We start from the raw sequence: 72089 nt of genomic DNA, 5'->3' as shown, positions 1-72089 counted from the left end.
ATGAGTTGCACTTACTACTTAAATTCTCTCAATTTTCCTAATAGTGAATTAATTTTTTAACTGTTTTCTTCTTTGCTTTATGTGAGCATTGGATTTTTTCCAAACAACATAAGAATTAATGAGTAGGGTTGAAGTGTATGAATAGAAATTTTATTGTGCAAAATCACTACTTTATGTAAACTTCTAATTTTCATATTAAGGAAAAAAGGTACTTTACACAACAAAGGAGAGCTGCTCAGCATACATATTTTTTAAACTTCTATACTATTATTTAGACTGAAATATTAGATTTCACTTAGCCATGTATGAAACGGGGCTAGCTGGTGCATAAACCTAACTAAATGTAAAACCAATTGCTTGGCTCGGCTTAAACAATCACAGATAGAGTAATTTCTAATTCTTTCAAACTCTTTCATTTTAGGGTCTCTGGGAAGGGGCTCTGTGGAACAGGCAGTAAGTGTTCTGGTAGGCAGCAGGCTGACCATGAGGCAGCAGCATGCTCTGACTGCAGCAGAGACCAGCAATATCCTGGGCTGTATGAACACAGCTGGGCCAGGTGACTGTCTCATTTACTCTGCATTCAGTAGGGGCTTATCTAAAACACTGCACCCAGTTTTGGACCCTCAAGACAGAAAAGGCATCGATAAACTGGAGTGAGTTCAGCAGAGGACTCCCAGGATGCTGTATTACACTAATACTTGATAAAACAAACAAATACCCCAAGCAAATACACAAAAATATCCTTAAAATGTGAAGAGTTTTGCTTTGTGTCCTTTGTATAATTTCTGTACCTTTAAGTTTCCAGTGAGATGTTGAAGCTTCTGTAGAATTGAAAGTGCATAGCAAGGCATTTGAATGGTATGTTAATCTGCTGACCCTTAAGTTTATTTTGCATAATACGTAAATCACTCTCTCTAATCAAAAGTACTTTCTTGCTGAGCAACCTTATTGGTGGATTTCAGCTCCCTACTGAAAATCCTTTCTAATAAGAAGGGATTATTAAATTTTGATTAGCATCAGATTATACTCATTTTATCAACCAGCTGACATTTCTGCTAATTGAGGATAAATGCACTAGTCTGATACCTCCCCAAAACACAGAACATATTGAAAGTCTCAGCACAAGCTGAAAACTTAATTAATATTCATCATACTTCCTGGAAGCTACTGGTTGCCTAAACCAGAGTGTTGCAGATAAAGCTGAAAATGCAGTCTCTACAATATCACTATTTGGCACATTTTCCTTGAATTATTAAACAGAAGTGATAGATCTGAAGTTATTAGCAAAGTGTTAATGTAATGACTTTAGTCATTACAGACCTTTCTGTGATAAACTATGCTTCTGTGCAGTTATTAAAGAACACCAAGCTAATGCTGATTCCAAGTCAGGAAAATTTCACACGCACTGGACAAATGGGAACAGAAAAAGAATGAATGGGAACAAAACCGGTCCTCTTTTCTGGTAGCAGTACACAGGATTGGTAAAAACATGGACATCCTTATTTCTTTATTTCTTTCTTTGATTACTTTCATCAAACCTGAGCAGAAATCTGAATTATTTGAAATGACAGATACTATTGGTTTTATTGTGAAGCCACTTCTTTCAGTGCTTCATTGTCATACAATAAAATGGCTTTATTTTGCTTTGAAATGTTGTTATTCCAAAAGGTTTAAGTTACCTAAAATGCAGTCTTTCTTTAAAATCTTGTATACCTCACAGTTTAAAACTCAGCAGTTTAGTTGTTTCTCAGCTTAAATAAGGAATTCAGCAAATGCAGCTTTTAGATAGATAATGATAATGACTCAAAAATGAAGCTGAAAAGAAAGTTCTTTTTTTCCAAAGATAAACAAATGGGTAATCTCTGATATCCTTTTTTTCTGTTGTGAATAGGGCAGATCACATCAAATGCACAGCACTAACACTCGCATCTAACTGCAACAGTCTTAAAGATAATATTGATTTAGATAAAGGGGAAAGGGGTTGAAGAAAACCTATGCCAAATAGAATATCAGTTTATTATGTCACTTATTATGAATATGATTATATTAGTGGATTTATTTGACTAGCTAATCTCTGGAATATGCAATTCTTAAGTAATCATCTTTTATTTGCATTAATAATTGAATTAGAATAGAATACAACTGAAATATAATTAGCAATTCAAATCAGATTCAAATTTGGGAAAAGTACACTGAATTTCAATTGTAGCTATTTTGCAAGCATGGAGGATTTTCAAGGGTTTGGAATTTTATAACACTTTCCTTTTCATATTCTGACATATCTAGCCACACAATATTTTATATTAACAAGTTTCACACCAATCAAAAATATGATATCAAATGAGTTAGAATTTTTTCCATTTTCTGTTCTGATTTGACAATTACAGCATAAAATGATTGGCAGAAAATTAATTAAAATAGTTACAATTAATTTTAAAATCATAATCCATTTTAATCAGCCTGATTAATTGTAAATCCTTCATTGCATTTTATGGTATAAATTTCAACATAAAAGTTCTTATTGTTCCACAAACTCAGAAATCCAGTTACATGGTGACCTCAACTTTCATTTCATTAAGATCATTTTGACTTGTTTTTACACTTTGTGACATTTTACTTCAGAGTTATCCCCTGAGAATTTTGCTAAGCATGTCTTGATTGAGAAAACAGAAGGAAAAGAGAAAGTATATTCGAAAGTATACAAACAATGCACCAAAGACCTTATTCTCTTCAGACTGTGGCTGAAAGAGTTTATTGATACTCTCTTAGGAAACATTTAAGAGGAAGATATCTTTTGTCACTGAAAAAAATACACATTAATATCACTACTATTGGCATTGTAACTCAGTGAAAAGCTCTACTTAAATTGCAAGAATATAGGTTGTTCTGCAATGATGAGAAATGCTCAGAACCTGTCAGGACCTGTCCTATCACCTTTCTTGTAGATAAATAAGATAAAATTTTAATATTGTCAACATTTCCTATTAGTCTTGGTTTAGAACCAGAGATCTGTTGCAACATGAGCAGAATGGAACAAACTCCAGCAGCAAAGTTTCATGATTAAACTGCTCCTTTTTCCTTGAAAGTGGGCAGAACTGGTACACACACAAAAAAGGGTTGTCACACATGCCCAAGCTGTAAATTGTTCAGGTACCTGCATAATGAAATAAGCATATGGAAGAACAATAGCCTTATAAAAACACCCTGTATTTATTTGATACAGATGGATCTACAGACTGTTCCTGTAGCATATAAAAATGTAGCATCTGGCCTTTTGCTGTCCTTCTTTGAAGTATTATTCTGCTATAATTGTGGATCATCAAATTTATAACAATGTAGATGTGCCCTGCCTATCTAGACATAAGCAATTGGCAAAGTGGACAAAATCAGTAATGGACAAACTCAGTAATGATTTCAGAAGAACTTAAACCTCTTCCTCATATTGATGTCAGTTTGGAAAAATTAAAAAAAAAAAAAAAAGGGGAATTACCTTCTTCCTCAGCATTTCTTACTGGTGAAGTTACAAATTATTTTATCCCTGCAAAAAAGAAAGCTATTTTTTATAATTAAAAGAGGAAAGCAGAATTTTTGTTCAAGTTTTAACATCTCTTTTGTAGCTTTGTCCTCTTTAAAGAGGTTTACACAAGCTGCTTCCACTTTTGCCTGAATAAAAATCATTAAGGACTCTATGAACAAAGTATTTGTTTCTGTTAACTAAAGAAGGGCACACTAATATAGCCTCAAACTTATTTTCACCCATGTGAATAGCAATAGCTTGATTTTGATCTATGGTATACAGCAATGCTTTCAATTAATATCACAGCTTCTTTGATTTGAAAATTAATGATTTTGAGTTTCAGTATCAGAACATACCACAAAACCACATTCTCAGTTGTGAGGATCTTGGTTGTAATCCTACAGTCACATAAAATGGAATTATTCCTGCTATAGCTGATTATAGATTATTCCTATTAGAATGGACATCAAGGTCTTTTACAAGAATATATAGAATAACAAATTAAGTTATTGAGTATTTATTGAATGCAATTAAAAAACCCAGGAAAAAATGTACATTTTTCCTGAAATTGTGTTGAAAGTTTTGAGACGAAACTAAAATCATAAAATATTCCCCTTGTAAAACAAACAGAAGCACACAATAAAGTTCATATTTCAAATATGATGACAATTCAATTTATAATACATCTGGGGAGACAGACAGTGAAATTTCATCAAAAGTTCAATCCTTACCCAGACCAAAATCAATTTACAAGGGATTTAAGTCTGCTGTGTTTTAACAGTGGTTAATTTCAATTTGCATTCTGTTTGCAGGTTTGAGCATATAGAATTCTACACCAGATAGTTCAATTGCAGTTGCATTCCTAGAGCTGAGCCTTTTCATGTAAGACTCACAGCAGGAACATGGTGATTCTTCCTTTCAGAAACTTTAACATTCTCCAGAGGTTAGGCTTTCAAAATTCCAGAGATTCTTTTCTCAATGTCAGCAATAATTTTTTTCCTTCCTCAAACTCCAAGTGGCTTGCTTATTTAAAAATATGCAGGAAGGAGAAAAGTGTTGCTATATAATATCAACTAATATAATAATAATCCTAATACAATATCACAACTTTATTTATGAGACTTTGAAATGATAGCAATAACTTCTGATATTGCCTGTTGGGATATGTAAATGTAAACATGTTTTGTTTATTTGGCAATAGACAGGTGAGGAGAATCTCAGCCCTACAAGGCTCTTACAACCTGTCCTGGTTTGAGTATGGAAATAGATAATTTTCTTCTTAGTAGATAAATAATTTTTGGATTCAGGGTGAGAATAATATAGATAACATTGACGTTTTTGTTGTTGCTAAATAGTGTTTATCTTAATTTGAGGGCTTTTTACTTTCCCATGATCTGCTAGTGAGGAGCTGCAGAAAAAGCTGGGAGCATGGGATCATGGCCAGGTCAGGTGACCCACAGTGGCCAAAGGATATTTCGTGACACAGAATATCATATCCACCATATGGACTGGGGACATTACCCACTGATCATTGCTTAGGGTCAGACAGGGTATTGGTCAGAAGCTGGTGATCACTTATATCATGCATCATTTGTTTTCCTTGGGTTATGTCACCTCTTTCCTTTCCCTTATAATCATCATCAGCAGCAGCATCAGTATCATCATCATCATTTATTTCAATTATTAAATTGTTCTAATATCAACCCATTAGATTTACCTTTTCTTTGCAATTCTTGTCCCCATGGGGGCTGAGAGGAGAGGGAGTGAGTGAGCAGTTGCATGGTACTCAGTGGAGTCAGTTTGGCCTTTTAATCTTATTTTGTCTCCAAAGAAGAGGTGAAAAGGAAGGATCAAGTTGAATGTAGTTTAATAAATTTGGGAAAGTGGAGTGGAAATGGAAGGGTAGAAGGGTTGGAACAATTTCAACAAGCAGTCACTGCAGTCACTATACTTGTCTCACAACAGCTGTGGCCTCATCAAGATTGCTGTTCTGCCTTCTTGTTAAACTTTTCTAGTTCTTGCTATGTAACCTTACTTTGTGCTCTTTATATCTCAGCAAGAAGTCAAAGTAATACTTTTTTGAAAGGTTGATTTTGGTATTCCCATCTCTACAAATATCTGGAGTTACCACCTTGCCACTCGTGCACTGGGGTCAGGGCAGGAACAGACGAGAGGCAGGATGGTAGCAAAGGCGAAGAAAGACTTTGTTCAAAAGAACCGCGCGGTTTTTATAGAATGGTACAATGGATTCTATTCTATTGGCTAACCAACACTGTCCTTGAGAGGAACAGAAAAACAAAGTAGAAAAACAGCACCTGCAAATTGTTTAGAGTCAACAGGTTATCACATCTCTCCAACTCCCTAAAATCTCTCACAAGCCGCTGTGAGAAACGCTTGCCGTTTCTCTCTCCCTGTCCCATAGCATCCACACCAGCTATATTAACCCTATGCAGTGTGATTGGGCTTTTTACACTCAAGAAACTCAAAACTCTATGGACAGCTGCCAGAAGTTAAAGCAACCAAACAAAGGAAAAAACATTTATAGCTTAAAAAAATCCAGAATAACTTTATTTCAACAGCAAAACATCAAAATGAAATAAAAAAACAAACAAACAAATAAAAAAAAAACCCCAGCATTGTAGAAATATAAAACTCATTTAAAATTATATATTTTCCTCTTGAAAACCATCTTCTTGGGAATCCCTTTATAAAGCCACCAAGGTGTGGCCTCATACAGCTTCTGGTAAGTAATAGTACACCAAATGATCATCCTTTTCCAAATAATAATTTAACAGTAAGATCTTTGACTTAGGTATTAAAACTTCTAGGGTGAATAGGAGTTCTTTATTAAATCAATATTAACAGTGGCCACACCACATACAAAACTCAGCTAATCTAAGTTACTACATAGATGCTCCAGCAGCTCTTATGATCTGGTCCTGTGAGGGTCCCATGACTCTCACTCTGCAGGTGAGCCAACCCCACCTTACATCTCTTTGAGATATTTTTACTCTGTTCCTCTTGGCAGTGGAGTTTGGCCTCAGTTGGCTGGACCTTGCTTGCAGCAGCACAGGTTCCTTGCTGCTATGCAATGCTTTTATTTGTTGAGACTATTCTGATTTTTAACTGTCACATAATGGATGCTTAATCATTTGTCTACGGTATCACTGAAATTCTGACAGGCAAAGTCTCACAATATGAAAGCTCTTATATTTTCAAAGATATTTAAACATAAAAAAGTAATGAGTAGCAAGATATGGAGCAGGGTCTCCTTGTAGGTGGAACACAGCATAAGACAATTCTGTATAATTATTAATACTGTCTTGTGTACTTTTCAGATTCCTTCTTTAATTGAAAATACCATTAAATACAAAAATAAACATACATTTCCTTTGAAAAAAAAAAAAAAAAGAGATGTTTTCAAACTAAACCTTAAGGTTTTTTTAACTGGTGACATTTGACTGTTAAAAGTTATGTAGCACAGATGACTCCCTCTTTGCTTTTTGTCTATCACCTTTTGTGCTACAAAATGTTTATAGAGAAAATTTTCCCTTTTTTCTTCTTTTGCTTTATAAAACATCGTTTGCATGTTATTTCAAATAACTCATTTTAGTCATTTTGTCAGTTTTGTAACTGCTTCTGTCCATTTTATAATTTCACGCATGACATTTTCCATTACCTTTAAGTAGCCAGTGGCAGTTATTTAGAGATTTTTTTTCCCTTCAAAATATTTCCATGGAGACTAGAATTAAGTAGTCATTAAAATAGGAGAGTTCTTTTGTTCCTGTAAAATAGTTCTTGCACAGCACCAGCATTGCTGAAATTTACAATTACATAGAATGATAGAAATATTTTGGTTGGAAAAGACCTCTAAGATCATCCAGTCCGTGTAGGAATTTAGAATCTGTGTGTGTGTGTGTGTGTGTGTGTGTGTGTGTGTGTGTGTGTATTTGTGTGGGTCTGTGTGGGGGTGATGAGTCGTGATGGTGATGCCCTTAAAGTTTAGTATTTAGATAATCACTACAATAATAGACAGACTGACATAGCTGTTCCAGTCCTTCTAAATATTAAAGTGCCAATATACTCAAGAAATTCGTGATTTGCTACAGCAAATAAAGCTCTTCAATTTTTCCACAGCATTAATCTACAACAGCCCTGAAGAACAAACAATGAGCATAGGTACTTGGGTAAAAAGAATTAAATTTCAAATGTACTATGGAACAAAATCCATGCAGTGAAGCAGCAAATGATACTGGGGAAAAGAAACCCCACTATTGCTGAATATGAAAATAATATTAAACTTAAATGCAATTTAAAAAATAAAGACAAATATTTGTCTTTTTAAATACAGAAAACATGAAAATAAACATTTTGTTTATCCTTCATGGGGATAAGACAAGAACAGCTGCCAGCTGTCTTTTGAGAAGAGGGAAGGATTGGTACATTTTCAAGTTGAAAAAGAATTGTGAAACCTGTTTTTATAGTTAGAATGCATTGTGAGATTTTAGAATATTAACTCTTCAAAAACGCTTACTAATTCCTTAGGAAAAAAGGCTGTAATAATACAGCAGACCAGTAGTTACAATTGGTGCCACAGATATTCCCAAAAGAAAAGTAACCAAGACTAATCCGAAAATTAAGGCAGCTGAATATATTTAACTACACTAATGCTGCCTGTAAGGTACATCTCGTGGTCATTAAGGCTTGGTAGCATCTGACATCACCATGCTCTACAATAAAAAAAGCTCCTAGAAATTTCATCTGAAGAACAATCATATTTGTTAAAAATATCTGATGGAGTGAAAGCTGTAAAAAATCACACATTCAGCTGACACCAAAATATTACGTGCTCTATTGAACAGGATTTTTATTTGTATTTTTCAGATGTTCAAATAAAGTTCTAAACAAATCTCAGTTTGGACTGGATGAAAAGAGTTCATTTCTGCTGAAATACAGAATATATTCTTGAGAATAAACACCATGTAAAACTAACTTAAAGACAAGGTGTTTTAAATTTATTTTTATTCACATCTTAAATTTACATATGTAAATACAGGTAGGCAAACACACTTCAATACAAATGACCTGTTTAGTATTTTGATAGCTTATTTAGACTCCCTCCCTAACATAAAACTCTCAGTTTCTTATATTAAATTTTCAGTATGTTGGAAAGGAAAATCTGCTCCTGTGAAGCCCTAAATTCACATAATAGAATAAAATATTGAAAGACCATAAAAATTCAAACAGTTAAACAGCAGGATTATCTGAAGGATTTCACAAAAATCTTTTTTTAAACGTAAAAGGAGATCTCCTACAACTGCTCTTTTTCACAGAAACATTTCACAACAAGTATGCATTTAACTCAAAGCAAAAACAATTTTACTTGAGGAACAAGAGATGCAAACCAGAATAAAAGCCAATTCAACTTTGTTCTGTGACCATCAGAGTTGTCTCACTGTCTTGTGAAAAATGTAGTTTGAATTTCTCATGCTGTATTCTTCTCCTTATTGTAAGACTGTGCTCTTGTATCAGATACCAGATGTGAGATCAGTACAGCTTGTGTGCTTAAAGAACGTTTTCTAAATTTACCATCTGTTAAAAATCACAGAACTGTAAAATCCTGCAATCATTTTGGTTAGAAAACACCTCTAACACCATCGAGCCCAGCACTGCCAAACTGAACACTAAACCACACAACTGGTGTTCGGCCAGTAACCAGTGTTGGAACCAGGTATTGATTAGCTGTCTCCTTCTGTTTCTTCCCCCATCATTCCCTGTAGCTGGGAGGACACTACTTGTGCTCCCAATCCTTAACCTATTGTCCCAAGCCCCTGGATTCACTCACACTTGTCCTCAGACTTCTTGTAATTACTTCATTGCTGACCACCTGAAAATCAACATAATGCAGGACAATGTGAAGAATGCACTAAGGTGGGAATTTTTATTTTCCCATGTTTAACCCAGATCTCAGGGAGAGAGCAAACTGCCCTATGGAGTGGTCCAGTGTTGCATATTGGGTCTTTTGTTCCCTTCAGAAGGGCATCTCACAGAGTTTTTTCTTGACAGAAACAGTTTGATACAGGGTGTAGGATGACATAACCTTAGGACACCTCCAACACAAATGAACCTCTTTATTGTGCAATTCCACTCACATCTGTTGGCATGGGCACCTGGGAAGCTGGGGCAGTCACAGAGGAGATGCAGCTCAGTGTTGGTTAAAGATACAATAAAATTACACAGTACATTTTTTAATAGTCCAAGAATCTAAATAATCTCAAAATTTTAATACTGAAACATTGTCATGTTTAAATGAGAAAGGTTTTATGGGGCTCCAAAAAGGTTACACACATATCTAGTTATTATAGAACTCATCAAATTAATAAATTAGTCACAGGAATAAAGTTAAATACCACAAATTTGCAACATGAGATAGCCTGTTTCAATAAACTAGGAGGACTGAAGGATTCCTAATGTACCTTGTGCATTTCAAACAATGTTCTCTAATTAAAAGCCAAAAATTAAATCCCACAAAGCATTTAACAATGTTTTCTAACCAGACCTTTATTGTATTCCATTACAAAAGAAAGGATTGGTTTTTTTCCTCTAGAAAATGTGAGACTCTCTCAAATCTTTAAATTTAAAAGCAAGTAGGGAATACATTATGTAAAGGTATAATCCAAATGTTTTCATATTCTCAAGGAGAAGTATCTCTGCCTAATTTATGAAAAGAAAATTAATGTTATTCTTTTCACAGGTCAAAAATCTCTTTTCTTTGCACAGCAATCTTACCTCCAACTGCGACAAATCAGGTACTTTGATTTCAGAGAATATTATGCCTCCTCCTTGACTGATATATTAGTAGTGCTTTTACTGAGAACTCAACTACATATTTCTGGTTTTGAAAAATACAAAACAAGCTTTCTGTTTATGTATTTAAATTACAAATAGATGAAGAGGACACAAATATAAAGATGAAGCTTGATATATAGGTGATACTTCAAAATATGCCATTATATTGGTTATTGCTATCTGGCACAAAATAGAAGAGTTCTGTCTTTTCTTAATGTAATGTCCTGCCTATAGTATTACCAATTTCTCTTACAGAACACATTAAAATTTGATGTTATTTTTAGTTTTCAATCCTGTTTCTATGGAAACTATTATAGCTGCAGTTTGTTAAAACATTTGACAAATGTAACTCTATTGGTTATTACAATCAGATACATGTCCAAATATAAAGGCAAAAAACCTGAAAACTTAGTTCCATATCTAGTTATTCAAAAATATTGATGGGGTAAAGCAATGACCTTTTACCCAAACTTAAATTCAGTAAACATTGCAAAAGTAAGAATAGCTTTCAAATTGCCATCATCTGCCACCACATGTTATCTAAAAGAAAAATTAAAGAACTTCCTTGGGCAATAAAAGAGTACTGTTTTACTCAGGAATCTGTATTATTAAACAGAACTTCAAGAATGAGATATAGAACATAAATGTTAATAATCTGAAGCTATATTATTTAAATGGAAGATTTCAGTAGCATATTTACTGACCACCTCGATTTCATTTGAAGACTTCATTCATCATGCATAATCTGACATTTCTTCTTCCAAAGCACTTATTTAAACTCATTAGATCACTGTAGGATCCTATAATTTGGAAGGACAGGAATTTTCAAAGGTGCATCACAAAAATGAGTGTACATTCTAACATTTGTAATTTTACCAGCAGGTTATATCTTCATCTTGACTGCAGGCAGATTGAAGCTGCAAGTTTCAAATAAACACTTGCATCCCTATTTGATTATTTGGGTTCAGGGTTTTTTTTAATTATTTTAAATAATTTAGCTTTATTATTATATTAAAGGCACGGAGTGTTTTCTTAATTTTCTTTATCCAGAATTTGTCAATATATTTAGTAACTGGTCAATTCAATAAAATGTAACTTCTCCAGATAAGCATGACCTCAGGCTCTTTCTAATGGTTTCGTTTAGGGAATATGGTCAAATTTATATTTTCACAAACAGGAAAAAATACTATGAATTCTAAATAACATACTTATTTTTATAATAAATTTTAAATATCATAGAGCATACACTATTCAATGTGCAGAAATGCACCTGAACTCTTTCTTCTGATGACAGATGAAAGACATGTGGTCTCAGAGAAACCTCACACTAATTTATTTGAAGTTGATGATATAGTTTTCCAAATATATATTAGGATTTTTTTGCTGAGAATATCTGTGGAATAAGTTAGATTACACCCTTATTCATTTCTCTCCAAATATACAGATACAAAAAAATCTGATTCTCTAGTGGAATATCAGTTACAGAAAAATTCATATATAGTAAAAAGAAAACCAAAAAATCTACCACATATTAAATCACTGGGATTAAAAATAGACTGCCAGCAATAAGCTCAGGCAGTAGAATGTTGATTCCAATATTTAAAATCAAGAATAATGTAAGTGGAAGAGTTGAACTTGTCCTCTATCAAATACTAACCCCTAGCTGATTAATCAAAAAACAGAAAAAAACAAACAAATAAAGAAACAAAAATTGAGAAATTAAATCAAGTCAAAAATTTATTGTAAAGCACTGACCTTTTCTCCAGGAGTTGTGCAGAGGAATTAGTCATATGGCCCTTTTCTTGAAAGTAACCACCAGTTCATTGTTTAGCAGTGCCCAGCATGTCTCTCAGTCTCCTTTACACTATTCTCATTTTCATTCAACAATTACCCCTGTTACTTTTTTCCCTGTTACTTAGTGGTAAGATGTGAAACTTTTTGCTCAGTTCAACTTGGAATCCATCTAGAAAACTACTACTTTCCCATTTTACTATTCAAAAATTTCTCATTTAAAAAAATCATGGAAAAAAGTATGTACCTCTGAGGTTTCTAGTTTTCTAGGATTTCTTTAACTGCATGTTAGTGAAAAAATCCTGCCCAGAATTTGAGTTTGTACATCACATATTAATATTTTCAAGTAACTGAGGTGACCCTACACCCTATTTAATTCTGATGTTCATCCAAGATGCACTATTATCTTCAAAATGTAATTGCAAATCATTCATCCTCGAGACTTTTTCCTAAAATCAAGAACAGAGAATATTTTTAGTACATTAGTCCTTAATGTACAAATGTCCCATAAACACTTAGTATTACTAGCTGTTAAATCTGGTGGAGTTTATCAATTGCCATCCATAGGAAATTCTCTTCCAGGAAGTTCAAGTCTGTAACTATCAGGAGAAAGAATATTCTGGTATTTAAAGCCCAGGATCAGTGATAAAGTTTGTGAAAATTAACCCCTTGCTCCAAAAGCTACTCACACAATGGCAGGAGTTTAATCTGCTATGTGAAAAGTTATTGAGCTTGTTCTGATGTTGATCATGACTAGGACACCTTGTGCATTATATTTTATTGATGGTTATAAGGAAAAAAAGACACATATGATAAATTCCAGTGACCATGATGCAAAAGGCAAATTAAATATTTTCATTTAATAAAAAGGATATTTATGCTTCTCTCTTGAACAGTAGCAGTTAGAAATGGATATACACAATTAGATGAAGATATTCAAATTAGGCAAAGAAATATTTTAAAAGTATAGTATCAGAAATGATGAAAAAGCAAGAAATTGCACTGTAACAGCAAGAAATTTCAATGAAAACTTTAAAATAATGATCATTTTTAATTGATGCTGAATGACAATCCTCCAGAAATACTCATTCACAATAATAGTAAATGAGTTCATCACTGCTTTATGAAACCAACATTAAGCCAGTGAATTGGGAGTAAAAGCAATTATGTGCACTATGATATTTCTATTCCTCATTTTGTTTCTATTTTGTCTTCCCACAAGTTCAGTCCTCCAAACAAATTTATGATTAAATGAGTCCATGAGTACACATTATTCTCATGCATAATTCCATGGAGTGAAATTTATGGAAATTCAGGAAGATTGTATTAGTGATGAACCATTTGCAAATCAATTCTGTGGTCACTTTCTTTATCTTGTCTATATTTGTAGTTCCTGCTAAGACATCTAAACTAGGAATTATCTCCCTTCCTTCCAGACGGAAATGGCGCATGACTAATTTGTGGAAAAGCAGAATTAAAACAGGTAGATTGAGTCAGACTAGGAAACAAGTCTGCCAGAACAGCTGTGTGTATCACTGTTCTTCCCTGGTCATTGTATAGGTTATTTTCTGTTTTCCTTTCATTTTAAATACTTGAAGATGAAAAAAATGCAAATCGAAAAAAAAATATCTGATCCTTAGGGCCTGGAGAGATAGAAATATGTTGTTGTAGGAAGATAAAAAAATTCATTAATAAATACTCAGTTAAAATAATGAACCTCTGAAGAACAGGGAGAGAGATGCCTGTAACTCTGCAGCTCCATCCCTCCCTTCCTCAGCAGGACAGGGGGGAGAAAAAAGAGATAAAAAAGAGCTCATAGGTCAAGGTAAAGGCACTTCAATGAGAAAAGCAAAGATCACATGCACTAAAAGAGGAAAGCAAACAAAAAGTTTTATTCTCTATTTCCCATCACTTGGCCACTGCCTGGGAAGTGAGGCCTCAGCACACTTAACAGTTGCTCTAGAAGAAAAATCCCTTAATGATGGATGTCCCCCTTCTCTCCTTTCTCTCAGCTTTTATTACTGTTATTAGTATTATTGTCATTAATGTTATTATTACTATTATCATAATGCCATATGAGATGCAATATCACTTTGGCGATCCATCCTGGCTGTGCCCCCTCTCAGCCTTCTGCCCACTCCCAGCTTCCTGCCTGGGGGGTGAGGGGGTGTTGGACAGAGGACTGTGATGCTGCTGGAACAGTGCTCAGCAGTAGTCAAAATACCTGTGTGTTTTCAACACCTTTCTAGCTACAGATACAGCACTCTGATGGCTGCTCTGGGGAAATGTAGCTCACCCCATTAAGACAGTATACATGATCTAAGAGAGAATTTTACTTTTATTCCCATTATTTTTATATGTAATATAGTATAGTACTTAAGTAGACTGAAGGATTCACTGTCCACATGCAGTGGGATAAAGACTTTTCTGCCAGAGTAACACAATGACCTTGTGGCTAGCCACAGCTACTGGTATCTCATTTCATTTCAGATCAGGAGGGATGTGAGATGTAATCCCAAACCAAGCCAAGATCTCAGCAATCAATTCCATTTGGACATTAAATATATGGCAAGCAATTCCATTCCTTTGTATTCACAAAATGCTGCAAGGAATGCACATGTATAAGGACAAAACAAGAAGTACTCTAAATACCACACTGAGAAACTGTGTCTTCTTACAGATCTACATGCTAAATACTGGATATCTGAGGAGAAATAAAGAATAGGCAGGAATGCAGCAATTAAAATGAATTTCTCCCATTTCCTGCACACTAGTATGTTCTGATATTACAGGTAAGAGTGTCATTAGAGTTATTAAAATCTAATTGCCCATGTTCATCAGACTTGTACATAATTCATTTTGAGGAAAGGAAAAGATGTTTAGTCAAATAGTAAGCTCAGAAGGTATTTATGGGAATGACCACTCAAAATGTTATCAATAAACCAGGATTAAAATTCACAACTTTTCTTCGATACTCTTATTTAAGGATGGAATTAAAATATAGATATTATTAAAAACAAAAATCCAGGAAGAGAAGGGTAGAATATACTGATATAGTACAACTTGGCTTTTTTTCACTGAGACTTACCTTCCAAGAAAACTCCTCTTTCTAAATCCATAAATATAAAACGTTGTCAGCTTTCTAGGTTACTTTTCATACCAAGCCTCCCAAGTAAATGGTAGGAGTTTGTAAGCTTTTTCAAGAAAGTTTTAGAAGGTCCACATTGTTTGAATCTCAGCAAATAGCTTGATGCATTTCAGTATTTTTCTGACATATCTTGTATCTGCTTCCACATATCTAAATTTAATAAAAGCTAAAATGCTAGGATAATTAAATGTAAATTTGATATAATTTCACAGAATCACAAAATATGCTGAGTTGGAACCCACCAGGATCATAAAGTTCAACTCTTGGTCCTGCACACAACAGTCCAAGAGTCACACAATGGGCCTGAGAGTACTGTCCAAGCACTTCTGCTTGACAGTACTCACCTGCTTGACTTCTGACATTTGGGAATTGCCTACTCCTGAATGTGATATTTGAAGTGACCAACACTCATGGACCCCAACACCTGCAAAAAAAACATTTTCACAGGGGACTTTATTCACTAATTCCCTGAGCAGCCTGGATCAGCTCTCCTCACGTTCTGAGTTGAGGTTTTGCTGGCACTTTTACCCTCGTGAACAGGGATTTTAAACTCAATTGTTTCATGGTCACTGTAGCCAAGACAGCCACCAACCTCCACTCAGTTTGAAAAGGAATAGTTTAAGAAGGAAATTATTCTGAGTTAGCTCCCTCAGGACCTATTGCATAAAGCTGTCATCAAGCTTTTTTAGGAATCTTCTGGCCCAGATTGTACCAGCTGTGTACTCTCAGTTAATTTCTGGCAAGATCAAGTCCCCCATTAAGGACAAGGGCAGTTGACTTGGAAGTGTGCCTTAGTTCCTCAAAGGATAATTCATCAGTGTCAGCTAGGAGGTGAGGTACAATCCCACAATGACATCCACATTACTTGTTTGCTCCTTAATCCTCACCCAGAGGCTCTCAGCTATGCCACTGACTGCTGTGAGCTCCATACATTCTAATCCTTCCATAACACAATGCCAACTCCCCCTTTCTCCCATCATATCTCTCCTGAAGTGCCTGTAGCCACCCAACAAGGCACTCCAGCCACAGGAATCATCCCATTCATGCCAAGGATGTCAAATATTTTGGACTGGGCCAAACTTTGAAATCAGCATGTTTGTTCCACATACTGCATGCATTAGTGCAGAAACATTTCAGATTTGGTAGGTTGTGCCAACACCTATTGAAGAAGATTGCTGAGGGATCCCATTAGTGCCTCTTTTCTCAAGTTTTGGCGCACCATCTCTTTGCTCATCCTGGGTAAGCCTGGTTTTCTTCCTTGCCCCCTTCCAAACTAATTTAAATCTTTGTGAACAAGCCCCATTAGCTCCTATGCTAGAACTCTTTTCCCCCTCTGAGACAGCTGCATCTCATCAGGTGTCAGTAGACACCTGATGAGATAATCCCATGATTAAAAACCCCACAGTTTTTCCAATTACACCAGCCTTGGAGCCACACATTGACCTGATGGATTTTCCTACTCCTATCAATATTATTCCTTGCTACCAGAAGGATCAAGGAAATCACTGCCTGTGCTCCTGATCCTTCTACAGCTACATCATCCCAGGGCTCTGAAATCTCTCTTGATTGCCCTTGGATTTCCCTTTTATCAGAGAGCACAAGCATTCAAACTTGTGATAGAAACACCGAGGTAGCCAATGCCTTGTTCTACCCTCTCTCCCCTTTATCCCTGAGTTTGAAGGAAGACGAGGGGTCTGTTGCTCTGTGGAAAGCTAGCCCTTGCTTGGTGAAAAGCAACAATATAATAAATTGTACCTTCTAGTTGTTTCACCTTCCTTGCATTAATATAGAGTCCTTTCCTTTGATTGCTACATATCAGTCTCCCTGTTAGTCAGAGTCTCATTTCTGCTGCCTGAACACACCTGCCACGTCCATGTGATTCTGGATATGTGACACAGGATCTCTGAGAGATCTCTGTCACTACAGACCCACCTGTTCAGTGCCACAGTGTAATAATCTCAGATGGCACCTGATGCCTGTGCTTAGGCAAAGTATGCCCTTGCTGTCAAATTAGCTGATGTCCAAAAGTATGGGCCTTAATAGAAGTTACTACAATTGAGGGTTGAGGGGGAATTAACATTTTGCCTCAGTTGAAGACAAGCTAAGATTTGAGGTTTTGCTACATGCAATCATTTTGTTATTCATTCTACTGGGCATACCCTTAAGCCTAATGCAAATGAGAGTGCTAAAATAAAAATCACTTCCTCAGAAATTGCATGAACTCTGTGTTGTTATTTAAGGAAAACTTCCAAAAATGAAAATAAGAGTTTGCATAAAATGTTTTTACTACATATCCTGTAGTCTCTATCATAAAATATGTGGAGTCTATAACTGCAATTTGGCTGTAGTCAGAAGTCACCTTGCTTAATTTTTACCATGCTTAATGATCATCACAGTAATTTCTATTTTGTTGCCATACTGATGATATTACTAATCTAGGATATAGAGAAAACTGTCCCTCAAAGCTTGTTCTGTACAAGTAATTGCCTATTTTAGTATATGACTGAAGCACTAGGGAAAAAACTCTTATCTAATATATTGATTAATTTTTTATTGATTAAAAGTAATAATGGATTTAATAAAAACAATATCCCATGTATCATATCTTATATAATACTTGGGAAAATAAATTTTACATTCCTGACTTCCCTTTCACTGCCTATTTCTCTCTGATATTCTCTTTGTAATAATCAGTCTATTGCTGAAATTGCAATCAGTGTTGCAATTTAAAAGCCAGGTTTGCATTCACATCATTCCAGGCCATCTGTTCTGTTTGAAATAAATTGAAGATATGATTTTAAATGCAAACCAATTTTACCATAATACTTTATTTAATAGTTAAAAGCAGAAAATCCATATTTCCACACAAATCATCCCCAAGGAGATAATAGTAATGCTTCAATTTAAATGACAGTTTAATCTTGCTAAATTATGCTATATTTTCCATCCTTCCAAAAGTTAGAAAGTAACATGCATCCTGCCTATTACTATGAGCACATATATTTTTAGTCTTTCTTTCTGAACAAAATTTTCCCCCCACTTAGATAAAACCCTGAAATTTGTTTCAAAAACTGGGGGCATTTTTGAAAGATTGACTGACTGCTTCTTGAAAAGAAAAAACACTCCACAAAGACATGAAGACGAAAAAATGCTTTATTTCCCCACTTTAACTCTTAGGAAGAAATCTTTTATCAGGTGGCTTTTAGGGCTTTTAATTATGCATACATGTTGGCTTATAAAGAAGCAGTAAATAGCATAATGGTTGTTCAAGTATTGAACAATTGATGGCCTGAAAAGCCATCTTACTTTTGAGGTTTCATTCCATTTGTCAAGTAATTTATTTCATTGTAAACTATTTTCCATTGACAAAGCCAAAATATCTGTATCAAAAGTTTCGAGAAATTACTAAAATCCCTTTATGTTATTAGGAAATAAATTCTCTCTTGGCCTATGTTCTGGGGGTTTTCATCAATTTAAGAAAGAGTAGACCAAGTATTACGTATTCTTCTATACAGAAAACAGCATTAAATACTCTATAAAACAGTTTGGTCAGTGACCAATCTGTTTGCATTTCAGGCTGGTAAGTTTAATTCAGGTATTTCCATGGCCCATGATTATTATTTAGAATAAGAAAGAATAAAGAGTCACTTCTCAAACCATACTTGATACCACTGTACCCTGCATTAGGCAGAACAGATGGTGCATCTCAAATGATCATTGGATATCAAGTGCAAACAAGTGAGTGAAGCTCCTCTTTAGTGGTGAAGTCTAAATTCTACTGAATATACAGAATAAATCAATCCAGAGTATATCACAATATCAGCTTCTGTAATGGATTGTATAATCACACTCATTTTAATTGCCTTGTCCACAATGGAATCTCATGTTTATTTTCCTCATACTAGAAATTTGAGACCTCTCCAATTAGGAAAACATTTTCTTCCATTTCTCTGTTTCCCAAAAACCAAACCAAACAAATTGAATGTTCCTTCTTTGTTCTTTACCAAATTATAATAAAAAAGAGAACATTTTAGGCTCTTATGAAACCTATATTTTCACTATTATATCAGAAAAATGACCAGGTACCTTAAATTCCACTGCAAGTATAAACTGATTCCTACTTAATTTTTCTTTTTCTAGATCACAATGAGAAATTTATTAGAATTGTGTAAAATTAAATTATTTTTTAAAATAATTTACATCCTCTCTTCCATAAAAATACTAGCTAAAATGGATGTCCTTTATTTTCTCAGAGTCAATTAATATTCAACCAAAAGGGCAATTTTAATTCATCCTCAGAGGGACTCTTCCTCTCTTATTTTTGCCAGTTACATCAGTAAAAAGAATAAAAAGAAAATTAAATATATTTTTTGTTTATAGTTTCTTTTCCTAGCTTTTTAAAATGGCAGACTACTTCAATTACTTCTACACAGTTATAAAACTCATTCAACTTCTGAAGTGTTATAAATTCTTTTTTCCACACATGAAAGAAAGGAAAAAAGACAACAGAAACTTGCAATTTATATTCAAATATAACTTTTAAATATAAGCTGATTAAGATGTTCTGAAAATATTCTATCTTGACATCGAATTGGTGATCCCTCTGCATGTCACCAGTGAAATTACACTGCGGTGAAACTGTATTTGATTGTGATCATCACCCCAGACAGAAAATTAAGGGAAAAATCAGAGAAAAAAGAAAAAAAAAAGAGTGTTTAATGAATTAAAATAGAACAAAAGCAAGAGGAACACCAGGGGGTAACAGAGGGAATAGCTCTTTTAGAATGCAGTGGTAACTTTCAGTGACTTGCATTCCTGGCAGCCTTTTGTGCCTTTGAATGTTTTCTTTATAAAACTCAAGGGCAGAAATTTGTGTAAGTTATAGGAGGCAATGTAAGCACATTTATTTCTGACACAGAAACTGCTGTTGTAGGCTGTAGAAGAACCCTTGCTTTTGGTTTTAGAGCAGATTAAGCACAACACTGGAAAATGTTCTCTTTGAAACAATCCTGTAATGGCAGGAAGATGATAATTATGTAGTATGTGTGCCTATAGCTTGTGGAGAGAACATTCTTCATTTTCCAAATGACTAAGCTCACAGAGTTCTGCTCTTCTCATTCATGTTGAGTCAGTTTTAATTGCTAAGCATTGGCTAGATGTCAGCCACTGCTGAGACACCAAAACAGTAACAATTCAATCTCTTGACCAAAAGGCCAAGAGCCTTCCTTGAATCCTCACATATGTTCTGAAGCTCTCCCATGCATCAAATGTCCATGGGGAATAGTTCATTCAGTACTGCAGGCCAATGAGATTAAGCCCCTGCTGACTCAGTGTAAAGACTGGAAAATTCCATTACATCTCACTTTTCTCCTGACGCTTTGAAAAAAGTCTGCAGGGTTTTTCCTGATTTATGTTAGATCAAGCAAGCAAGGACCATGATTTTATCTTCATGGTTCTTAAGTGCTTAAGGGTGCATGTTACACAACCAGTGTGAATTTACAAAGTGTTAAGAAAGTAATTCAATAGTCCATTTCATAACCAACCCCTTCCTTTCTATCACTGAAAATGTCCTTTTCTATGGTTTAACTTTAAACTCAAATATGAGATGGGGTGTTCTTTCCAGTTAATCTTCTCAAATGGCACAGGTCCTAATCCTTGCTTCAAAGTTATTGGTTCTGAGTACAAATGCTTGAAACACTGAAGTATGGAATCTTCTTTTATTTTACACTACCTGACACAGTGCTGCAGTTTATGGTTCACATCAAGTTACTTTGAAAATGGCTTTTTATTTCTTAATTTTTTATTTGGTTGGTTTGGTTTTTGATTGCTTGGAGCATTTGTCTATTTTGGTTTGGGTTTTTTCCTTCTTGTGTTCAAGCCAGACAAAACAAAGATATTGCAGCAGAATTGAGTTTCAGAGGAGTTTCTAGCTCTCAGAAAAGAACTGAAGCCCATTCTTCTTTTTCACAACTACTTAAAAGGCCAGCAAAGGAATTTTGTTGACTCCAGTGTTTCTTTTAACCTCTGACAGTCTACTCAAATATTAGATCATGTATTAGCAAAGAAATCTGAAGTAACTATAAAATACTTACCAGGTGTTTGTTGTACAAATCCAGTTTCCATTAAAAATACTCAAGTAATTAATTTTTATATATTGGAATACACTGAGGAAGGTTTTTCAACACATTACTTGTCTGTCTTTACAAGATAACAGCAAATCCACGAATACTCTCAGCAGTTTTTTTAGATTCTGTATAGTCCTGGTGGGAAGCAAAAGAAAAGCAGGGATGAATGTATAAGAAATTTTTCACCAGTATCGAGTATCCTTTTTCAACTATGTTTTCTTAACTTATCTGGTCCAGTCACAATATAATTTTCTGTAACAATGACTTTGAGTTGGGCTATGGTAATAAAGCACTGTGTGTTTGTGAGGGAAAAGGGATGTCCTATCTTATTCAATTAATGAAGAAATGACAGTTCTATTTACTTTTCTTCTCTGCTTGATGAAGATGCCATAGCAGACATCTTGATGTTTATTTGACCTCTTCTTCATGTCTCACTGGACCATATATTCTTCTCCAGGACATAAGGCAGATAATATCTCTACACATTTTCAAACTGAAGTTTTACTGTGCTCTTGTAAGTTAAGACAATTTGTATCCATTCCATTTCAACCCCTTAACATTCTAGGATTCTGTGAAAAAACAAAACCAACCACACAATTACAACTTCAGTCTATTAAGCCAAAATAGAATCTTCTCAGTGTCCATAGGTCCACTGAATTTATATGTCTTGAATATTTAAAATTGTGACTGGAACAATAATACCTCTGCTGTCAAAGTATCTCAAAATATCAGAATCTTATTGCATCAAAAGGAATGTGACCACCAGGCCAAGGGAAGTGAGTGTGAAAACAAGTTTCCCTTAGGGGAAAAATGAGCACAAAGTGAATCCAGAGACCGGGAATATTAGAGGACGAAGAAAAAAAGGCCATATATTTAAGCTGCATGAAAGATGAAGTGCTTATTGCTTTGGGAAAATGACTTAAAGGACCTTTGCTTGCTTAAATTAAAACAATGAAAAGTCCCTGCTATTCCATGTAGCTTAAAACTTTGGAATTTGTTCACAAATCTTCAGCATTCAAGAGACTAAGTAGTTGAAATTTAGAGCAGAAATTAGCAATGTCTGTTTCTAAAGTACTTGCAATTTAAGATTACCACCTGATTTGCAGATTTTGGCATTCTCCCAAGCAGTTGCCTTTGAATTAGCTTTTCTCTTCAAAGGTAAACGGTGCATGTAATTTTACAGATAATTACCTAATTGCTGAACAGGAAGGGGATACTCAGGAGTTCTGTGTTCAATCACCTAAGACAGATGCTAGTACCACAGTAGTGTTGTTTAGTTAAGTCTTTCCCTGTCTGCTTACCAGGTTTGCATGGAGCAAAGCAGAACCCTGCATCTGGTTCCTCTTCAGTTGTGCACTTTCGTGTATTCCATTAGTGAAAGGAACAAGATGCTAGGGAGAGTGAGTCCTGCCTATGGCTGTGGAAAGACAAGAACCTGGTGGTTCCAAATGTTGCACACATTGCTAGACATTGTGATGACTGATGCAATTAATATATCTGCACCATTTTTTATTTTCTTTTAAGAATTAGTGCTATTTGTTATTACCTGATAATTAATAGATAAGCTTCATTATTGGCTACAAATATTGCATTTGCTTGATCAGCCACCATGCTGGTATCATGATCTATGCCATCTACAAGCTCTGCAGTCAAAGAGCTGTTCATTTTGAAATTATTTTTAAACTTGGATTAAAAAACCCTTCATTTATTTTAGGATAGGCATATAATAAAATCAAGGGGCAAATGAGAATGTAACTTTTGCTCTACAAAGTGACAGCAGAAAAAATTTTAAATTGCTCAGCAAGAAATTTTTCTTCAGATGCCCAGTTTTAAATGACTGATTTCCTTGAATTCTAGTTTAATCTCTTTGCTCTTAACATCAGTAAAATAAATGTGTATTTCAAATATATATGTGCATCTGTTGGCATTGATAACAGTACTCTGGACAAAGAGAAAATACAAAACACTGTCTTTTTTGAAGGATCTCACTTTTGTACTGCACAGCTGAAGCAGGTATCTGAAATTTTTTGGTGTCCTGAAAACAATTTCTTATGCAAATGCTGGGCATGAGATGGTCAACTTTGATTTCACTGATTAGTGAAAGCTTTTCTATTTGTTCTGATTAGTATCAGAACAAATAGAAAAGCTTGCTTCAATTAAACTCATATTGTGTGGTGTAGAAATTAGTTTGGAAGGAAATAACTAAATTCCAGGGCACTACTGTCATACTTCAATGTAATTTTGTTGCCCAGATGTGTTTAAACTTAAAAAATGAAAAATATACATTGTCCTGCTGTAGTATTGCACACTTAGATGCTGTTCCACACTCTAATCCAAGTTCTCTGTTATTAGAATAGACTTCAGAGAACTAGCTTTGACATTAACAAGAAAAAAATGTGCTTTAAGCATCTTTTTAAGTTTAGCAAATGAATCCTAAAAAAAAATAGAAAAATAGCTAGCACCACTTTTTATAATGGTTTATTTTATCCTTTTGGAATTTTATTTTAAATTAAATTCACTATCACCAAAAAGACTTTTAGTATTTGTACAAGTCACATATTGCTGGACAGACAAAGTCAACATAGAACCATCAACTCCCTGTTTTCTCCAGGCATGATATTATAAAGTTCTCTAATAAATTCTAATGGCAGTAGTAAATGAACAGAAATATAAAAAAGGAAAAAAAACCCTAAAAATAATTTATCAAAAAAATTATAATTACAAGACTTGTATGCATAAAGGACTAGAAAGACAAAATATGAGTCAAAGCTGAAAAAAATAAATTTTTTTTTGATCAATGATGCCATTAATTCAGAAGGCCCCACTCACCATACAGCATCCTGAATACCTGCTGTGTGTTACTAATGCCATTGCAATGCTGAATTTTTGGTCTGACTCTGTAAAGCAGGCCTCACATTCTCATAACCAAAAAAAAAAAAAAAAAAAAAAAAAAAAGAACTATGTCCTGCTATATTTAAATTAAGTATATTTCAGAGAAATATCTTAAAGATACACTGGTACATTTTCTTTGCTGAAAGAGGGAAAAAATGTCTCAGCCAGAAATGTGTAATCTTATGAATTTGGCATCTTGCTGAGCCTAAGGTGTTTAGAAATAAGGCTGCTTAAATTGAATAATAGTTCATCTATAATTTATGTTAAAAAAAAAAAGAAAAACTTGTAAAGTGAGCAATGCAGCATTTATGTTAATTTACAGCTCAGAGTAAAGTTTCACATCTAAGCTGTAAGCAAGTAATAAGAGAAGGAATGTGGAATTTCTGAGGGATTCTTAGCACAACCAGCATGCCCAGTGCCCCAGAAATATTGGCTTATTGTTTACAGTAATAAGATACACAGAAACCTTCCTCTGTTAGGACAGATAAAGTGCAATAACAGATATTATCAATTTGCACTTCTGCACTCCAACACTCCCTGCTTGGTAGGCAGCTGGGTGATCCTCTGCAACTGTGCACGCCATGGCTTTCACCTCCCTCCTGCTCGGGGTGCAAGGCAGAGTTAGAATGTCACTTCTTCTCAGTTAATCTTCACTATGTGCCTTGTTCTCCTTCTGCTATTGGAAGTTTCATTAACTTTTTCAAGTAAGCTACATAAACAGTCAAAGGCAGGAGCTGAATTGGACATAAGGAGTTACTTCTTAGTTCAGCTGTTAATTAAAAAGGGGGATGGGGGCAGCAGAGAGAGGGTAAGGGAGGGTCTGGTTCAATTGCAAAGAGCTCCACAGAGAATGCAGGGAAGCTGAAGCAATTTCAAGGGAGCCAAAACATTATTTACAAGGAAGGCAATAGAGTCAGCATAGACAGAAACATTTCCAAATGTGACCAGTGAGGCAATTTAGATGTTAAAAAATTGTGCCTTGCTGCAGAAAGAGTTTCCAATTCCAAATGTGATCAGTGAGACAAGTTAGATCTTTAGCAAGAGTCGTCTCTCTCTGCTTAGATAATAAATCTGTGCCTTTACAAATCTCAGAGCTACAGAAATAATTGTGGAAACATTCAGCCTCTAAATCTAGGGATATTTATTTTATAGGGAAATGCAACAAAGGCTGAGGGCTTCCAAACCTTTAATTCTTTTTCCAAGCTTCCTTTTCTAACAGCTATCACTTGTAGAAAGAAAATCATATTAAAACATTTAAATATTGTTTTATTAGGAAATAAAATAAAGCACAACAGGAAAACTTGCTAAAAAGAACAACAAAGAATAGATAATCCAGACATAAAAACTAAAAGTCTGGAAATAAACCTGTAACCTGACCCTAGACTCAAGGCTAACAGAGGTCCTTTCCTTATCTTCTCATTCTACATCCACTCAAATTTACCATGTGAAGTGCAGTTCCTTCCCCAACATCTTACTTTGTCTCATGTGCAGCATCAGCTTCTGTCCTTCAAAGGCTGAACTCTATGATCTCGGAGGTCTTTTCCAACTTATTGATTCTGTGATATCTTGAGGGATGGGAAGAGGACTATCACTGATTATCTCTCACTAAAAAAGGTTCAGTTTCCTCTCAGAAAAATCTCACTCTGGATTTGTGCTACATAAACTACAAATTTCTCTCTAACTTCCATTTAAGAACAGTCTTTGACTGTAAAGAAATGCATTTGATCTTCATGAGTTCTCTTCTTTTCCTTCACCTCCAAAGAGCCTGAGGACTGGCACACACTGTTGGGCCAAAACCAGTCATTAGCCAGCTTTCTCTGTCACCTGCTACTTAAATAACCAACTTGGGAACAAGTAAATTGAATTATTCTACAATGTGCCAGAACAATATAAGATTTGCACCCAGCTCAGAACAATTCATGTTACTGAGAAAAATCTCACTACGTTACTTTAACGTAAGACACAGACACATACAGAAGTACAGCACAAGTTAAAAAACAAGAAACTGAGTTACAGACATCACTTCTTTGAATTATGTACTTGCAAAACTGCAGGCTTAACTTTTTCTTAACTGTGAGAAAACAGCATAATATGTTCTCTTACCCAACACTACAGTTAGTGCAATGTAAATTATAAAAAGTGCAATACAATGCATACTGGAGGGCGATGTAGTCTGGGAGGGGTTGGTTTGGGTTTGTTTATTTGTTTCTTTTAATTGCAGCCCATTTCTGAAACCAGAACCCAGCTAACACATGATTTTTCTGGAAATTGCATGAGAGTAATATGTAGATTAAGAAGACAGTTTATTGAGTAGGAATCAGATATAGAATATCAGATATTTAAAAGGGGTCCTCTTCTTCCTCTTTGTCTTTATATATGACAGTCAACTCACTAAAGCATTGGAAACAAATATATTTGTACTCTACTGCAATACCTGAAAAAAGTGGAACCTTTAGGAATCGTGATGATATGTACTGTGATATGCAGAAATCTAATTAATGGATGCAGTACAGTGCCTGTTAAAATCCAGTTCAAATACACTGAAGAGTTTTAATCAGGGAAGTAGAGAAATTCAACACCCCATTAAAATTCCTACTCATTTATTTGTACATACATGAGGAGTACACACTGAAAGAATGGGTTGTAGTGGGGTCTTTTCCCCACCTATTTCCAGATTACTGCGGGAATTCTTAATTTCTGGACAATTGCTTTAAAATAAAAAAAAGATTGTAATTTTTTTTCTGAATAATTTCCTATGTAGAATTCCCCTGAACTACTGAAACCTAGAAAAAGCCTGAGGTTATTTTAATAACACTCAAAATTGTAGTCACATGAACACTATATAGAAAAATTCTACATATTTATGCTTTGCTGAGAGACTATGATATTTGCAATAACCACATTCAAATATATCCAGTTCTAACACTGAGCTAAGAAAGGTTATTAAAAGCATTACAGATGCAGAGTTTGCCAAGATGTATCAAGGTTATCAGCAATAAAATATGAATAAAATTTAAAAATTTATGATTATAGAAAACATTTTTTCCTTTCCTGCATACCTGATCTCTCACAAAAAAGAAATTGAAACTATTTCAGGAATATAATTCCAAGAGTAAAGCACATTTCTACTGGTAAAGAGCTGAAACTTTTTTTTAAATAACTTCGTTAAAAAAAAGAAAAACTTTATTTTCTCTTTTCTAGAACTCAAACTAACTTAATTTAATTACCTTAAAAAACAACATTCCCAAGTGCTTATTTGGTCTAGTAGTTTATTGAAGTTTACTTCTCCATATTCAATAATTTTTTCAAACAAATTTTATAAACATTATTTTATTTTCAGTAGACAGAAAAAGTAGAGAAAAGTATTTTATTGAAGTCAATGTAATAATTATTCTGTTGAGTGATGACATTTTTTGTAGGTATTTCCTTTCACTTATTTTTCTGCCTTCTTTTACACTGCTTGTAATGTAATCTTGTGATTATTACTTCATCATAAATGAGTCCCTGAATCCAAGTGTGAAAAAACAATTTTATAGCTTTTCTTTTTTTTTTTAATTAAAATTAGTAAATCTGGAAACATAGCACACCATGAAAGATAAATAAATTCTTGCCATTGTACTCAGTCCTTTTATACCTAACTGGAACATAAAAGGTATCTTTTAAAAAAAAGAGAGACCAGTTTTCTTTTCCTTCTATGAATGCCTACGAAAAGGATTAATTCCTATATATTTTAAAGGACTCCTTATAAATGCAATATCTGAGTTATACTTTTAGTGGAGTCCCTTTTCCTGGAATGGTCTAACAAAAAAAAAAAAAAAAAATGAGGGCAGAGAAATGCAAGCAAAGATGAGGCTTACCTTTGCCATTTGACCCATGAGTACGTTTGAGCTACTTCTCTGCTGAGCAATGAGAACAGAATATCTTTTACCTGTCTTTTGCTGCTCTGTGTTTTCATGTTGATCCCTTTTAGTAGTTCAGAGTACCTGATTGTGCAGAGAAGGTCTAACGCAGGTCCCTCTCTTTTTATTCCCTGTTTCACTCTCTCTCCCAAATTGTGACAAAACACAGCCAGCATCAGGTGTGACCCATGTGACAGTCATGGGGGACCATCTACTGGGTCATTATCTGCAAGGGGTGCTGAGGGATGGGATAGTCAGGAGGTCTCTAATAAAGGAGGTGAGAAAGTCTCTTTTCTAGAGGAGGTCATTGAGCACAGAACTTTTATGGCTTTTTTGGGGAAAAAAAAATATGCTTCTGAAAGAGGTTTGGTCCTGTGCTTTGTTGAAAATTTTTGCTCTTAAATGTAATTAGAGTTCTCTTTACATTTATTCTGCTTATTTCCTGACTTGAAGAGCTTTGTGATACTGAGAACCATGACTGAAAACCATGTCTGTGAAGTCATGTTGTTATTATGTTACAAGAATTCCATATTGCTAGAATTTTATACCTCCTTGATGCTTCTCGTAGGTAGCTCCTCTAAGCTCTGACTCTTCCTTCTTCTCCCAGTAGCCCACTGACTCCAGTTGCCTTTCAACCCACCAATCCACTCTTTTATAACACTCTTCTTCTTGTTGGCTACAGCTGTGCCCTGTTAAAGTCAGGCCTGTTCCTAATCTCTAATAATTGGCTCAGCTGCAGCTCCTTAGGAGTAAGATTACTTTCTATGTTACCTTTAGTTTCTTATATTGTATCCCCCTACAAAGTAATAGTTATATTTTATAGGTGAATATTATCTTTACCCAATATTAGGTCTTAATTTCTCAGTTGTAGCAAAGCAAGGCAAAGCAAAACAAACTTTTCCTTTCCATGTATTGGAAGATGAGTGTTAACAGGCTGATTTTGTCCTACACACCAGACAAGGATACTGGGATTATTGACTTTCCTAACAAATTCAGCAGTGGATAAATTTTAATGTTAATACTGCAAAGCCTGTTTACACTTAATGTTAAAATAATGCATGCTGACTTGAAAACAGTTTGGCTGACAAATTACTTTCTCCAGCTGAAGCAACAACATTTATTTTTCCTTAGGTAAATGAAAAGTTGTAAGGACTTGCTCCAGTTATGCTGCTTCCTTATTTCCATCTCAGTGGGATTCCTCATATTTGTCTGTAAGTTGTGCTCCCAGTGGCTGATTGGTTCATCAGCTTATTGTGGGACTATATACCCAATAGTCATGACATATATACTCATATATATCACTCAATTATTTAGAGCAACAGTCTCCAAATGGATATGTGGGATGGAGGTGTACAAGACAATCTAGAAGAGTGTAGGAAGAAAATATTAAAACTTCAGTAGTAAATGTCTCTAGTAATAAATAAATAAACATATATTAAAGACTATATAGATATAGATATGTAAATACTTGGGGTGCTCAGAAAATTTTTACTGATGGAATGTGTGATCAAAAAAGCTTGGAGAGCCCTGACTTATAGAATCAGAAATCAGTAATGGTGTTTAGAAGTGAGGAGAGTTTCACTCAAAAAATAGACCATTCTGTAGATGTAGGAGCACATGATGATGCTGCATTTTTCATGTCAAATAATTGTTAGTGTACAATGCAGACATCAAGATTAGACAGTCTCCTCTTTTCATATGTTTTTATGCTGATATTTTTAAAGATAAATGAGTAAATTTTCATATATACAGTGAAAATACTGAAAGAATATAACTTGTCTCTTAAACAAGTTAGTCTTTTTAAGATAATTGCATGTACTTGACTAGTTTTCTAAAGAAATGTTTTTGTGAAAGACACCTTATGCAAAGAACATAATAAAAGTATAGCAATAGCAACAATTTGCTTTACATTCTAAAATATGTATTTTATTGGTAGTTTAATGCAGATGGCTTGGCATATATTTGCACTACATTGTCTTACTACGTGGACATATGGTGAGTAAATTCCAACAGTGTATGTCCAAGGACACCCACAGCTCTTGGAGAGATGACCAACTCTGAGAAAAATCCGTAAAAATTTAGATATGGCTAAAATAAATGTCAAAGCAGATTTTAAAACTCAATAAAGGTAATTTATTTTTTCCACAGTTCTATCTAAACCTTTGAGTCATACTCGGAATTTTCTTCACCTTTTTGGGAAGAAAAAGACATACTTGTTAAACTGCAACAGGGATGTCCTATATATAATCAGAAGAATTGAGTAGAAGTCTTCTTGAACAAAGTTAAAAATCTGTTCTTCTTCCATGAAAACTGAATAGTACTGTTGCATATTTCTTTCTTTTTTTTTTTTTTTTTTTCAAAAATCTTATTCAGTACCTTTAGATTTTGAGAGTTTTAGTAAGACAGCCATAAATCCACATGGTTCATGTAAGCTTTGAATAATACAGAATAGCTGCTGTTCAAAGTCTTCATGGTTAGTTGAGGCAGTGTGAGAAACTTCAAACTGACAATTTAAAGCCTTGAATTTTTATCTTGCGTAATAAATCTAGTAAAAAAATCAAAAATAGGATACAGTATACTGGAATTGTTTATGAAGAAATAATTTCATTGTCACTTCTATGATTTCATAACATCAGGGTAGTTGTTCAGATGAGAGATGAAGTGATTCAGAGTAAAATGATATTGTATTTCTCAGTCAAGGGAATAAGAGGATTTTATAGACAATGGGTTCTTGAATAATATTTCACAGAGATTTCAGTGGTAGTTCTTTGTTTGGTTTTTTCCAATTGTTTTGCTGGAACAAGAGGGCTCTGAAGATCACCTGTTTCCAAGTAAAGTAAAGCTGAATTCTTTACATCATTCTATTTTCATGTCTTTATCGGGTGATAAACAAAGTGAAAAAAAATCATAATCACATTTATTCTGCAGATATCATACATGCGTGAGATGGGAATCTTCCTATGCACCTCTACAACTAACATAAAGCTACTAAATAATAATTTTTTTTAAATTTCATTCAATAATTTTAACTTTTTTTTTCAATAATTGCTTCATTTATACATTACACATGGAAATAAGGCTCATTGTCCTAATGACTAATACTATTGGTAGGAGGAAAAATTATTTTTTGGTCCAAATTTTTACCTAACAATTTTCTGATCTATTTTAATCAAAAGTAAAATGGTCTTCTTATAAATATTTCTTAAATGCTTTAAAATCTGAAAAAGCTGTTGAGTATGCATGGTATTTTAATCTTCCCAAAATGTAAAGTGATTCCTTCCAGATTATTGTAGAGGTGGGAATCCATAATTAAATCTCTTGGTTTACAAGAGACAGGCAACTATGTATATTAGGAAATTGAGCAAAATACTTAAATTCCTATAGTTTTGTTGCTCAGCACATCTTTCATTTGATCAGCATGTGAGATACACATTAGTGAAATACGTGCTTTTATAACCACAATTTAAATTAACAGAGAACAAAAAATAAAGTAGATATGAAAGAGACAGTGACATTACCACTACTTTTATATATAGACTCGGTGATGCAGTGAATTGAGTTTTTTATGCCTCCTTGGCCTGGTGTGCACTCCCTTACACTCCACTAAGATTGATGGGGAGACTATGTCAGTATTACAGATTTATCCTTATGATGAAGTAAAATATTGAAGAATTTGGAAACCTTATTTCCTCTCCTCTGGAGCTAGACCTCTAGAAAATAGAGGTTTTAAACTCAAATTAAAATAGTGTGATTTTAGGGCTGAAAATGCTGGGAGATTGAGCAATCCACCCCAGTCTTTATTTACCACATACAAAGTGCTCATTTGGGATTTGAACTTGAGGATGTTAAATGCTGCTGTGATTCAGTTAGACAGATATTCACCAAGAGATGAATGCAATGCTTAGTAAATATCATAATTGCTTTCTTCCCCAGTGAATTCAAAGAGCTTTGCATCAGTCTCTCAGCCATAGCAAAGGCTTCTTTTCCCATGTGTCCTCTGACTAATTCTCTGTCTTCATTTAAAGCCAGGGCAGGGCTGCGTCTTTGTTCTCCTGGTGTTCTCAAATTTGTCTGTTCAATTCCTCATGCTTCTAAGAACAAAACAACTGTTTACCATAACTCCACCTGATGCTGATTTGTGCCAAAAGCAATTTGGAGAGGATCTTGAGGTGGATGTGGATGTTTCCTTGGATTTTTTTATCCACTTTCCTGTATTAATCATCGTCTCCTAGAACATGTGGATTTTCAATACATGAAAATTTAGAGTGTTGCTCAAACTACCTGAATTAATATCTAGAAAAATATTTTTAACTGAGTTTCTCTCTCTCTACAGTTCTCCAGAACTACAATAAATGGATCATTCTTATCAAATTCAAATCAGAATTGTATTTTTTTAAACTTACTGTGCAGTTACAGAAACCATACATGAGAAAACAAAACATTTATATTGCTATTATTCTTTTAAGAGTTATCCCCATTAAATATTATATCATTACTGGAAAAAAAAATAGAGGGAAAAAGCCCCCACCAGAATCCAAAACATTTTTTAAAAAACCATTTTACAGAAGAGTATGTTTCATAAGACTAAGGTGAAATCTGTGGTAGAATAGAGCAGAGAAGTTAATTGTCTTTCTGTCAATTCAAATAGTTTCCTCAGATATGCTTATGAAGCTCGCTTACATTGTAATAGAAAGTTGAGGAGGAACAATAAATATGCTCCCTGAGAGAACAGCAGTAGTTTCAAACTAAAATGTCAGGATAAAATAATTTCTTATCTTAACAGGTTTGAAGAGCCAGTGCAAATAAAGGGTCCCTGAATGGTGTGTAGAGAATATCAATATTCTCTCAAAATACAGAAAATAAGTTTTATTTTTAGATAAGTAAATCCCTCAAATAGTGCTGGGAATCTCTCTCCTTAACCTGAAAGATATGTCCTTTTATTGATATTCATTTGATGAATTTGATCTTCCCCTGACTCATGCAAGAAGAGGGAAAGTATATATTTAAGGAACTTGATTTACAAAGACTTGAGCCAAATATTTGAAAGTTACAATTTCAAGGAACTGAATAGCTGTCCTTTTGGGGTTTCTTTGGCTCCACCTTCTCTTTTATTCAAGAATGATCACTTTGATGCTAAATAAAGGTGTTAAAGAGATGATGGTGCAGTGATATGTTCCCCCATGCAATCACTACTAATGTCTGGCTTTCTTACACTCTCACTGCTGCAAACTAACCCTATGGAAAAGTAATGTGCTACATTAGGAAAAATTATCCCACAGTCCATATAATTCCATTACATATCTATTCATCTGAAATACATAGATAAGACTTTGAAATTACTCTGTAGCTATCTTGCTATGTAAAAATTTCCTCCATTGCTACAAAATGGTTCCTAGAGTTTTTTGCAAAAGCTCAAATTTGTGAAAAGTTTAAAATTTGAAAATCAAGCTTTACTTAAAAAGAAAGAAGGTTCTAAATTCTTATCAGGTCCCATTCTGAAAAATATTTCAGGTTTAAATTATATTCTGAAGAAAATGTCTTGTGATTTCCATAAGTCCAATTATATAATATATAATAATATATTATTTAATTATAATAATATTATAATATATATATATTTCAACAGTCTAAGTATTAATTATATAATTTATACAGAAAAAATGTATTATAAAAGTAATTACTATTATTAATAATAATTTCTTCTTAAGAGTACTAAATTATAGATTTTTAGCATGGTGCAGTTTTTCTGTTTTTATGACAAGAAAAAAAATTGGAAAAGAAAAAATTTATTAAATCTATATTTTATTAACTGTTTTCAAAATAATAGTTCCTTTTACTGACATGTGCCTCTATTGAAGTTTATTCAACAAGCTGTGCTGAGAATAGACCTTTGCTATTACTCTTTCACTGCTGCCCATACGGGTACGAGATTAATTCACCAGAGAAGAAAAGCCTGGTTTACAGAAAATAAGCCATTGTGCTAAATTGAATGAATCATTAGTAGTGGTGAACCCTGAGGAGATTTAAAGCTGGATCGAGATTTACTAATGAGAAAATTGAAAGGAATATGGCTCCAATCCTGACTAATTAATCAGTGAAAGCCACATGCCAGAGTTTCAAACAACAGGGTGAGCCTACCCCATGTTCAAAGTCATGCTTTTTAATAATTACTTTGTCTGGCATTTTATTTAGATACTCATGTATTGGCAAGTCATTCAAACCATCGCCTACACTATGGTGGGATATTGTCCTATGTAAAATGCCTTGCATTTAGAAATTTAGACGTGTTTCCGTGCTGTATCACAATTTCAAGATTGCAATATGTTGCTGTTGATCATTTTGCCACTGCAGGTTTCAAACTCTAACACTCTTATTTTTAACACATAATCAACTTCTGATTTTTGTGGTTTCTGGTAATAATCTAGCACATATGTGGCCATTTACATTTTTCTTGGACATTTTCAGTGAGCTAAGTGCGCATGAACTGGTTTTTACATTGATTTAATACTCAATATGATGCATCCAAATTGTATGGTATTTATCAAAAAGGTAATGTACAGTTAGCCTGCACCTCTGTGGAGAATCTACAGTGTGTAGGAAACGTGAAATTTCTGGAATATACACAGACCACTGTAGATACGTGCTCACAGTAGGTTTGATTTTCTGGAGGCACTTCTGGACGTTAATCATTCTTTCAATACCACCTTTTGTGGTATTCAATTTAAAGCATTCTTCAGACCATAAGTTAACAACCTAAAGATGACAGAACCAGAATGATGTGTGTTGTATCCAATGAATAGCCACACATATATTCCTTAGGAGTTCAGTCCCATCAAGGTTTTGACCCTACTTGCCATATATTGAAGACAGGTTTATGACGTCAGCAGGTGAGATTTCCACTTTTCATATGATATTTGTTTCAAAGTTTCAAATTAATTGTCAAAACAACTTGACAAGTTCAGAGTAGTTAAAGAACCCTCTTTATTTTCACTGTCATTGAGCATTCTTGACATCAGGCACAGCGCTCTGCAGACATTTCTTCTGAGTGCATGGCTACTAACTAGCAGGAGCAAGCACAAAGTCACATAACACAGAAGAAGAGCAGAGCAAGCAACCCAGGCAAAATGGATGGAAAGAACTTTTCACCGCTTTGTTGACTTAACACTAGGGGCATCATTCACCCTGCATTTGGATTCAAGTTTTATGCAGTACAGTTTCACACACATTGAAGCTAAAGTGTGTGCAAGCTCTGGTTTACCAAATAATAAATATCCCAAAGTGTCAGCTGAAAGATATGAATGTTCGCATAGATAACAATAAACCATGGATTCAGAAACTTTCATTTTTTGTTGTCCCTGAGGACTGAGAGTGATGCTGCCTATTCTTTGTGACACGCCACTTGAGTAGTTATGTTTCTAAAAACAGATCATCAAAGAAAGCACTGCTGCTGCTATAATAATAATAACTACATGTGCAGAATACTTATGCAGGAAGCAGAAGAAATTTACTGTAGTGTTACCATCTCAATAGAGGTGTTTTCTTATAATAACATGATTTCATAGAAGTAATGAGGTTTGTAGTCACAGAAGTCACTAATACAATAGTTAAGAGTCACCCACTTCCCATGCAATTATTTCTGGATAAAAATTTTGCAATGTATTTATGATTCATTTCCTATTACCTTACTACCTTGCATGATTCACAGAATAGTTATTATTTATTCAGTATCATCTGGAATGAAATTATCATAATGAAATGCAAAAGTAGAAAAATACATTTCTGGAGAGCTATATAGGCTATCAAAGCAAGTATTCTTAATTATTTCAAAACTAAAATTTAATTCTATTCAGACATCCAAATTGCTTACAATTTCCTTATCACTAAAGAAATAGTTGAAATGTTTGTGTTGGCTTCAACCTTGTACTGGAAGTACTTTTTTTCTTTTTTCTTTATTTTTTTTTCTTTTTCTTTTTTATTTTCTGTTTTCATATACTTGTAGGTTTTATTCTAAGTAATATCATGGATGTAGTAGATGCTTCACACAGCACATGCCTTCAATCAGCACAATTATCCTAATGTCAGCTCTGTGAACACCAGAAATAAGTGTTATTTCTTTGGTGGAATGCATCTGGCTGGATTGAGGAGCATTTCAGGGGATTACCAAAGGATATAAAGATGAATGCTGCATCAAACCATGTTACAAGGTATTACTGAACTCGACTATCCCCGAAAACACATAGAAAACTGTCTGAGAATTTTGAGCATGTAATTACCATTGCCCTTGCAACCTAGAAAAAGATAATTTGCAACAAGCTCAAATGCTTTGTAGTGGGCAGCTGAAGGACCCCCACATGCCATGTATTTGCAATAGTCATGGACGTCCTAGCTATGAAAAGCAATGAGCACATTAGCAATGTCCGCAGGACAGGTTGTTATTACATTCCAAATCTGTCTCTATTCACAGGAAGTTTTTCCACCGGTTTAACATTTTTCTCCCTCACCAGTTTTCTAAAAGCTAATGTGAGAGACAAGTACAGGAAAAAGTTCTAGGAAATTCTGTATCTTGTCATGAACAGGCTTATCCCATACTGTAATAAGAAAGTGCAATGCCTACATGTCAGTCTAAGTTTTTTCTCCTCTATCAAACAAAACTGCGTTCTTGGTTCCTTGGGGAGTTTTTCTCTTTGCTGTTGTGCTTCCAGATCAACACATCATTGTAGGTCAGGTTTTCTGTCAGCTGAAAACACAATACACAGACACCCTGAGGACTTGCTCTCTTATGCAATGGACTTAAATGATCCAATGTCTTTGCAATAACCGTGGTGTAAGTGCCCTGGTTTTTCTGCCAAGAGAGTAACCTAAGGGTGAATTTAAAACTAAAGCTTCATGCTTGCACTGAAAGTGTCTTTGAAAAGAAACGCAGAGAGTGTTAGCATGCATTTCTGCTCAAGGTTAGAAGTATTTTTGTAAGATTATTTAGTGGTTTCTTTTTATTGGTATACGCAATATTTTAAAGAAAATTTATTTTCTGAATATTCATGTTTCAGTATACATGTAAACACAAAGACAATTAAATATTAGTAATAGAAATTATAGTCAAGCAGTTGTGTCAGAAAATGAGTATGATTATCAAAATATTGAAGCTGAAGCCAAATCAGTTACATCCATAGAGGCAAAGAGTATTAATCAAGATGTAATGACTATTTACTTTCCTTGAACCAAGATATTTTCTTACTTGAATACTTGCAACTGTGGACTGCATACAACCATTGTGTAACACTGTAGCACTGATAATAATCATAGCCAGCAACAAACACAGCTTGTTAGTAACAGAGTGATACATAAACATAATAATAACAACAAAATAACATGTAACTAGGGAAAAGAATATGGAAACTTTTGGGACACCTCTACAAGTGGGCTAAAGGAAAAAGTGAAAACAGTAAAATCAGGAAAAAACCCAAAAATTTCGGAGGGAAAGAAGAGAGTTTATTTCAGGGCCTCATTTACTTGTCTTGTCTTTTATAATGAAAAGATATATTTATTCTGGATATGTTGTAAAATATTTATAAGGATAACCCTCCAGAGTGAGCAAGAAGGATGCCTGGTAAAACCAAAGTATTCTCTCCAGAATAGGATGAACTATGTTGGGAGCAAATGCGAACACCATTTTTTGAGCAAGCTGGAAAATATCCAGCTCTCCATGGGGAAGAGCTTTCAGACTTCATAACTCTGCTCTCAGACTGCAAAGATCAAACACTGTCAGCATCAGTCACAGGGTATCAGTCAGTGTGGTACTGCATGCCCATAGCTAAGCTAGAGTGCTAAGGATTAATTGTTTGAGTATTTCGTGATAATAGCTGATAATAAGTAAGTCAATGCACAACATTGGCAATTTATATTTGTAATGATTTATTGTCAATTGGCAAAGTGGCTCTTGAAGTTTGAAAATGACCCAATTTAACAGTCCTTTACACTCTCCCATGACGACATCTAGTTCTCTAATTGATACTGATATTTATAAACCAAATATTTAGAATATTTTTTTCCCAGTAGCAAACGATTGATCATGATTGAAAAAGCCTGTTCATTGTTCAGAGATTATGGGCAGAGGGGAAAAGGTGACACATCATTTTACTCCATAGATATTAAGAAAGGTTTGTAAATGCTATTCACACAGTAGATTCCATTTAAGATATATGGAGATTAGTACAGGGGGACAGTGAAGGCCAGGAAATGTGTATGTTCCATTCTCATGTTCAAATTAGATATTTACTATAAAAACTAAAGAGGTAATAATATGATAGAAGTTTCACAGCTAGGTCTCTGTAGCCACCAACATGATAAAAAACAACCTCTAGGTTAGTTGAACCCATTGCTGCTAGAAAAGGAACATGTCAAAAGCAGGACTGTGTAATACAGGTAGAATACTGAACCTAAAGACAGCCTAGTCTAGATTTTCTTCTAAACATTCAGGAGTAACTGGATGAGAATGCAAATTCTGAAGGAGGGCTGGCTGATGAGTGGCTACATCCACTGGAAATGGCTAACCATCAGAAATGGATGGAAGGAGAGTAACAGGCTGAAAAGAACAGATTTCAGAGAAGGTAGACTTAATGAGCATAGAAAAGGGTTAGATGAGCCTTGTGGGAAAGATTAGGATGCAATGACAGCTGAGAGAGAAACATCTAATTAAAATTATAACTATCTTCACAAAGTTTTCTGGTCAGCAGAATACCAAACTACTAAAACTGTTTCTCGAAAAATGAAAGTTTGTAATACATTGTTCATTTTTATCTTTAGTAAAAAAGTAAACTACTCTAACTACATTGGTATTTTTTTGTGATAGAAAAATTGATAATATTGCTTACTGCACAAAAAAGAAGACCTTTTAAAGCAGTGAGAAAACTTAGGTATTCGTTGGATAATCCAGGATTGATGAAACTCATCTTTGTGTGCCTAAGATACTCAATGAAATAAAATCAGCAAAAATAACAATTTTTTATGAAAAGCCACAGAAGCAGGTGACAGGACAAGGGGTTGTTTTTAAAAAACAAGACTTTGGAAGCAGAATATTTTAAAACTTCAATTAACTTTCGTTTCTCCTGTGCTTTAAAAACAATTAACCCAAATAGCTGTAAAGACATAGCAGAGTGACATTTGTCACATAAAATGAATTGCTATTTAAAAAGAAATGCAAGTACCTACATGTTGGCAACAATATTTAGATTTATGAACATGGTTTAAGAAAACAGAGGTAAGCAGTATTTTCACAGAAAAGGTTCAATGATTATCTAACATGACTTTTGCAGAGGAAAATTAGTGATTTTTAAATAACAGGATATTTTTAAGACACACTGCTCTTATGCAGGCAAAATCTCACTTGCAGGTTTGTGCTCAGTTTGAGGCTCTGATCTTCAGTGAAGTTTAGATGAAACAATTAAAATGCCTAGAGCTCTTGCAATGTCACTGATGAGGAGTGGATAAAAGAACACAAGTTATTCAGAGGTGAGAAGGATGAGGACTCTATAGTAGTCTCCAAAGAGATAAAAAGCATGCTGCAAAAGTAAAGGAAATGAGAAAACATCTTATTTTTTGACCATAATAGATACTGCAAAAATAATGAGTGTGAATTCTGGAAAAAGAGATTAAGAGCACATATAAAGTACCATGATCCTCCACAGGGATATGAGGTTGGACTATATGACCTTGAAAGGTCCATGCAGCTTTATTTTTCTTACTTTTCACACACAAAAAAAAAAAAGCCAAAATGTTTACCACGTTATCTAAAGTAGGGAAATCATTGGAATTGAAATCTAAGTGCCTAAGATGTGAGTGAATAACCACAAAGAAATATTAACTGTGAATTGAGAAAATATAGAGTGCCCAGGACAGTAATGCAAATATATTTGCATATGCTTGTATGTTTCTATAAAATTAGTTACTTCTGTACATGAGTCTAAGATGTGAACTTTGGTGTTAACCACTTGAAGCTGTGTATCAGAAACTGGTAGCAGATGATTTATTCATGTCTAGGAAAAATGTCACAAATCTGATCAGCAGCCCAGATTTTCAAAGAGAAGTGCCAAAGATGAAAAGATACACCATTGTAAGCCTTGCATGTATATGTTTAAAAATTCAGAGACACAAACTAGTTCACTGTGGAGATATTAATGCATGTTGACAAGAATGAGTTGCAGATGGGTCTCAAACTGAAATGCAAGAAATATTGAAGGTCAGAATGGAAGTGAAAATTACTGTTGTCACAATGCCTTTTCCTTGAAATTTCATACTTAAATTAATTATTTATCATTTTTCATCTTATCATAGTTTCTTGGAGAAAAAAACTTATTTACACCCATAAAATAGAGTGTTATTGTAAAAGACCTGAATTATTTTCTTTTTTTTCTTTTTAAGTAACAGAAGTATTTTATGTTCTTTATGAATTTTTTGAAAAAATGATTGAACCTGAGGAAAATACCTAACCCAGAGCTAGAAGTAGATGGAAGATGTTACATCCCATTCTTTACTGTACAAATTCCTGGGACAGTCTCATTGTCCCTGAAAGAAACGAATATGAAGTGATGAGAGACATCAAACACACAGGTATACCAAAACCAAATTTTAATGCTTCCTTCAAATTATGTTCATTGTTGATTTATTTGTGACATGAACATTATTCAGCTTTCTCTAGAAATCATGCTTGGCATCCATAATGATAATTTCAGATATATTTTCAAACTGAAGTGAAATAGGGCAACTGTTCTGTTACATGAAAACAGCCTTCAAAATCTGAGGAGCCTGTATATGCATATAAAAGGAAATCAACTACTTTTTGCTACAATATCTATGATCAACTGGTTGACATGTCCTGCAATAAATGTGCCCCTTTTAATTTGTGATCCAAACCAATAGGCTCCATTCATGTAAAAAAAAATTTCTGGAATAAGTATTTTAGATTCTGTATTCTCAGACATTTATGTGCCTTTTCTTTCCACTTAGCATGGACTGCAAATACAAGGTAAGCATGTGAGTTTAAAACATTTAAATACACTAGAAAAACAAGGAAAAAAAATAAAAACAAAAAACCAAGAATCCAAAACCTAGAGTCTGGAAAGACTGTTTAAAGAACTGTTTAAATAATAAAGGACATTGCCAAAATACCTCTGCAAATTGATTAATGACTCCTAACAGAGAGATTAGGAAAAAACTGAAAAAGGTAAGACTGCATTCAGATGTAATCCCATCAAAATATTAGGGCTGAATAGCCAATAATAAGTCCAAGGTTAATAAAATCTCCTGATGAAGAGCAGTTCCCGACCTTCTAACTAGATTCAAGCAGTAATGCTCAAGGACTAAAAATAAATCACCTCACACAAGTATTCAGTTTAAAATTAAAAGAACCCTTAAGCTCTAGACAAAAGATCCAATCATCCATACCTTTATAAATACATTACAGGAGAGAAAAAAATTCTTTATATTTTTTGATAAAAATGTTTACAATAGATGTGATCTAATGAAAATTACCCACTGTATTTATAGACCACGGGAAGCATATTCAAGTTGAATATAGATGAGAAAACCATGAAGGAGGAAATTTAAAACAAAAATCTCTGGGTTTGGATTTTTTTTCATCATTTTAGTTAAATCAATAAAACCTAGTCCTCTTCAATGGTAAAACTGAAGAAAACTTAATTTTAAAGGAAAACTTGTGAAAATAAATTGAATCTGATTATATACTACAGGATAATGGCCATGTGAAATGCTGCCACAATATGGGTACTGACCCATTCAAGTAAAAAATGAGCCTAGACATACCTGAAAAGTCTTTTAAAAATCCATATTTTTATGTGTTCTTTTCCTTAATTGAAATATGAGGTGAGCTTGATTGAGGTCACTGTTTATATTTTTGAAACTTTGTAATTAACTTGAACTATCTAGATATTTTACAAATAAATAAAATACAGAAAGTTTATTTTAAAAAAATCCTGAAAAGGACAGGGAAGAATAAAGAACTCCAATTACCAGGAGACTGTATAGAACTATGCATAAAGTTTATTATCATGTCTTTCATTGTCAGTCTCAAGACATAGCTAGGGATGGAAGCATGCTATCTCCTCCACTCTGTGCCACATTTGGTGGTGCAATTTCCAGCTATCCCTTGTGAATTGCTCTGTGTTTCTATACTCATAGAAATCATCACTTTTTTTGTTCCAGAACTTCTTTATCAGTTAATTCAGAGGGAGGAACATCTCTGTTGAGTATTTTTCCTTCACAGGAACCTGAATTTGCAGTAAGAAAGTTTTAAAATTAGCTACTCACAGGTTTTCTAGTATGTATTACCTGTTGCACATTGGTGAAACCAGAGAGATTTAAAATAAAATTTAGTTGTTAAATTTGTGATAATTCTGTGCTTTTGGACATAGTTATACAACTTGTAAAGAGTATTCCCCTGATTTTTTTTTATTTCTTTATGTACATAATAATGTTACAAAAGAAAAAAAACCAGGAAAAATTTGCTAAGAGATGAAACTGAAATAAGAGAAAAAAAAAATCTTTGTAATTATGTTTAAATCATTTAAGAGTATGTGCTATATTATCAATAATCACAGTTTTTATTGCATTTATTTAGAGGCCTCAGATGTTTTAGACCCCACTGATGAATATTGTGCAAACACATTTTGAAATTTTGAAAGATAACTGATAAGATATAGTAGACAGATAAGACATGGGCATAAAATGTAGAAAATGAGAGAAACGAAAGGAATAGTGTCAAATCAATTTTTAGTAATTTCATGTTTTTACAATGGATTTTATGTTCTCCTATTAAGATTTCCCTTTGGATTTCCCCTCCAAAGTCTTTCTGTTACAGTAATTTTATCAACTGTCTTACAGCTATATACAGAATATCAGTATTTTATGCAAGAAAAACACAGTGTCATAATAAATTATACAATGGAGGGTTGTCTGGCTCTAAGATAGCACAAACTCAGCCTTCTTCTCTGTGAGGATTTCCCCAGATAAAAAGTTTAGGGTTCACTTGCCAAAAATAAGAAATACTCTGCTGGACCACAACAGTGGTCATAGTATTAGTTGTATCCCAGAATTATTTATTACCAATTTTTTTTCATTTACCTCTTTTGCTTAAAAGTGTCAACCCAGAAAATGACTTTCTTGAACAGGAAAAATGGTCAATACCCTTATTTTTATCCTACAAAGGTCTGTGAAACTTCTGCAAGGTTACTCTTATGAAAAACAAAGATAAACCTCATAATTTCTCCAGGAAGAAGCAGCATAGGGACTTTTCAAATCTGTGCTGTTATAGTGCTCATTATTTGAATTGGCATCAAGAACTAGAGGACTGAAAATGATACTTAAGATTTTTTATTTCTTTTGGAAAAAACTTTTTGCACAATGTCAGCTGCCAGCACTAAAAACTCCCCCTCCCAGCCCACTTTCCATTTTTTAGCTCTGTCAAGAGGCACTTGCCTTTTTAAAATAACAAAATGTAGAAGATCATTATAAAATGAAGCATTCAAGTTTTGATGATCTGTTTCCTCTTAATTGACAACTTTGGAAAAATGTAGTAGTGCAGCTGTCGTACTCCTACTTGGCAGTTACCTTCCAGAAAAAGAAATAATTCCATGATTTCCTCCATGCTAGCTAAGTACTTTTCAGGGTACACAAATGGGGAAAAGAATGCAGTTATAGCTTCTTTCAATTTTATGTAAATAACTTTTGATCAAGGAAAAAAAATAGATGAAAAATGATTCATAAAGTTCAATTTCAATGGATGTTTCTTCGATGCTGCAGATGGAGCAGTTCTGCTGGAAAGTTCTATTTCTTATTGTGAGCAGCAAGAAGTAATTGATTATTATTTTAATTAAATAATGTCAACCTATGTATTAGAAAAATTAAAAGCTGAATGATTCCTGAAAACTTTGGAAGATTCGTGTTTGTGTGCACCAGCATAGTTTGATGGGTATATATAACTTTCCTGCAAATAGCAAATTATGATTCTGTTGCTGTTTAGTGAAGATAACTGAAAAGCAAATGTGGCTTTTGATTGATGATGGGATATGCAAAGAACTAGTCAGAGGAGAATTTATCAGGTAGCATTTGAATGAAGGTTCTTATTTTGAGTTCATGAATGTAAGAGGTTCCCCAAGTGTAAAAACATCCAGCTCACATCACCTGTTATGCTTTTTTGCCTTCTCAGGTTGTGTGATGGCTTTTTTTTTGGTATATATGTTATTTCTAAAAAGAGTAGCCCTAAAAGTGAGCTTTCCAGATGTGAACTAAGTATAGAGAGGTTTAACTATGACTGTGAAAATCTGTAGGAAATCTGACTAAAAGGAATTTCACTTATTCTACACCCTACTAATTTCATCGAACAGTCAAGTTTAAAGACCACAGAAGACATGTCTGTGAAACCATAAACGTCAGTTGCTGACTATTTAAGCAGATGAAGAAAAAAGAAAAAAACACCACAATTCTTAAGAAAATCAAAGCAGAAAAACATCACAGCTATGAACATGACTAAAGACTGCTAAATGGAAGAAAGATTAAAGTCAAACTGAAAATGTGTCTCTAAGGGGAGTAGGAAATCTTTATGAAGGGTTTGTGCATAAGCAACAGAAAATATGGTAACTACATGTTTTCTGACAGAAATATGTCTGCATTTTCAACTATTACTATTTGAATCTATTAGATATATTACTGGAAATTTTATCATGCAACAAAGAATGTGAAATCCTAAACACTTATTCTAGCCCATGGAGCTTGATTAAAAACAAACCCTGGGTGATATGCAAAAGTCTCAAAATAATAGGAGAGTTTAATTTCCTAATGTCATTATGCCATAAAATGGGTGAGAAAAATTATCAGCAGGGATGAAAAATAGTACAGAATCATCTTCATTCAATAAAAGGTGTCTCTGGTTGGAAATAAGGGCAATGCTAGGTGGGGAAGACTCATGGATAGGAGCTTCTTACCTTCCCTTTTGGAGGAAGCCTGTGCTTTACATGTCATGTACATCTGTACAAAGAAATTTAAACAAAGGCAGTGCAGTGCACCAGATTTTATTTTCAGTTAAATAACTTGGATAGACAATGCAGTAATGTTAATATAAACCAGAAAAATTCTTATAGATATGTAATGGCCATGATTTTTCACATTTTCATGAGCTGCACGATTCTAAGCCCACTATCATTTCAGGAGGTATACAGATAAAATTTAGGCTCTCAGCTCCCACTGCCATCTTCTCAGTCCCTGAGACACATTCAACCATATTTAACTAATGCATCTTAATTCATATCTACCTATGTTACTATACCAGTGTGCTGGTCTCATGAAATAGGCAAGAGCACCCTGTGCTGGCCATACATTTGGTAAAGCTGTCTTTTAGAGAAGAACCTTTTTCATGTTCATCTTAAAAACAAAATTAAGCACATTTTTAATTTTTAGTTGAGGGTTTTTTTGGAGGGAGAGGTTCTTTTGTTCTACAGATTTTTTTTTTCCTGAAAGACTTTAATGCACTGTGCCAAATCATTGCAGAACAATGCAATAAAAATGCTAAAGCAACGGTACTCTTAAATAGTAGCTAGAATGAATCATTCGTGGTACTGATAACCAGACCTATATAGTTACATGCTCAAATTCATCCACAGCAGTACTGGTGACCCCATTTCTGAGATTTTTCCTGCTTAATAACTTCTGCCAGTAATTCCTTCTGGGAGCTGATACCATATGGCTTAGGTACTCTGTGTTTCAACATTTACTGGACAAATTAAAAAAAACCCACCTAGGTTTTTTTTGGTACAAACTGATTTGAGGAAACTACAGGAAAATAAAACCTGAATGTGAGCATTCCAATGTAAATTTTGAATGAATGGAGAGGCTAAAACCCAATTGTCATACAGAAAAGAAATGAGTTTTTTTATTGTTTACCAGGAAAAAAGAAAAGAAAACCAAAACCAAAATAAACCAACCAACCAACCAACTAGCCTACAAAAAAACTGAAACAAAACCACAAAAACCCCCACAAATAAAGAAAAAACCTCACATGAAAAACCCATATAAACCTCTCATAAATTTTAATAAAGAAAAAAGGGAAGGAAAAAAAGCTTTCACAATAAAAGAGTAACAGCAAAATAATAGGGAGAAGCTCTTCTTATGACTGTGGAGGATGCAAGAATTTTAATTTCCAGGCTTAATTGTATCTCCTGCTTCTCTCTCCCCTGGAAGTTTTGGTCTAACATGAAAGCTCTCCCGGAAACATTTTAATTGAAACACAGCCATTTGTTCATTTAAAGCAAATAGAACTTCTGACAGAAAAACAGCTTCTGTCAATGAAAAGGAATGCAAATAAAGTAATAATATATTGCTCCAACCAAACAGCACTTGGTACATGTTCTCTGCCAGAATATTAATATCCTATTGCAGTGCATGTTTGATGATCTTTTATGCATGTCTTAAATATGCTACTCTTTGTAAAAATAATCAGTTTCTATAATAACAAAATTGCAGACTGACAAAACTTCTTCATAAAGAAATAACTACAAATCTGTTTTTACTGGTTAAGAGTTTCAAATGTACTTGCATCTATAAACAAATTCTCCAGAAAATGTGTTTAATATTCATGCTGACATGAGATCATTTGCATTAAGATAAAGAAGTTTTGATGAATCTGGAGAATGTCTGCTATTTCTTCTTTACATGTGTTTCTGATTACACCTAATTTTTACAGGTTTTTTTTCCTGTTAAACAAAAGAATCAGAAAACAATCAAATGGGATCTACTGCTGTGTATTCTAGTCATGTTTTTTCTAATAAAAATATTTATAGCATTTCACTGGATACTCCAACTGCCAAAGCACCTTAAGTGTTTTAAAACTTCAGATGTAGAGCATTCATAGTTAGGAAGTCTGGCAGTTAGGTTTTCCTGGGCAGCCTATATTTAACTCTATTTCTTTGTCTACAAGGAAAATTGGAATGGTGCTCAATCAGCAGTGCACATGTCCGTATGTTGAATAAAGAGAGGAAGATGAAACCAAATGATTGTCAAGGAAGTGTACATCGTGTGTTTTATACTAATATTAAACCAAAAAATTTAAGGGAAAGAAAAGGAGCAAAATTTACTTGCATTGTTAAAATGTTGTCCAAAGAGCCATAGTAGCACAAATTCAAACAGCCATATCTAAGCAAAGAAGCAACACAATCATTACCTAAGCAAGCAATTCAGCACGTCCCTAATTTTGATGATGCTATACTTTGTATGTCATCAAAGTAAAAATTAGATTATCTCTGTGTACTGTAACAGTCCAGTCAGAATTTTACTTAAACTTGCCCATTTGAAATAGATACCTGTCATTTTCCCCTGTTCTTCCTTTCTTCCTTGCCTACTATAAAAAAGAGTGAGTTGTGAAGAATGAAGACCAGTCTTGTGATTTGACTGCAATGTTATGTTTCTTCAAATGAACAAAAGAAGATAAATTGCTCAACAGTATGCTACAGTATCACTTTCTAATTAATATTACAAGAGAATCTTGCCTTTTTTCTTCTTGCTGTGAGAAATATAATAGCTATGCTGTCAATTCCAAATGGAATTTAAGCATGTAAAAACAGATCAGAAGAGCATTGACTGTGTCTGATTTTAAATAGCATTGTAAATAGAAAGTTTGCAGCAAGAGGATGTAGTGTTAATGCCCACTTGTACATAAAAAACCTTATTTTCGTGCTCATCTGTAATGTCTCTTTCACCTTTACCACATATTTGTTCTAAGGCAGAAATGTCAGTTGAGAGACGTTCTTACTCACAGCAGAGTTAAAAATCCTTATTTACATTGCAATTAAAAATACTTGCATTTTCAGCAGAGCCTATAATTAAAAGTGGATATCTTTGTAAGTTTGATATTTATAGTTTTCAGAAATTTATCCCAGTGGTAGTGTCATAACACTGGCTGCTGACTGTCAAGAGCAATATTGTTCATTGAAGTCAATCATGTACTACAGAGTCAAGATAAATTTTAGTGTTAGGGAACTTATTAAATCTAGTATTTAAGATAGCAAGTGCACTTCACCTTTCTAATTTTTAATTGAAAGGTAAAAAAAAAAAAATGGAAATAAGTATATTTCAAAAAGTATGAAAGAGAGTGCGCACCGAACTTGATCCTACTTTCATTATCTATGAGGATCAGAAACAACATAGCTAAAATCAATTGAATTATATGAGGTTTTCCTATCGTTGAATATCAGATTTTTTAACTTTATTCTGTTTAAACATAGAGCTCAAAGGATTTGACCAGACATACACAGTCAAGTACATATCTATGAAATATTCATTCTTTGCTATAGGAATAATGTTCTTTGGGTACTAATTGAATTAAAAAATGGTTACACACTTCATAAAAAAAAAACTATCTAGGATTAAATGCAGAAAAAATTAGAGATTATGAGAAAATTTCTAATCTGGAGTTCAAAGCATCATAAGAATTTGCAAAAATATTTATCAGCTTTCATGAAAAGGAAAAAATGTTTCAATTTATGCTCAAAAAACAGAAATAGCACAGTTACAGCTGAAACTGGAGCCTAATTAGCCACAAGGCAAAAAGACCCTTGCTTCAGAAAAAAAGGGAAAAAGTAAAATCAATCCCAGAACCAATAAAGAAAGAAAACCAGATAAACAAAAACCACTCTAAAATACTTTAATATTAAAATGTCCTGTAACATTTAAGGCTTTTGGGGGAAGGGGCCAAGTTTTTGGAGTATATTTTAGAAAAGCCAACAGTAGTGTTGATTGTTTTCTGGGGGTGGGAGTTGTGGTGGTATTTATCTTCAAAAGCTACCTGACTTTTTAGATCTAATGTACTTCTGAGCAGTATTATTGTTAGAGATTTTTGTTTTGCCCTTGCAATATGCAAATTATCAAATGTTCAATTTAATATAAGCCTTTAACATAAATAAAATCTCCCTAACTCTATTTTTGTCAGTCTTTCTTTCATGTTCCCTCACTGTTTTCCTCTCTGCTGGAATCTAAGGCTGCAAAACAGACAAGCAGATATGAAGGGAGCAAGTAGGGGGCAATCAGCAAGTATCTCTTTCTGCATGCTCTAAAAAATCCCTCCTTAAACAATTTTTTTTAATAACTCTCTGTGGAAGAGAACACTGAAAGAAGGTCATTAGGTCATCCTTCATTTAGGTCTGAACACAGAGACAGAATTGAGAAATAAGTAAATCAGATATACATAGAGGGAAAAAAAGACTTCAAGTGGTCATTCACTGAAACAAGAGAAAAGCAGATAAAACCACAAATATATCTAAAATCCACAAGTTGTTCAAGAGTCTATGAAAATGGTGAAGAGCTATAGTCCAAGACTTGTCTTAACATGAAGTTTTACAAAATACTTGCACAAAGTTTATGGAGATTATTGGAAGTCGGGCAAAAGTAGAGGACAGCAGACTAGTTGAACAGGATTACACATATGTTGTTTTCCTGCTCTTTCATCCTCTTCCCTCTGTGGAACCAGGATTAAAAAAGAAAGATTTATTAGGAAAACATGAACTTTGTTTTGCTGCAGTGCAAACCAACCATATCCAAGATATATTTATAAAACTCACATCTTAATGGAGAAAGAGTCAATGAATTTTCAGTGTTTTAGAAGATTTCTATACAATGCCTATTACAAAAAAAGCTTTGCCAAAAAACATAAACGACAAAGTATGAAATTTTAATTTAATGTAACAAATAAAACAAAAATAGTTCAAGAACTTTCCAAGGTGACAGCATGCCAGAACCTTTTTTCTGCTAATAGAGACTCTATTTTCTGTAACTCCATGAAGAATTTGCATGAGCTATTCACTGCTGGATTTTTTGTAATACATAATGAGTTTTCTTTTGCTGACTCTGTTGACTGTTCACAAAGCATAATTAGAGATTTACTTCTGCTGACTTAGTAGAAGAAAGTAGTATCTGGAATCACCTAGCTGTAAAAAAATGGTCTAATCAGTAGTGATGCAGAGACCAGCCACAAAACAGATGAAGTTTATGGTTTGTAAGTGCTGGGGATTTACTGGTGCCATCTTTCTACTAGGTCATGATGAACTTGCCAAATCAAAGCTGCATCAAAGACCTACCACGGGAAATCTGAAACCTTTTGCACCTCCCTTTATCCTAACAAGTCCTTGCTGAAATGAGTAAGAATGTTCAATAACCGTTGCCTTATGTGTGAATCTGAGGAATTCCAAAGTGAAGGTCTATTAGCAGAAGTAAATTACAGCTATGGGATGCAATTGCCTTTTGAATCTGTCTTAGTCAGTAAAATCTCAATATACAAAACTTCAAAAAGGTAAATGTAGGTGTGAGGTCCCGTTGAAATAAAGAAAGAGCTCACCCAATTAGTAATGAAAAGGTACTCTTGTAAAGACTGAGTACGTGTAATGCTGTTCTTATGGAATCAGTCTTTTAGTTTGTAACAAGTTGACCAGATTAAGTTCCTCAGTTCCTTTAATGTGGTGAGTATTAAATCATCCTAAACAAGCAGTCTCCCCTAATGAAAAAATTCCATTCAGTAGATTTCATGTATGAAATGGAGCTGTCATCCAAATTTTCATACTTACATACCCACATGTATTTAAAATTCTAAGTTCATATTTAAAAGAAAATAACTTCTGTACTATATAGATCTTAGATGAAAATATACTCAAAGAGAAATTTCCAGGGCAGAGTAGTGTTGAAGATTTTTCCTTCCTGAGATTATTCATCCAAGTGCACACTGGACAGTGTTAGTCCCTGAATTGTAGCAGAAATCTGGTTCCTGTTCACTGCTGAAACTCAAGTACTGATTTTGCCATTTCTAAAATGAGGGAGTGTTTTTTTGGAGGGTTTGGGCTGGGGAAGGGGGCAGGCAGAGCAGGCAAAGGAACATCCAGACAGTCAGAGAGATGGACTGAGCAACCTGAGTCTGCCTTCATTCCCAGCCTGGCGGCACCATTGCATCCTGACATCCAGTGTAGATCCCTTCTGACGTAATGGCACTGAGGTTTGAGCATGAGTCTGAGAGCAGCAAAGAAAGCAAATTGAATAAATGATCTGCAATATATACTTTTTTCACCTAAATGATATTTTAAGACTCTAAAATGCCAATAACTGTAATTAAATTCAATCAAAGTGTTGTTTCAAGTACTGTGAAGCTTTATTTTCTGTTAAGTTTTTGTTTATGGGAGAGCACATATATGGTTAAGGGAAAATGCTCACATTCATTTTGCATAACCAGGAGGCCTAGGGCTAAGGAACTTCAAGGTTTTTTTGGTCCAAAATGTAGGTTTTTTTCAAAGCTTCACTCAGTAGACTGTAGGGAGAAAATCCTAATAGTACATACATACTTAAATTAGACAATGTGGAGTATTTAATAACCACTATATCTTTAGAAAATCTTCTCTTGATGAAGATCTAACTGTCTGAAAGGAAAGTTGTCTAGGTTCTTTATACATCTCGCTGAATGTACTTAGGACTGTTGTTTGCCTTGATGGCACAGCTGAGGATTTTGTCCACCTTATTTCATCTTTTTAGCTGAGGTTAAACAAACAGATTTGAAGTAGGCATAAAAACCTGTTGGTTAAAAAGCTCCTTTTTCTCTCATGTCAAATGCTCCTCTGCCTGGTCACTGAGAAGGAGAACAGCCAACATCTCAGCTGAGCTTCAGGCCAGCCCAGCTCTGGTACTGCTGCCACCTCTGCTGTGGAGACACCACCAGGCCAGATGGGGGTACAGATGGTGGGTAAAGGAGAGGAAATGAGAATACTTTGGAAATGAGAAAGATTGATTTTGTTATGGGAGATTCTTTACTATAAATCTGTCTTCTCCTATGGCATGAAGAATTAAGGTCCATCTCTGTTCTCACTTCTCCTGTAGACCTACCACAGCGACGTTACACAAAACAAGAAAGTATTATTGTGATTTGAGGGGAAACACTGCTCCTATTAAAAAACCCAGACAATCCAGACCACGCTGGCCTGTAGGAATATGTACAGTTACCACAGACCAGAAAAGTCTTTCCATGCAGGAGTCAGAGGAGTCACCTTTCCAAGGGCCTCTCTCCACACAACCAGGACACTCTGGAAGTGGAAGCCTCTTCCTGATCACCCCGCAGTCTCACATGGTTGATTTAAAGCAGAAGGCTGAAGTATGAGAGTTTGCATTTCTGGATTCAGTTGCCATCTTTCTTTCTAATCTTTTAGGATGATTCTCTAAGCTGTTTCAGGATCTGTATTACAGAGATTAGACTGGCAATACTGACCAAATTGTTAGATCTTCATTTGTTTTGTCAGTTGTATTATCACTGGTACACATAATGAGTGAATCTGCTTATGTGACAAGACATAATGCTGTCAATGTGAATTTTTTTTCAATTTTTATTTTCCTAAAAAGATAGGTTTTTATAAATAAATTACTCTGATGACTCAGTGAACTTCCGATTTTACACAGAAGTCTTCAGTAAGTACAACTCAAGAATATGTTGATGGAGAAAGCTTTCAAGAATCTGAATCCTAGTTACTTAAGAGTTACCAATATTCTCAATTCCAAAAAAAAAAAAAAAAAGGGAACACTGAAAGTGAAGTCTTAGACTGGAGTGCAAGGGACTGACATTCTCTGAACCAAATGAGTTCAATTCACTTATGCCACAAGAAAAGACAGCTGCAGATCATTCTTCGTTTCTTGACCCTATTACTTTGAAAGCATGGGTTAAAAAACAAAGACAGAAAATAGTCCTCTAAATTGCAAAAAAACTAGCTTTAGCAAAGTGTCAAGCATTGTATTCATTTAGATATGTAGGAAAATATTGCCTGCTCATTTCTCAGAATTTAAAATGCCATAAAAATAAAGAAAGTTGGAATTAATTTAATGGACTGTTTCAAAGTCAAACACTTTTTATTCTTTCCTTACTATGATATGCTATTTTTAACAAAAACAACATATTCAGTGCTACCCAATTATTGCAGCAGTTTCAAGATGACAAAATTTAGGTATTCCAAAAATTTAGAATATTGAGATAAAAAAATGTATATTCATTCTGGCTGGCATTTAAGGAACCTCATGTCGTTATGGAGTAAATCTGAAGTGTTTTTCTAATAGTGTTTAATCTAATAGCCTTTTCTGACATTTACAAGTACTTGAATTTGGTAGAGTTGTCTGTGTTCTTTATATGGAAAATGTAAATTATTGTTGATTTTTCCTTGTGACCATTCTATTTCCATCCCATTCATATAACACTATGTCATTTTTATTTTGATTTTTTTTTTTCCATTTTCCTCTTTCCATTTTATTTTAGAAGTCTCTTAGGAGAAAGAAACTGAGGAAAATTATGAAAGAGGGTGAAAACCTGCACACAGGAGAGGTAGCTAACTCGTTTTACCATTTTGAGCCTTCAGATATGTATGAGGAAGAGCTCCTGGATACTTAGATATGTTATGATCCACCTGCCTACGGAGTCAAGGAGTATACTTAATAAAAATCTATCAGAGATGGTATGGTTACTCTAGATCTTGCTCAAAGTAGATGTGCAGATCTCTGGAAATCCCTGCTTTTCAGTGAAATCTATATCTTGAAGAAGTCCATTCAAAACTGTAATGCAGTATTGATTGGACCAAACTGACTGAATGTTGCTCTTGTACACACAAGATTCATTTTTTCCAGCTATTGAATTTCCTATTTCATTTATGCAACACCAGAGTGGAGACATGAATGATAAAGAGGCATCCATACGAATCAACAACAATTCAGAAATTCTAGGCTTAACATGCTCTAGCTAATCAAGGACACAGGTCCTTCACAAGAAATAATGAATGAGGACCCTTGAGGATAGACTTTTGTCACTTCCCATCATTACCCAGATGATTTCACTCTGGAAAAATCTTCTGCTTCAGTCCATGTCTCAGGGCAGAGGTACAGGACTAAGTAAGCGCTTGCCCATTGTGAAACTGGTAGGAGAAAACAGAGAAGCAGGTTTTTACCTACAAGCTACAGATCTTGAATGTTTCCTCAAGTTTCAGACTGAGATCTCACATTTGCTTTCGGTTTGAGGAAGGTAAGGTCCTTCAGGTTGTTAATAAATTTATGCAAGCCTTTTTCCAGGCTTCCATAATGGAGAGTACACCTCATATTTAGAGGAGAGTACATATCATATTTATGAGTGGAGTAATGTGGATGGAAAAGTGTGCAATGCAGGCAAATAATAGTGACCTGAGCAATAATTCACAATGTGCTATGCCAGGAATTTACTTGGTCTAAGTGTGAGCAAGACCTGTTATTCACCTTCCCTCTGATGGCAAAAAAACTAACCTGACCCTGGAAGAAACAGGAGGTCCCTACTGTGCCCTGGAAATCAGGATTGCTAGACCTAAGAGTTTCTTTTGCTTTAGTCTTGACTGGTGTTCTCATGAGTTTTGCACCTCCAACAAAAACCTATGTTCTGCAATACTTGTACCTTTGACTGAGATGTGGAAAAGTAGAAAGACTTGAGGGAAAGTATATCCCTCAAGTGTATATAGGCACTCAACCAGAAATTTATGTCATTAGTATCCTCTTATTACATATACTGAATCATTCATCTTGATATTTGTTGACAGATAACTTTAAATTTTACATTTGTGAAAAATTGTGTAATCACCTGTTTGCATAGTTACTTTAGAGTAGTCACATCCTACAGGCATTGGAAAATGCCTGTGTCTCTTATTTCTTTTCTCAATGGGTGGGAGCAGAACACAATTAAAAACTCAGTTACTAAGGATAGCTCTGTAATTTTGAGAAAGTTGGAAGTAAATATTTGTTTATATAAAAATCAACTAAAAAGATTGACTGAAAAAAAATTCTGTAATAAACTTCTATGAAAAGAAGATAGGCTGAAATAGGGGCTAATTTTCAGAACCATATTTATTAGCAAAAGAGTCTAATTAAGGTCTCCTAATCTTGTCTAGGAGATACAACATTAAACACTAAAAATAAGCATTTAATTTGGCAGTAAGGAAAACCTAATTTAGTATACTAGTTATTGTTAACATTCAATAAATTGTCTTCTGAGACAATCTCAGCATGTGGACATCAGACAGGACTACACATCAGTTTTCAGTGTAGGTTGTTGTGTCTTATTTATGCAAAATTATTTGTTTGCTGTATGCAGCAACTATAATATCCAAAACTTCAGTTTTCTCCCTGTATTTGTCCATAGCTTGTTTCCAACTGCTAATTATTTTTTTCTAACTCTCTCTTTAAAATTTTACCACTGCTTTTTTTTTTTCATATTGTTATATATATGGTCTTTATTTCCTTATTCCATTCTGCAATATTTTAACTCTGATAATTTGAAATCCTTTTATTCAGTTTCATTTTCTTCTATTTTTTTCCTTCTGTTATATTTTCCTCATTTTATAGATTATAGAAACATTTCTTCTTCCTAGTTATCTACATTTTTTTCTCTATATATGGATTTAGATTGCTTTAACTCAAACTTTCCTATTCTGTCACCATTTCCTCCTACTTTGCCATCCCAGCACATCTTTCTTCTGCTTTCTTTAGCAAAATTATTTGAAGTAAATGAGTTAAAGGACTCATTATTGTAGAGTCTTTCAATTCATTCACCTGAAAGTTGCCTCAACTAAGCTTCAACTAATAGATTTTCAAGTGTTTTGTTCAGCCTGACATAGAATTTCCCAAGAGGCTGAATCTCTTTCATTTCCTTTGGGACAATGATCCACAGCATGATAAATGTTCATTATTTTCATGGTCATCATTAATTTCCTTCGATCTTTTGATGATACCTCACTGCAATAAAGTAAAACCGTTACAGAATTTTTTGAGACGTTTCTCTTCATAGGCTGACTTTGCTCATACTTTCTCTTTCATTTAATGTGCCTTGTAGGAAAAATTTGATGTCCAAGCTCTTAGGAAGTTCAAATAAAGATAGATCTGACCATGCATAATAAATATCCTTGAACTTGAAAATCTCTTCAAAGGGTAAAGCAGCACAGTCAGAGTTATGCTTTTCGCTGTGTCTTCCTTTCAGACCCTGGCTTCATTCCAGCGTCCCAGTCTCACAAGATCTATACACAGGTGCACTGACTTGCCTTGCAATTCTTCTACTTTGGTACCTCCCCAACACAAAATCTAAAATCTTGACACTCTCAGTTCCTACACCATTCGAAAACTTTGTATGGGCTGAGTAAGTAAGATTCCATGCACCCGGAGAGAAAGTAATTTCTTAATAGGCTGAAAATTGATGCGATGGAGACAACAGAGATAACTCAGTGACAGCCATCTACAACAAACAGTACAGACCTCTGCTTTAAGTGCTGGAGAAACAGACAGTAGTCAAGTGTAAAAGTGTGGCTGTTCCTGGAAATAGGGTCTCTACTTTGTAAAAAGGGCAGCAAATTATACCTTGGAAGGAAAATGAGTCTTCTCAAGCCATGTGTCAAAACTTCTAATAGCTTAATCGCCGAGCCAGAAATATTCAGAAGAGGTGTGGAGGGTGAAGGAAATTAACAGCTTGTCCTGCCTTACAGGTTCCTATTTACAGAGACTTCCATAATGTAAGTCACACAAGAGTGGGATACAGACAATGCTCAGGAATCTCTCATAGCCAAGTTTCTATAAAATACAGGCATTTTGAAACAGTAACAGCTATAACACTGTGCCAAAGTCTGTTGAGAAGAGTGGGAGTAGAGATGTGCAAGAACCCCAGCAAATTACACTTATATTGCATCTCCTTTGCATTTGCCAGAAGAGACCCAATGAAATTAGGATGACTTTTAGAAATTACTCCATTAAAAATAAAATTTAAATAACAAACACTGCAGTGATTAAATGAACGCCAAAAATAAACACTCTGTTTTGAAGATAGGCTGCTGATGACCTTTTCTGTACTCTTCTACTGAGATATTCACCAAAGAGCCTTCCGATGACTCAGGAGTATATTATTAAGGTTCAAACCAAAAACTTTTACTCTTCCCTAATAGACATGTAATCTACCTGTCACATACATTCATCTTTTTCTGTAGACTGCATGTGGAGCAGAGAAGCCTGGTCAGATGTAACACTTTGTCTTCTTCATCCAAAGAGATACAAACCGAATTTTAAAACCACACTTTTCTCACTATGCTAAAAACATATCTCCCTCCTTTGATCTCACAGACCCATTTTCATATTTTCTAACTGCTGACTATTGTTATGGCAAGCAGAAACCCACATAGCACTATTGATCCAAGTTACTCCATAGAGGTGAAGCAAGATATCTTGGATTTTTCCAAGTCCACATTCTTAATTTCACTCTAACCATAACTTTCAGTTATTGGCACTCATTCACATGATTTCTTGGGTTTGTTTGGGTTCACCACACAATAGAATTACAGCTCTCACAAAATTCTTCAAGCCATTTTATCAGCTTTAAGAATATTTATACAGGCCAGGCCGATACAAGAGGAATTCCTGCAGATAATTCTGTGAGATGAGATCTATCCACCAATTCTAAGCCTCTGATTTTTTAGTTGTTGAGACATTTGATAATGAACAATTTATAACACTCCAAAGGGAAAACAGAAAGATATATTTTTAAGTGACAAATATATCACTGTTCCCATCTTCTCCAATAAGACAGATTGTTTTGTAATTAAATCAGGATTTGGAGTACCATGAGAAGGAGTTCAAAAACAGAGAAAGTATTGTCCTTAAACTAGAGTCCTGTATGTGTGCCACTGGACCAATTTTTTTCATTTTTCCTATTTAATTGTATTTTTTCCCTTTTGTATTTCTTATAAGAAAGAAATATTATTCTTGTAACTCCATATATTCCTAAACACAAGGCATTTGCTTTCCATCACTGATCAGGAGCGGTCTGAAGGATACAAAATTGTTTCCTTGGCAGTTCTGCTTTTATTGGTGTGGGTTGTAAGAATGAACCATAGGCTTTAAAAATTGGATTGTATTCATGGGATTGTATTCTGTATAGCAGCCAACAGCAGAGGAAAAACCTACCCTATCATTAGTTTGGACTAATTCAAATAGATTTTAATTTATTAATCATCTTGTGATGTTTTCCATCACATTCTTTCTCATTCTAGTGCTACTTCCAGGTTCCTTTCCTTCATATTGATTTCTGAATTTCAAAGCAATGAAAAAAATTATTATTCAAGGCAAGTTCTACACAGGTGGTCAACTACATATTTTTTAGACACTGGTCTTTCTTTATGATCTTTTGAACTTGTTGTAAGTGGGAGAAATAGTATTTATCTGAGTTATGATATACTTGATAAAATTTATTACATATCTTTCTCTCATAAACCTGTTTATTCTTCATTCCATTCCAGATGCACTATACCTCCCACATTCAATTGCCTCTGATGATAGTTTATTTTTTAATTTCTTTACACCCATCTTGACATTTTTTCAACCCACTTAAACATATTATTTGATGGCTCACATTTTTTTAACTATGCATTAACTGGAAGGTTTTAATTTCTTTTCTGGCATGAGAATAAATAATTTATTGTAACTCATTAACTCGTCTCTGCATTCTTTACTAATTTAGTCTGTTTAAACAGTGTGTAGGGGGAACTAAATAAAGGCTGAAGGTTTGGGATGAAATCAGATATGATAAATGAAGGAAGGGAAAGTACAATATTGCACTTTGTGCAAATCAGATCAAAGTCAAATATTATTTATTGTCTAATTTCCCCTTGTACACATTGTGCCAGGAAGGAACAGTTTGCTGTGTCAACAAATCTACAGACTAATTTATTCCGGAAAGTAGATGTGACCCGGTTTATTTCAAGGTAGTTTAACTGCTCTCCTTTGCCTAATGATGACTAATCTCTAGAGGCTCAGCTTCAGCCAATTAGTCTCAGCCTGATCAATCCCCCTTCCCCCAGCTTCCTTGTTGTATTTTCTGAGAAGCCCTTTCATTTTTCATTTAAGAAAAACATATGGGAAAGGATTTTCACTGAAGAATTTTTGATATGGGTAGAATTACCATGCACACTACTCCCTAAAAATGTTATTTATGACATAGGATGTTTTCTTTCAACATCGAAATCACCATGCAGTGAAACCACCACCATGCATGCTTCTCAGGTTTATTTAAAATTTCCACAAACCAGTGTTCTACAGGCAAATGGCTTTAACCATTTTATGAACCAACAACTACTGTAATTTCCAACAATAAGCATAAGGTCACAGTTCACACCTAGAGTGTTTTTCTGAACCAGTTGCCATCCATTTCTTCTCTTTGGCTATTTTACTATTCATATAATTATGAAGCTTTGAAGTAACAGAAAAAAGATTCAGCGCTGAGCAAAAAAAAATAAAATTGTAGTTTTCAATTTTAAGAATTTGTATCAATTTTATCACTGTAGAAAACTACAGAGATGATACATCACCTTGGTAGACAGATATTTTGCAGGGACAGTTATGCACAAAATCTTCCTCAGTCTGTAAAGCATTTAGATCTGTAGGAGGTTTCTATCTACACTATGCAGTCTGCCACATGCCACGCAGCTCACAAAATGTGTCAGAGTGTAGGTTAGCTGTGGAAAGGATGTGTTACAATACCTTGTATGCTCTAGTTTCAAATAGCATTATCCTGGACTCATTGGTGCTGTGAAACACTGCTGTGTCCTTACTGTGTCATTTGAAATCAACACTTTTAACATTTCTTTGGTGCCTTAGCATCACAAGGACACACACATGCAAGCAAGCTGTGAGTCAAAGAACACCACCTACGTAGTGCTAACATATTTTCCTAAACAATAAATCTTTGATTTTTTTTTCCAAAAGAAATTTTAATAGTAAGACATGAAAAGCAGATATTTTCTAGAACCATTTCAGTATTTTCACCAACATACAGGATAACCAAGACTTCAGCCTTTTCTGTGTCTCTGTAGTAACAGCTTAAACTTTATAACCAGAAATGTGAAATCACTGCCTCACGCCAACCAAAAAGCATAGGTTCAAAGAAGCTTTTCCATATCCTAAATTTCACTGGTTTTCTGAAAGATCCTTAAGTTGATGTACTTTTGATGCTGGTTGAAGAGTTTGCTGTGAGACATAAGTGCATGCAACACTCCTGTCCAACAACCCTTCAAAATTCTTTGCCACTCTCGTGGGTTTCTAGATTGATTCCTTGGCCCCAGCATATCCCGAATGACAGCACTCTTCTCTGTTGCCTGAGTACACACAGGAAAAAAAATTACCTCAGCACAATAGTCTTTTCTTTAAAGCATACTGTTCCCATGCTTTCACTGGGCACAGGTGAGAGGTCACACACCAGGCATAGGGCCATATTTTTCTCCTCAGGTAAATATTTTTCGATCACTCAAGGCAAGCTCACATCTGTAGAAATCTGTCTGCATGACACAGGAGATCTGAGCCACTTTAATGCCTGCAGAATGTATCTATGACAGATAGAGACTGAGACAAGCTAAAAAACTATTTTTTAACTTGCTTAAATGTACTGAAAGGTTGTTTTAAAAATAATCCATCTGGATGAGTGTATGAATACTTCAAGCAGAGAAAAAAAATGGCATGTTTGGGAAAAACAGACCGGTCATTTAACTTGTGCCAAAGCAGAGCAGCATAAGAACCAAAATAAATAGAGTCTAAAAGGTAGAAAACTAAACTAACCAACTGAAGAAACCCTTAAACAATGTTTTGGCCTTGGTCACTGTTGGAAAAAAGCCCAACAAATATTGAAAAACAATTAACCATGCCATTCATGCTTGAGGCATGCTATTCACTCAAAGGAACCCAAGGAAGACAATACTGCTGCACAGATCAGACAGAAGAGGAATACAATAAAACAGCAGAAAACAAAAGTTATTCAAGAAAACAACAAACTTTTGCAGGTAATAGAGATTTGTACTGGTGCAAGTACCACCAGCCACTATGGAAGAAGCACTGTGCTCTTCCAGGTGAAATTACACAATTTCTTATTAGCTATTTTACACCAATACCTGACAAGACATAAAACTAAAAGAGAATTATGAGAATCTGTTCTGCAAGATTGACTTTGGATCCTGAGATCCAAAGATTAAGTTGCATGTAGTCAACTTAATCGGGTGAAAAATTAACAAGGGAAATTTTAAATAGTGAAAAATATAGAAATTATTCAAATAGATATTCTGTAGAGTGTTTGTCTCTCTGTACCAGCAGAAGATGAACCTAGATGGGAAACCTCTACTTATCAGCAGAATGGGAATGGGGCCATTTAAATGGAAGCAATGACTAGGGACATTGGTTTATTTCATGGAAGCTGCTAATTTCCAAAAAGTAAAATAATTTCTTCCCAACATCTGCATTTTCTTGAAACTTCCTAGACAGGTGAAGAGCAGGCAGCTCATTTTGATGTGGACACCAAGCTGACAACTGGGCCTTGTATATCTGAAAAAAAGTAGAGAGGGGAAAGGTCGTATCTTAAGAGCAAAATAAATCTTACTTAAAAAGCAATAAAATGGCAACCCATTAGATATTAAGGATAAATTTATGTGGTTACATATAAGGACCATTCATTAAAAAGTCCCCAAAATTGTGTAACCTTTCCAGAGTCCACTTTAATACCAAAAGGTATTCAATCAGCTAAAAATGAAATGTTGGTCATTCAGGATTTCTTTCTCTAATATATTTAGCACAAAAACAATCCTATCTCCAGTACAGGTACATAGAAAACTTAAAAGAAAGAGAGCTGCCAATTCTCCTTTTAAAAATCTTTCCAAATTTTGTTCATTTTAATTGCTAGAGTAAACAAGTCACCATTTTCCTATTTATGATTGATTTGAACCTCAAAAGATGTGTTCTGTGAACACAGATAACACATGATAATTAAAGCAGATCAGCAGCCATTTGAAGACTGTTAAAGGATAATAAAGGAAATGTGAAAATGGGGGGGAAGTGATTAAATTTAGTAAGTAACTGTCTTAAAAAACATATATTTCACTTCATGTCTAGCATGGTTACTATCATTTGTCAACAGAAGTAGCATGCTTTGTTCATTCAAGATTTAATTATGCTAGTAGTGCATCAGGAAGCTCAAACTGGCATCTCTACCTATAACTTTTTGAATGGTGCCCTTATATTTAGTAACTTCTAACACAGATATAATTTATTTCTTGTGTGGAGGTGAAATACTTCATTGTTTTTTCATAACCCTCTGAGCGAAATGTGACAACTCAGCAGGCGTACACAGCAGTGTTCCTGGGGTCCAAAGATGACAGCCCTCTACTTTCAGCTTGTAAGTGCTGAGCTGAAGAAATGACACACCACTGCAGAGAGAGGAAGACACCAAGTCACGCTGGCTGGTGTCTGAATGCTCTGCCCTGCAATGGGACACATGGCCACTTCCTCTGTCTCCAGCTGTCCTCAGATTATGCAGGAGTACACTACAGAACACCATTCACTAAGGCAGACTCCTGAAACTGTGATTTCATTGCAGGGCTACTGAGACTTTTAAAAGGATCAATAAGTATAAACTAAACTGAAAATAAGAAAAAAAAAAAAAAAGGAAGACAGGTCAGGGACATTTTTCTTAGTGCCAGTTGTTCCCAGAGGCTACATTTTTCAGAAAGGATATGGTGAGTTATCTCCAGGGTTGACAAGGCCAGATAACATTTCAGTTATTAGCAGTGGGAGGATTAATGGACATCCACCAAAAATATCATGTTCAATACATGGGTTATTCAGGGATGAGGATGAATGAATTTGGAAGGAAATTGTTAAGGTATCTGAAAAGTTAATTTGAAATGGGAGGACGTACCAGGCACTAGATCTTTTCTGAAGGCTTATTTGAAAGAAGAGTCCAAAGCATTTGTCAGTTCTACAGATGATCTAATGTGTGAATAATCAGAGTAGGAAATGGGCAGAGATCAAGGAATACCCCAAAGCTGAGAAATTAGTTTAATTGTGTTGTTTGGAGTAACAAGAGTGAATCCACCTTCCTTTGCCTTTTATTGCTTCCATAAAAATGGGCAGGAAGTTGGGTATGAGTAAAAGAAATATGGATAGGATATAAGGGAGAGAGGACAGCTGATCATATAACTTTAGTGTGTGAAAACAATTAAGGAATGTGTTTTGAGATGCGCTGTACAATTTCTTGCAAGGGTTCCCACAAGAGCTAAGCTTATAAATTCATGCCCTAATAAAGCCACACCCCTTTTGTCTTGTTTTTCATCCTAGACACAGAGAGAAATCTTGTGCGTGATAAGAAACATGATATTTGCATCTAATAGTTTATAGAACCTTGTCCTTCTGAGTCTATGTTTTGGTCAGTTTGTCCAAATGTTCATTTACGCACATTCTTTCCTCACAATCAACACTGCATTAGCATTACATTCATCTGGTGAGAGGGATGCAGCAATTTTGCCAGAAATAAGTTGTAGCTTCTCAATCCCACCTCTTTTCCACTTTTGTTTTTTTTCTCTTTTAAATTTTCTTCTCTGTGTCAGGTTGTCCTGTGAAGTCTTTAACACCTCTAATCTATGCTCTCTTATGCTGATTCTCACCCCCTCTTTCTTAGTCATCCTGAATGCATTTTTAAAATTATCATACTGTATGACTTATTGTTTGCTTACCTCCAAAATGCATTTCTGTCTTTGTTCTTTCCACTGTGTAGCCTTCTGAAGATTTTTGTCAGGTTTTAGATTTTCTCTAGTCAATGTCCTTTCTTAGTAACTGAGTTCTAATACAGATTCAGCCCTGTAATTGGTACTTAACAAAGTGTAAAAAAAAGCAATTTCTCTGACCATAAAAAAATTTTTAAAATCTCAAAAATACCTTAACTGATGCATTCAAGGTTATTTCTAAACTATATACAGATACAAATATATCTCATCACAATGTTGCTTTTGTTTATTCAGTTTTCTCATATTATTTTACCAAATCATTTGAATAAATTCTGATGCAATCAAGGCATTCTCCTTTCTCTGGCTGCTCCTAATTCCTTCTGGTATTTGGATTTGTCAATTTCCATAAGTGCATTCCACTTTTATTTCCTCTTAACTGACAGAGTGATGACTTTCAGTGTGAACTTCTTACTTTATTTATCCAGTGAGGAAATAGTATAGAGTCATTATCCAAATTATCCAAATCCTTTGGGTTCAGCCTGTTTCTGAGAATTGTGGGATCTGTGTTCATATTGTTATTAAGTAATTCTAGGACAGACTGTTACCTCTGTTACAGGAGCACCTGGAACTCAGGGTTGGTGATAAAGTCAAGTCAGGAAGTGGCTGTCTACATGGCATAAGGCAGTATTTTTAAATAATTATAGATGTCACAGGTAGGATTTTTGTGACCAGCACAGTAAATACTAAATGGAACTCGAAGCTCAGGCTGTGAGATGTTAGTTTTCAAGGATGAGTTTATTTGAACACAGATAGACATACATGGAACACCATAAAATTCAGAAAGAAGTACCAGAAGGGCAGGAAAAATAGCAGTTCAAACTAGCATAGCATCCAGCAAAACAGAAGACCCTCAAGTGGGAAGCTAAATAGGAAAGGGACCTCCAAATCATAAACATATTGCAAATGTGAAGTACTTTTAAGGAAAAAAACCCCGTTCTGTGTAACTTCTCTGATTATTTAGATATTCAGAATAACAGTTTAACATTTGATATCTTCAGGACAGAAATTGACATTTAGAGTTTAGTGTAGTAGAATCTTAACCCAGAAATCACAATGAAAATGCAGAGGCTGGTGGTGAAAGAATTCAATATTCAGTGTGGGTGAGGGCATCCACATGGCTCTGCAATTCTTTCCTTTCACTGACTTACCTTATTTTTACATGGATTATTCCACTGATGGATAGAAATACTGAGCTCTGCAATACTAAAAAACCAGAATATTAATTTGGAAAACTTTGAGTAAAAAAACTCCCACAACCCATTTTTCATAACTGTGCCAAACTCAATTCAGAAAGGAGGAAAAATTAAAGTAACGTAGAGACAATCCATTTATATTCTGAAAATGGTTTTACTTGGCAGTCAAGAATATTTTCAGTTAGATGGTTCAGAAAGCTTTGAATTTGTTGTTGTTGTTGTTGTGCTTTATATTTTTAACAACAGATTAAATAGTGCCTTTTAAAAAATCAAGCTGTGGTGGGATACTGTGAATCAAAACTTCATTCACGGGCACAGAACTGCACTTCCAGTCTGATTTATGTTGGTCAATAGAAAATAACTACCTCATGTCTGCTTTTATAGGAAGCACTTGATATACTTGATGAATTTTACTAAAGCTTAAATTCCCGCTTTGGACAATGGGACATTGTTCCTGTTCTGTTATTAGCAGAGTAGTGGTAATATATTACAACAGAATAGCATCCCTCCAGTGTCCATTCACCTGAATCATTTCAGTTCTCATCCATTATGTTCCTAGAGAAATGAAACAAGCGACTTTTTCTCGGCACAGTCTGTAAATTATGAAACATTGTGTAGCCAGCCAGTGTGAATGATTAACTGAGATCAAGAGATATTTCACAAAAAGGGCTCATTCTTCTCAATCAGAACCACAACTCGGTATACCAGACAGAAAATGATGTCATATGTAAGTGTTCTCATTCTGATCTCCAGGAAGAGCCATTGTCATATCTTGTGTAATAACTTGCTATTGAAAGATCACAAAAATAAAACTATTTTAAGGATATTTTTGTCCATATAGAAGACATTTTCTTTATATAGAATCATGTTCTTTTTTATTAGCATATCTATATATATTGTGAATGAAAATCTTTAATAAGCTTTCATAATGGAAGTGTAACATTTTGTCAGTTTGAATTTTGTGGCAAATTTAAATTACATCACTCTCTGAAAGTTTAAATATATTGCTTGGCTATTTGTCTTGTTAATATTTCGCTTTATCAGTTTATTCATTACCCTAAATTGGGAGGTATAGGTGAAAAATATTTAATAGTTTAACTGGTTTCCACTTTGCCTTTCAACCTTTGCAAGCCTGAAATAAAATATATTCTTCAAACAGTTCCTCCCGTGTATTTCATCTTAGGTATAATCTATTTATTAATTTGTCACTTTCTGCATTTCTACAGAGCATTAAATTTCAAGTTATTGTTCACCATTCTCTGATCCATATTTGTCATGGATTTTGGACTTCAATTATTGATTATTTTTATTAGGTTTATTGAAATTTCTTCTTTTAAGGTTTTGTTGGGCTTTTTTTCCTATTTGATCCAGTCCGCTGTTTCTTGTGCAAACCTTAGCTTCATCTTGTGAATATTTACAATACATCTGAGTTTTGCTAATATGGACTGTGTCACTGAATTCAATAAAACTGCTCAAGTTTTAAAAGTAACTCACCCTTGAAAATTTTCCAGATTTAAGACTTCACAAAACAAGCTTTCAGGAGTTGTAATGATCATTGCACGACATGGGTGTGTGCAGCCCTTTACACTTAGATGTCATGACCCCTGATTAAATTCTGTCATCCCACTGGACAACAAACCATTTTTTAAAAAGTTTCTCACCCATAATTCAGTTTACAGCACCTCATAATCTATCTTTTGTTGTTAAGGTCTCCTAATAGTTCTGGCAAATATTTAATTTATGCAAATCTGTATATGAAGATTTTCTTATCTGTGTACTTCCATTTTCCATTCAAGCTGAGTTGCGTTTCATCATTTCTCACAAAACCTCTCAGAGAGTAGTGTCTTAACCAGAATAAACTTTCCAGTCTGAGTAATGGAAGTGTCCTCAAAGTTTGGTTTAATGCTGTAAAAAAAAAATCTATGAGCAATACTTTTTTTGAATGCTCACCTAAGTCTTTGCTAGCAAATCAATACCTTTTTTATTTTAAAATTTGGTCTTTAAAAAGCTCCACAAGCTTGCTAAGATTTCAGTACAGTTGTAGCAATTATCTTTCAATGGGGCCCAATGGTGAATTAGAAATGTATTTTGTCCTGTTATTTGCATTAATTTGATATAATCCCTGACTGTCTTGCCTGGTCACAGCTTTTAATGCCCAAAGTAAGCAATTTCAGTTAACAGTAGAAACCCACACACATTATTAAACAATAGTTAGCAGGTAATTCTCATCAGCCTTGAAAGACAGGAGTTGAATGGCAAGATACAGGAAAAATAGTTGCAAGAAAACACTTTAAGACATATAAGTAGCAGAATAAATTAGAGCAAGTCATATAAATTGAGCACCAGATCAGACAAGGCCATAAGGATTTCGTGCATGATCTCCCTTGAGCAACAAAAATGAGTGGCACATTAAATGGCTCGTCATACTTTATTATATTTACACCTTTTAGATTGTTTGAAGTCACCAGTGCTAAGATGGTGTTTTTAAGAAAGGAAACCCTTTTTACTAATTACTATCCCATTCATAATACAATGAATATGTTTGGTCAAATATGTCCATATACCTATATGAGACAGTTGGCTGAGCACAGATGTTCTAAGCATGTTTTTACTTGTCCTGTTCCCATATTATTTACAAGTTCTTTCCAAATATATAAACAACTATCTATTCATATTTATACCTATACATCTGTACATATCAGTATGTTGTTTAAAAGTAGGTCAGGTTGTTATTGTTCTCAAAAATAAAAAAAAAAGAAAACAAAGAACAAAAAACCTCAAAATCAACCAGAAAGCTCAAACAACCTGGGGAAAAAAAAAATAGTGTCTTTTACATTGTTATTAAGAATGGTCTTATAAATAAGATTTTTCTCTGAGGAAAATTACTAGTTTGAGAATCCTGAAACCCAGGACTATCTACCCATCTATCACGGGAAACTGCCTTTCTATAGCATTTTTGTTCAAAATAACTTATACATTAATTACACAGTAGCTCTGCTCAGAAAAAAAATGGCTTTATGGCCCATAGATATTTAATAGCTCAGCTACAACTGATCTGTCTGATGGATAGGGCTTTTAACTACACTGTGATTTTTTGGAAGACCATAAGTGGAAGGAAACTAATTGAATTGGTTTTTGAATTGGCTGGGGGGCTGCCGTTGTTTGACAGACAATGAAAACAATTTAAATCACCTTTAACAAGAGAATTCCTTTGGCTCTGGGAGTATCACCATGAATTCACATACTATTCCCTGGGGTGCCAGTGGAAACCACACTTTTAATTGCCAGTGTTGCACATGTATAATCATATTGTCAGCAGGGTATGTAGCAACTGCATAAGGTCTGCACAGTACTGTAGAGGAAAGCTGTTAAATTTGGAATGTCTTTGCCCCAGACTAGAACAAATAAATAGACTCTGGAAAATTAAAAAATTATTCACCATTCATCTTAACTAAAACCCAATATTTTCAGGTGTATTGCATAGAATTTGGTACTCAGGAAGGCAATGAGCTCTTGAAATTTCTTGCTGTCTTAAAGTCATTAATTTCTTGCCTGAAGAATATGATCTCTTAGGTGAATTTCCTATTCTTCATGTTCAATAAAAATAAATAATAATCAAAAGTCCAGTTTGAAACAATTAATTTCGCTTCCAAGTTTGGTGGGAGACTGTGCAAGCTGCTATGGTGTCCATCTTTCTTTCTGGGGTGTTATGATGTTCTCATCATCCTGTCTGAATCTCTGCTATTTTCTAAGGAAATGTAGGTGATCTATTTCTTTGTTTCTTGGCTAAGTTTCATCTGCTGCCCTTTTTTCCTAACTTTATGCTTGCATTTAAAAATCCATGCTTCATCATTCTCTGTGGTACTTCTGTTCATTTTCATTACCTTCGTACAGTTCTTTGTAATATTTCAAAAATAATATTTATGCACAGCAACATCCATTTGGTATGCTGTAACTACAACCAGTGGTCAGCCATATAGAGAACTGTTAATCTATTAGACACAAGTTTTACTGACACTTGCTGTGATATTTAAGGTAGGGATTACTTTAAAAGAAGCTACTACTACTCACTTTCAAAAAGAGTTTAACCTACAGCACTGGGCCCCCAAATGTAGGAGTTCTCTTATATTTTTATACTTTTCTCCTGCATTTTTAAAACATAGTCCATAAAGCATAGGGAAAAAAAAATGATTGCTGTCATAAATCCTAATGTTAATGTTATTTTCTGAAAATGAAAGTAAACAACTGATTTTTGGTTTTGGTCTGCCATTGAGTTGTTTTGGGGTTTTTCTTTGGTAAAACAACAAAAAACTCTAAAAAACTAAAAAACCCTAAAAAACCCAAACAAACAAACAAAACAAACAAAAAGCCCCAAACAAGCAAAAAAACCTTTGAAAGAACCAAAAATTTATTTTCATTATTTATTCTATTTTGATTAACAATATTATTCTATCCTGAACCTAGTATTATCAGTAAATATATACAACCAGAAAACTTTTTAAATCTAATTTTATTTTATTTTATATTTTCCTTTTTCAGTCAACTGATTGTGTACTTTTATCTCTCTCTTCACATTTCTATTTGGGGTTCCTGCATTTGGTGTTCTACTGAATATTTTTATATGTGGGGTTCTCAAAAGCACTGTACAAGAGGAGGAAAGTGTGAGTGATGACCAACAATAATGAAGAGATACTGAGTATAAGAACTTGGGTTTTTTATGACTGTATTTCCCTTCTTGTCTATGCCAGGAAAAGCAGTTGTCACAGAGGTCGCTTGAAGAAAATATTATTCTCATATTATGATCAGATTTCTGAAAGTTCCCTCTAATCTTTATGCAATTACATAACATAAATACCAGTATTTTACTTTTTCTTTTGTTTTTCAGAACTTCCAGGATACTTTTTCATAAATCATTGCACTGAACTCCAAAACCTACACACAGGGTTGTAGATCATGGCTGCCTGTGGAGAAAAAAAAAAAAAATTTAGTTTTTCACTTTATTCAGTGACTGAAATGTGATCAGTTTTCAATTTCCTAAGTATTATGGATGGTTTTTATTTAAACAAGAAACATCCAGTGTTGCTGTTGTGTATTGTGCAAATCATGAGAAGACATTCACCACCCGATGCACAATTCACAGGAAAGGAAATATATAGACTAAAGCTAGAAGTTCAGATGTTGTTGTCTACAAAAATCAATTACTTAAAAAAAACAGTTACTTAAAGCTCTACCTGATTTTATGACCTGCAGGATTAGTTTTGTGCACTTACCACAAGCAGTTCCCCTCTGTCTGACCTGGAACTGACAGGGTTACATGTTGTAGACATGCTTCTATTTTTTAGTATTTTGAATGCAGAGGCAATAACAAGTTATGCTACCAAGAATTAAATTAAGACTTTTACCTATTCCCCAGAAGACTTGAATGAGAGGCATAATAATTTCCAAAAAAGAAGTGAGTATATTAAAAATTTTATCATAGTATATGACATAACAGTATGCTGTTCTTATTGACAAGTTCATTGAGAAATTGCATTTTAACCTTACTTGCAGAATAAAAGTTTTCAGCTTGAAGCCAATGGACTGTTTGTAGGACGGATCACCAGAAATCGGGCTGAAACTTTGTTACATCTGTTCTTGCTAATCCAGTAGGAATTACCACTAGGATATTACCTGACCCATCATCAAGTTAGTGGTCTAAAAACTGAGACTTTAATGGATTTATCAAATGACTGGAGAGAACTTCATAAGGATAAGAGTGAGAAAAATCTCTGGCAACTGCATCAGACCCAACTCTAGTTAACATGATGAATGCTGTTCACGATATGCAGCATGGGAAAGAAAATTATGCACAATGCGATTCTCAGACGAAAATGCCTTAGTGGGAAATGTTCAAGGACACTTTTAGCCATATTGAAATTTGACAAGGAAAATAGTATTTTGCCATTATTAGTAAACACCCACAGAGATTTTTTTGATACTATGAAGTCTCAGGACTTGACATATATTGATTGATCTGGTTCTAGTTGTAAGAGCTACTGTCTAATGAGCAGATATTATTGCTTAGATTTGTTTTTACTTTAGTTTAACTTAATGTAGCTTTGTGTTAGAACACCTACTATCAATAAATAGCCAGTATTAAGAAGTAGTTATTCTGCTCAGAATGATTCATGATCCTAGGAAGAAATCTTAGTTTATAAGAAAACAGACTTTAACAGAACACACAGATCCCACTGGTCTCTTCAGAAGAACATCTTTGTGAATCAGATTAAACTAGTTTTAAGAATATGAAAAATAACAGTAAAACGTATATCATCTCCATTTAGAAGCAGTCAGAAGATCATGTTTAGCAATTTTTATTGTTAATAACAAGGTAGCTGTAATAATTAGATCATTAGAATCATAAGTGTCAATATTACTATACCCTGATGTATAATAACTCTTTAGTGTATTTTGTTGGGACTGTTAGAACATTAATAACTCTAGCAACAGATTATTTTCCTTAATTAAATATATTCCCTTTTTCTCCTTTAAAACATTTTGGGTGTAATACAAATTATTGACCAGTGCAAATCTCTTGAAACTGGTTTTTACTGAAAAAGTGTTTTCCCATTGGTTTTTTTTTCCTTTCAGAAAATGAAGGGTACATAAAAATCCTATTTAGAATTACCCTTGTATCTAATCTTTCAGAATTGGATGAGTGTAGTTTCATAGATAAGGACCTGTCACCTTGATGATATTCATGGTCCATAACAATTCTAATAAGAGTTACTATTATCCACCATAAAACTTCTATATACCAGTTGTAAGAAAATCTGGGGTTGAAGGAGTCCTGTTTCTTCTACTAAATAGTAGTAAAGGTTTCAAGACAGCAGAAAATTTCAGTAAATATGATCTGATTCTAGTCTAAAGATTTTTCTTTGAATGTTGGTATCAAGAATGTCTGTCTCTTTAGTGCTGTATGCATTACATTGCTCCAAGTTAAAACAGTAGTAACATTTCTCACATTTAATTCAGAATA

The sequence above is a fragment of the Haemorhous mexicanus genome, chromosome 1 (assembly GCF_027477595.1).
Source record: "Haemorhous mexicanus isolate bHaeMex1 chromosome 1, bHaeMex1.pri, whole genome shotgun sequence".
Classification (NCBI taxonomy): domain Eukaryota; kingdom Metazoa; phylum Chordata; class Aves; order Passeriformes; family Fringillidae; genus Haemorhous; species Haemorhous mexicanus.
This window is presented reverse-complemented; position numbering follows the sequence as displayed.